Raw genomic sequence first — 70,786 nt, forward strand, 5'->3', positions numbered from 1 at the left:
TTCTACAGCAACTTTTAAGTCTCCTGTTTCTCATCCATTATCACACGTCAGAACAACCCAAGATTTTGTTGTTGTTGCCATCATCACCAAATACACAGGGATCACTTTGTCAGTAACATTTCAAATGCAAAAGAAAGGTGTGCTTTGTTTTATCCGTATGAGAGAAGGGTGGTGGTGTCAATGTCTCTTAGCATGTTCGAATGGATTGTGTTCATATAAAGATTGTAAATGGCAACCGTGTCTATGGGAATCTCAGCCCTGTTTTTTGTTGTTGTTGTTTATAGTTGAGGTTGATTGAACATGTGTTTCATAGGACAACTCACGGGTGATGAAATAGACGATATCAACTTATCGAACTGCTGACACAAGACATTTGTTTTTACATTTGGGCTGGAAGCTTAACTTTACCAAGGCCTGTCAGGGTCTGGACAGACCAGAGTCAACCAAGGCCTGTCAGGGTCTGGACAGACCAGAGTCAACCAAGGCCTGTCAGGGTCTGGACAGACCAGAGTCAACATGTCATGTGGCCAACAGTGAATGATGTGTAGCATCGCTGGCATTCTTTGTAAAAGTAAACGAGTCATTTGCCTGCAGAAGCAACACTTTAAACAATCGAAAGTGCAACAACGACAAAAAATAACGGATGGGGTTATGGTGAAACACATGAACCATTATGGATCGTTGCAGCTAAGTCAATGAGCCAAAAGGAGTGATCTGTAAGTGTAACAAGATGCACCACTACTATTATAGCAACTTCTGAGGAAGAATACAATGTATGTGTCTGGTTCATAATGGGGTATGTGAGGGCAGTGTTTGAAAGATGATGAAATGATATGTGGGAAGTGGGAACAGACCCATTGATACCAGTTGATTATACTGTATCTGTGAATGCATGATAGAGACTATCCAATGGTATTCAATCCTAGGCCATAAGTGTCTGCTGGTTCTTGCAGTTCTGCTGAAATATATTATATTCCTATAAGAACATGCCATTGGACAATTACATTTTATTGTTTTAAATGCTGAAATGCGTCTCAAGACACTGTTGGCTGTTCTGGTGTTTTTGTTTTTATGTACTTCTGGGTTTATTTCTCTGTATGTGTGTGTTTATTTCACAGAGACTTGATATGTAAACCTATTTTCAGAGTGTTTATGTAGAAAGTGCCTAATCATATCCTGATTGATCGCACAAAGCCAATGTCAGGAAGCATGCAAGGTACCTAAGGAGGAAAACATGGCTTTGGAGATACCAATAGCAACTGATCCATAATTCTTTAGGACTACTGTATATCAAGTACACACAATATATCAATCCAAAAACATCACCAAACTCATTCCAGTGACAGTGTTCCCTTAATCCACGGAGCGCATTCCATCTTGTCAACATTCTAAGCGTTTTCATTTTCTATTGGAACTGCCTGTTGAAACCATGAGAATTAGATTCCATAACTTCTGTGGTTTTATTGCCTTGCATTCATCATTCTGGTAGTGGTAAGAATGCCAGCCAATACACTGCTGTGGCCATATGAGAAGGTTTTATTATGCTTGCATGGGTAACATAGTTAACTGGGTGACTGAACTGCACCCAAAGCATGCTTATTTTTCTAGAATCGGTAGTTAGACTTTTAAAGACTTGCTGTTCTGTAAAACGAAGAACGTTGGTTTGACGTGTCACAGAACTCTGAAAGACGGAGGGCATGTGATTGGAGGGAAGAGGAGAACCCTTAAAATACAAACTATGATCAATCTGCAGTATTTACTGACCATATTTCCAGGGGTAGCATGAGGGCAAGTTTTTCTAGAAGCAAGTTGAAACTTTTTTTTAACACATTTTATTTTTCATTCATTTGGATATAGAGATGGTGTGCTCTCAACTTCAAATACCTGAACAGTTCGGACACTCTTTTTGCAGTATACTGCAAGTATTATACTACACAACAATACACACACACACACACACACAGGCAACAGTACACTGCACTGGACATATCCAGATATGCAGATAGGTATGTCAAGGCACAGTCAGTCTCACTTGTACACAGTTCAGCAGATGGAGCTCATCATTGTGTTATTTTCCTAGCCTGCTCCTACTCCTAGGGAACGGCTCACCTCCCTTCCGTCTTTTACTCAGGGTGCCAAAATGGGGAGGAGGAAGTGGAGCAGGACACTGATTGGTGATTCACTGCAGAGAGAGAGGACATACTGTATTGAAGTAGGATAGAAGATGCAACACCCCTCAACAGAACTTTCTGGTCAAGACAGGCAAAGGATTACTAGGATCCTGGATACATTACTGTTATCAATTTCCTCTCAGATAAGTAAGCTGAACTGAGGAGAGATGTAAGGACACTAAATCAAAAATAGGGGATACAAAACATTGTCGTGTAGCTAATTACAATTGACACAAGTTGATCACAATTGACAGTACGGTCAATTTTTTCTGTCTTGGCTATAGCTCAGACAGAAAGGAGTTTGCATTATGGGACACTATGGCTTGAAGTCTAATGGAAATGCTTAACTTTCTTTTATAGACTATGCTAATGAGTATAGTAACATTTCAACCTTTGACCTCCTCTGACTTGATGTTTCTCAGTAAAACAAGGACTTGCTATGTAATAGTATCACACAAAGCTTCAAGTAGTCTATCGAGTTATTCTCAGTTATACATTTCATCTCAGTTAAGATATGGGTGATGACATGTTGAAACATTTGAGTGGGGTCTTCCTGAGACTTTGAGGCAGTTGAAGATGACCAGATATTAAAGGGACAGTTGTTTCAGAAAAAAAAGCCCTTCAGGAATGGCTGACATCCATTTTCTGGATGGTATGACAGGTTAGCTATAGAAACAGGCACTTCATATGGATTTGATTACCTTCATTACACTCTGCTAATTGACCCGAGGGACTAGCTTTCCTCCTCTACCTTTGTCAATGCACCCAAACTACTGAAAGGTAGGCACATCAGGACCACAGAGCAGAAACCATCTCACAACGTTTTCCACTTGTGGACACAGAGCAATAAGCATTCTTTTGTGGAGACCTATAGACCTAGTGAAGATAGAAAATGATTGGACACATTTAGTTGACGTACTCTTATGCAAATGCCAGTATTGCAAGACAAGCATTCAGTAGTTTATGGACAGCAATTATATGGCACCCTTTACCGAACTGCACGTTTTCATCAATTCCAAACCAAGAAGAAAAAAAATGGCCCTTCTTTTAAACAAAGTCGTGGGTCCTCGACACTTTGCATGTGAACTAGTGTTAGATACATTTTCCTCTCCTCTATAACTGTCTTCCTCTCGGTCTTTCCCTGTTGTGACCCTCTCTTTCTCTCCTTCCCCTATTATTTCAACCACTCCTTTTTTCCCGTTCTCCTAATGTGTATTACTTTCTCCTACTTTTTCTTCCCCCTCTTTCTTGTTTGTTCGTTTTGTTTTTGTAATTGTGCATGTACAAGTGTCACTGACTCGATGGATATGTAAAAAAAAAAAAATTAAGAGATTTCAGCTGCTGAAGCCATGCAAAACGTTTTGAAATGCCCTTAAAATATGGAAGATGTTTTCTGAATGCTTTATATTCTTTCTGCTGTAAAATAATAAAAAAAGAAAAAAATGAAGAAAACAAACTACATTTGATTTTGTCTCATTTTCCCTCTACAGTATCGTCCACTGCCTGTACTTTAGCCACATGTTGTTGTAGTAACCCACTGCCAACTTATTTACATGCCTACTAATTGTTCTGCAATGTATTAACACTGCATCATGTTAGTGCTGTAAATTCAGATTTGACATGCACTGTTATGTGGGTAATATCATGAATAATGTCATTCTGTCTCTCTGATACTCACTTCACACCCATAAAGAGTATCATCCTATTCAGTAGACTAGAATGTGGCAATAAAAAATAAAAACGCATATGGTATTTTACCTCAAATCGCAGTTGATAAGGCAATCTTACCTCAGATACTGTCCAGGCAGTAAATTCAGATTCAAATTCAGAAAACTTTAATGTCCTCAATGAGGCAATTCATTTTTCACTAATCACAATACATACAGATGGAAAATACATATGTAAAAACAACAGAATAGCAAAGGATGATTACATGTCAGTTGGCTGGATGAGTACAATTTCATACAAATGTTGATTATACTACATGTACAGGTTAATGTGCCATTAGTCCAACATCTGATTTAGTTGCATTATTGCATTCGGAATAAAGCAATTTCTGTCTTTTCGTTGTCTCTACTTGCTGCCAGTTGGAAGCTAGGGGCTAGAATTCAAGGTGGGGGAGGTGGGAAGAGTCAAATGCAATGTTGTTTTCTTTCTGGGGGCTCTGACTAGATAGAGAGATGACAGCTCTTGCTATTGCTGCCCCAATGATTTCCCCTCAAAACCTGACTATCTTACTCAGCCGATTTGTCTGAGTGACCTTGGCCTGTCCCAAACTAGCCCGTCAGGCAGTCAAGCTAGTGCCAGGGGTGGGGGGGGGGGGGGTCAAAACTGTGGACTAACTAATCCACAGAGGTCCCACCTACTATAGTTCTGAGTCACTGGAGTAATACAGTCAATGTCCCCACTGATGACTGCAGTTCTTCAGCCCAGGATGGAGAAGGAGAAAAGGCTGTTGTCTACTGTAGATCCATTGAGAATGTGGCCGGTACGGCGTCACGTCAGGATGGCAGTGAGGGGCTGAGAGGTCACCTGCCTAGGGGTGGCCAGGGAGTGTCAGGGATTGGTCAGGGGAGACTATAAAACAAATGTTGGGGTACCAAGGCTTCACTTAACTTCAGTAGAACTCACTACTGCAATCAGCAAGAACTCAGGATAATCAACAACAAACAGATGGCTCAGGTGGGACAATAGTGACAATACATCTACTGAATGTATTAGAAAGGAAAAGTTTACATTGTACTTACTGCCTTGATATTATTTATGCTAGTAGGCCTATGGGGCATGTCTATGTTACCTCAACGTTGTGATGAGGACTCTGATCATTTGAGATGCTCCTCTTTATATCGAAGAAGAGATGATGAAGCTGGGAATGCTGACTGTTGTGCTGTCCCTCTGGATATGTGATGGCATGCCGTTGCAGACCGATTCAAAGACTGAACTTATCCTGACTCAAATCTTGTTTATGGACAAGGATGACATTAAACAAGGTTTCTGGCATATGTCATGGAACACAGTGGTTAGTCTATTAGAACTGCTTAATTAAATGGATTATTGGCTGTAGCTTGTGTAAAGACTTCCTCTCCCTCCCATACTCCCCCCTCCTCTCTTAACTCCCTCCCATACTCCCCCCTCCCCTCTTAACTCCCTCCCGCCCTCTTTACTCCCTCCATACTCCTCCCCTCCCTTCTTAACTCCCTCCCATACCCCCCCCCTCCCCTCTTAACTCCCTCCCATACCCCCCCCCTCCCCTCTTAACTCCCTCCCATACTCCCCCTCTCCTCTTAACGCCCTCCCATACTCCCCCCTCTTAGCTCCCTCCCATACTCCCCCCTCCCCTCTTAACTCCCTCCCATACTTCCCCCTCCCCTCTTAACTCCCTCCCGCCCTCTTTACTCCCTCCATACTCCTCCCCTCCCTTCTTAACTCCCTCCCATACTCCCCCTCCCATTTTTACTCCCTCCCATACTCCCCCCTCCCCTCTTAACTCCCTCCCATACCCCCCCCTCCCCTCTTAACTCCCTCCCATACCCCCCCTCCCCTCTTAACTCCCTCCCATACTCCCCCCTCTCCTCTTAACGCCCTCCCATACTCCCCCCCTCTTAGCTCCCTCCCATACTCCCCCCGCCCCTCTTAACTTCCTCCCATTCTCCCCCTCCCCTCTTAACTCCCTCCCATACTCCCCCTCTCCTCTTAACGCCCTCCCATACTCCCCCTCTTAGCTCCCTCCCATACTCCCCCCGCCCCTCTTAACTTCCTCCCATTCTCCCCCTGCCCTCTTAACTCCTTCCCATACTCCCCCCTCCCTTCTTAACTCCCTCCCATACTCCCCCTCCCCCTCCCCTCTTAACTCCCTCCCATACTCCCCCTCCCCTCCTAACTCCCTCCCATACTCCCCCCTCCCCTCTTAACTCCCTCCCATACTCCCCCTCTCCTCTTAACTCCCTCCCATACTCCCCCTCCCCTCTTAACTCCCTCCCATACTCCCCCTCTCCTCTTAACGCCCTCCCATACTCCCCCTCTTAGCTCCCTCCCATTCTCCCCCTCCCCTCTTAACTCCCTCCCATACTCCCCCTCCCCCTCCCCTCTTAACTCCCTCCCATATTCCCCCTTCCCCTCTTAACTCCCTCCCATACTCCCCCCGTCCCTCTTAACTCCCTCCCATTCTCCCCCTGCCCTCTTTACTCCCTCCATACTCTTCCCCTCCCTTATTAACTCCCTCCCATACTCCCCCTCCCTCTTTTTTTCCCTCCCATACTTCCTCCCTCCCATACCTCCCCTCCCTCTTTTCTCCCTCCCATACTCCCCTATATACAAAAGGCCTTTCTCTAGCAGCAGGTCAGAAAGACAAACATAACAACAAATAATATTAATGCTGTACTTGTATTATGTAATGTGTACTTGTAAGTGGTCCAACCACCATGCATATTAAAGAGGATCTTGATTTTAATTACTGTTAATGACTCTCTCTGTCTCTGTTTCTCTCTCATATTCTCTCCTGCTCACGATCTCTCGCTCTCTTAGAATGTCTCTTTCTACTTCTCTCCCTCCATTCTTCCCTCCACCTCTTTACCTTTCCGTTGTCCAGAAAGTCTACAACAAAGTCTCAACCTGCTTTTCATTTGTTTCCCTTTAAAAAAAATAACATATCAACATATACAGACAAAGGACAAGAGACAGACGCACACAAACATCAACGACATCACACCCGCCCAGACCCACATGTTCCCTCTGCATCTCCAGTGCTTGTAAGACTCTATGCCGTATGGCCTCAAATGGTGCTGTTCTGTTTTTCTCTATCGCCCACACATTTTCAATATTTAAATATTAATGCATTTGATTCTTCCACTGTCTTAACGATGAAGGATCATTTGATTCCCAGTTTTTAAGTAAACGTTTTTTTTTCTTTCAAAATGATTGACGAGAAAAGTATGGTCCAACCTATTGGGTGTCTCACCGCAAGGTCATAAGCCATGACTTGAAATATGCAGATAGACGGATTCAAAGTACATTTACATTGTAAAACTCCCGACAGACAACTTTCCACTTTCTAGCTCCGCCCATAACTTATGGACTTTAAAGCAATCCCAGAAGGCATGAATTATTGAGTCATTGTACATTTTACACTTAAGATATGACTCTGCCTTTTGTGCTGTAGAATTGGTGAACTTTGTGTATTGTATAATAAATGATATACATTAGTTCATACTGGATTAAGCATACATTTTCGTTACCTGTAATGTTGTTCGTTTTTGTCTTGTGTCAACATCAGTTATTTTTTATTCTTGGTTCCAGTAGTTTATATCTGCTTTTCCAATGGAGTGGATGGACTGTTTCCGGGGTCGATGGACTGTTTCCGGGGTCGATGGACTGTTTCTGGGGTCGATGGACTGTTTCCGGGGTCGATGGACTGTTTCCGGGGTCGATGGACTGTTTCCGGGGTCGATGGACTGTTTCCGGGGTCGATGGACTGTTTCCGGAGTCGATGGACTGTTTCCGGAGTCAATGGACTGTTTCCAGAGTGGATGGACTGTTTCCGGAGTCGATGTACTGTTTCCGGGGTCGATGGACTGTTTCCGGAGTCGATGGCCTGTTTCCGGGGTCGATGGACTGTTTCCGGGGTCAATGGACTGTTTCCAGAGTCGATGGACTGTTTCCGGGGTCGATGGACTGTTTCCGGAGTCGATGGCCTGTTTCCGGGGTCGATGGACTGTTTCCGGGGTCAATGGACTGTTTCCGGGGTTGATGGACTGTTTCTGGGGTCGATGGACTGTTTCCAGAGTCGATGGACTGTTTCTGGGGTCGATGGACTGTTTCCAGAGTCGATGGACTGTTTCTGGGGTCGATGGACTGTTTCCGGGGTCGATGGACTGTTTCCAGAGTCGATGGACTGTTTCTGGGGTCGATGGACTGTTTCCGGGGTCGATGGACTGTTTCCGGAGTCGATGGACTGTTTCCGGGGTCGATGGACTGTTTCCAGAGTCGATGGACTGTTTCCGGGGTCGATGGACTGTTTCCGGGGTCGATGGACTGTTTCCAGAGTCGATGGACTGTTTCCGGAGTCGATGGACTGTTTCCGGGGTCGATGGACTGTTTCCAGAGTCGATGGACTGTTTCCGGGGTCGATGGACTGTTTCCGGGGTCGATGGACTGTTTCCGGGGTCGATGGACTGTTTCCGGGGTCGATGGACTGTTTCCGGGGTCGATGGACTGTTTCCAGAGTCGATGGACTGTTTCCGGAGTCGATGGACTGTTTCCGGGGTCGATGGACTGTTTCCGGGGTCGATGGACTGTTTCCGGAGTCGATGGACTGTTTCCGGGGTCGATGGACTGTTTCCGGAGTCGATGGACTGTTTCCGGGGTCGATGGACTGTTTCCAGAGTCGATGGACTGTTTCCGGGGTCGATGGACTGTTTCCGGGGTCGATGGACTGTTTCCGGGGTCGATGGACTGTTTCCGGGGTCGATGGACTGCCTTGCAACACAATGAGATTATACCTCCGTATCATTTACTAATTCATCTGATATTCTACATATCTGCTTCTCAGAACTACAGTAGGACTTATTTGCATGTCTTCTAAACTGAACCACATACACTTATGATTGAAATAAAGACTAATGTAGATATTATATCATGTTCTTCTTACATCTCTTTTCAATTATTATTTTGACGGTGCGTAATTGTATTTGGTTGTTCAATGAGTCATTGAATGTTGAAAAACAATTCAAATCTCTTTTAAAAACATTTTTTTGGGGGGGGACCAGGCATCCAAACAAAAGCTTTTCCAAATAGATGATTTTATTTCTGTTGAATATACAGCCATTTAGTTCTTCATCCTGGTCACGTTGCAACATCAAACAGTTCTATTTTAAACATACAGGCATGACAGGGAAATATAGAGAACAGCATCAAAACTAAACAGTCCTCAACCCTACTGTAGAATATATCAACCTGTGGGATATCGATTCAGTCCACTGTCTGTGTGCGGCATCCGTGTATGTGTGCCTTCCTGTGTGCATTCCTGTGTTCCTGTGTGTGTGTGTGTGTGTGTGTGTGTGTGTGTGTGTGTGTGTGTGTGTGTGTGTGTGTGTGTGTGTGTGTGTGTGTGTGTGTGTGTGTGTGTGTGTGTGTGTGTGTGTGTGTGTGTGTGTGTGTGTGAATCTACAAATGTGAGTATGTGTATGCTTTTTCGTGTGCAATAGAGGGGTTGTGTCTCAGTACAAGCCCCATCGCTTTGTCATAGTGTACGGTGGGAATGCATTTCTCTAAGGACGGTTGACTGTGTTAGACACAGTACTTCCAGAAACACTCTGAGTTGCCCCCTCTCTTTCTGAATGGCTTCCTGATGCCAAAGAAGCGACTGACTGGACTTAGGTGACTCTGTTTCTCCAGCAACACCTGAAACAGAGAAGAATTACAGCTGTAGTACTTCATGAGTCATGAAACAGGTGTTCCCAAAACAAAACAGGATAGTTTCTCAATATATGCTTCTTATCTTCTATTAGTTGCAAAACTCACATCTGTCTTCATCTGTCTTGGTAGTAGTCCAGCTGCACTGAGACCTGAGGGAGACGAAGGGTGAGAGAGGATGTGTTGTAATATTTCTCTTGAATTGAAGCATCACAGTCTATACATTTATGATGTAACTTTTGAGGCAGGAGTCCAACTAGTTTGTGTGATCTCACCATCTCTGCTCAGCTCTCCAGGCAGTAAGGATGAGTATCTGAGTCCAGGGCCAGACTGGGGCAGGTATGTCTGCTCAGAGAAAGACAGCTCGTCTGGACTACCTGCACCACCATCCTCCAGAGATACTGAGCACAGAGGAAAACACAGTCAACACACAGTCAGCATACAGTCAATACACAGTCAACACGCAGCAATCTAGTCTAGATATACACTCTGGCTCTTCACTCTCCACTGAATAATCAATGATAAGGGTACAGTTGTGTTTATGTTAGTCCAACCATGATGATTAATGACTAATAACTAAGAAGCAGCAATGGCATTGATGGCATTAAAAGTGAATGGAACATTGCCACCATAAGCAAACATCATATTGCACATTCGATATTAACACTGCTACAGTTCTCAGACACAATCAACCAGGTCTCAAAGCAATTATACCATAACAGAAGGTCACTGATTACAACTGGTTTGTAATCTTCAAGATTGAAGTTTAATTGAGACTCACACAGGCCTTAATTGCATCTGTGACTATTGAACTACTCGGCCTAATAACCTCATAGTACAACAGCCTTTCCCAGCAGCTTGGCCTGTTGAGGAGTATGTTTATAAGGGTGGAGAATCTGGTACTCACCAGGACCCAGGTAGGGCATCTCTGCAGAGTCTGTGATGGGATGGGCCAATAGCGAGCCAGAGGCTACCAGCAAGAAGGTCCATGATAGGAGCAGGTTACACATCATCTCCACGGGCCAGTTGTATCTGGGTTTTCTGGGTGGGTGATGGGTCCTCCTGAGGTCTGGAGAGAGTGGTCTTCTCTCTGCTCTGTCCCCCAATAGGTTATATACCCCATCGACTGCCCCCACTCCACCTCACGTCCCCACTCCGTCCTTAGTGTCACCACAATAGGGTGACTACGATAGGCCCATCTGATCTCACTCTCTCTCTCTCTCTCTCTCTCTCTCTCTCTCTCTCTCTCTCTCTCTCTCTCTCTCTCTCTCTCTCTCTCTCTGTATGATAAATCAACATCCAGTCACTCAGGTGAGTTATTGGGAACTATAAAAAGGACCGTGGGTCTACGCGTCAGGGCCAAAGACGTATTTTACCATCCCGGGAGAATTGATTGACTAGTTTTACTGAATCTGTAAATTGGATTTGCCCAGGTGTTCAGAACACCCTCCTCTCATCTGCCTGTGGAGGGGATCAGGTGGACAGACTAGGGCAGACAAATGGCTGTTTATTTCATTCATTCATCAACATGCTCTGTGACTTCACATCCATCAAGTTAGCCGACTCAATGCGTGACTGGCAGGCTTTATGGAATATAGCGTTTTGCTCCTTCACCCCAGCTTCCTATCCTAACACAGGACTCGGTGGTCACTGTTCAATGCATTGAAAGCAGTTAGTGGGAGGTTATATAGGGGTGGGGTAAGGTGAGCAAATTTTTACATTCAGCATAACTCCATCAAGGGGAATATAGTACTCTTTCTAACAAAGATATCTACATATACAGTCGGAAGTTTACATACACTTAGGTTGGAGTCATTAAAACTTGTTTTTCAACCACTCCACAAATTTCTTGTTAACGAACTATAGTTTTGGCAAGTTGGTTAGGACATCTACTTCGTGCATGACACAAGTCATTTGTCCAACAATTGTGTACAGACAGATTATTTCACTTATAATTCACTGTATCACAATTCCAGTAGGTCAGGAGTTTACATACACTAAGTTGACTGTGCCTTTAAACAGCGTTAAGCAAACAAATTATGGAATGGTTTAGAAGCTTCTGATAGGCTAATTGACATCATTTGAGTCAATTGGAGGTGTACCTGTGGATGTCTTTCAAGGCCTACATTCAAACTCAGTGCCTCTTTGCTCGACATCATGGGAAAATCAAAAGAAACCAGCCAAGACCTCAGAAAAATCATTGTAGACCTCCACAAGTCTGGTTCATCCTTGGGAGCAATTTCCAAACGCCTGAAGGTACCACGTTCATCTGTACAAACAATAGTACACAAGTATAAACACCATGGGACCACGCAGCCGTCATAACGCTCAGGAGGGAGACGCGTTCTGTCTCCTAGAGATGAACGTACTTTGGTGCGAAAAGTTCAAATCAATCCCAGAACAACAGCAAAGGATCTTGTGAAGATGCTGGAGGAAACAGGTACAAAAGTATCTATATCCACAGGAAAACAAGTCCAATATCGACATAACCTGAAAGGCCACTCAGCAAGGAAGAAGCCACTGCTCCAAAACCGCCAAAAAAAGCCAGACTACGGTTTGCAACTGCACATGGGGACAAAGATTGTACTTTTTGGAGAAATGTCCTCTGGTCTGATGAAACAAAAATTGAACTGTTTGGCCATAGTTATCATTGTTATGTTTGGAGGGAAAAGGGGGAGGCTTGCAAGTCGAATAACACCATCCCAACCGTGAAGCACAGGGGTGGTAGCATCATGTTGTGGTGGTGCTTTGCTGCAGGAGGGACTGGTGCACTTCACAAAATAGATGGCCTCATGAGGAAGGACAATTTTGTGGATATATTGAAGCAACATCTCAAGACATCAGTCAGGAAGTTAAAGCTTGGTCGCAAATGGGTCTTCCAAATGGACAATGACCCCAAGCATACTTCCAAAGTTGTGGCAAAATGGCTTAAGGACAACAAAGTCAAGGTATTGGAGTGGTCATCACATAGCCCTGACCTCAATCCAATAGAAAATGTGTGGGCAGAACTGAAAAAGTGTGTACAAGCAAGGAGGCATACAAATCTGGCCCAGTTACACCAGCTCTGCCAGGAGGAATGGGCCAAAATTCACCCAACTTATTGTGGGAAGCTTATGGAAGGCTACCTGAAAAGTTTGACCCAAGTTAAACAATTTAAAGGCAATGCTACCAAATACTAATATGTAAACTTCTGACCCACTGGGGATGTGATTTAAGAAATAAAAGCTGAAATAAATCATTCGCAATACTGTTAATCTGACATTTCACATTCTTAAAATAAAGTGGTGATCCTAACTGACCTAAAACAGAGAATTTTTACTCGGATTAAATGTCAGTAATTGTGAAAAACAGTTTAAATGTATTTGGCTAAGGTGTATGTAAACTTCTGACTTCAACTATATTTCAGGATGTTGTGTATTCCTGGAAGTAATCAGAATTCATGTAAACATAGCTTGTCCGGGTATAGGGTACGTTTAGCCGTGGGACAAGGTAAATTAAGCCTTCTACACATTTCTGTACTGAATGAAATATTACCACAATCACAATCACTTTTTTGTCTTTTAACAATTTGAATCATATTTTAACTCTGGCTTAACACCAAACAAACGCTTTGTGCTTTTTTTAACACTTTGAACATAGTCCAGGCTGGTAGTTACGTCATATCCCAGGGATAATGCCTTGCATTACGCCTGGGAAGAACATTGGCTCAACTAGCAATTGGCTCAACCATTGGCTCAACTCACCCCATGGCCATTGGCTCAACTCACCCCATGGCCATTGGCTCAACTCACCCCATGGCCATTGGCTCAACTTACTTAATTAGCCCACACAGGATGCACTTTCATGCTAGGTTAAGGACCTCATATTAAAGTGTATAGAGACCCCAACTGATTTATAGAACAATCTTAAAAGTATCTACTTTAGATACAAGCATCATGAAACCTCTTAACATAATGAATTCCTTTAACTTGGTGAAAATGTTTTTTTTGACCGAACTTACCTCTTTTTGGTATAATATCTGATCAAATTATTAATTTTGTGTATGGTTTCCTAGAAACAAAGGTGGCTTAATTTACCCCTTTGGCTCAACCCACGCCACTGTCCACTCCATGAGGATTGATGTGTTAATGAATATCAGTCAATGTTACTCTCTTGGTGGCGTTGTCATGCCGTTGTCTCACATTGGATTATTTGGGCTCATCGAGGGCCCGCCCGATTCAGATTTAGGAAATTAACACCTTTTCTACGGTTTTGATTTAAGCACTTCTCAGTATTTTGGTATTCAGACTTATACCTGTGCGCAACAAGCTCTTTAGGAGTGGCTCCCTTATGCACACTGAGTGTGTGACAATAAAACATCCTTTTCTTCTTCTGTTTTTAACCGCTGAAAACCCTCCCACTTGCCTTCCAACAGATTTCCTCATGGAGTTTTCTTTTAATGGAGTTTTCAGTACATTTATCAAAAGCCATCACTTTAAATACAGTGTGTAGCTTTAATTCGAATTTTCTCGAACAGACGGGTTCAGAACGGGTTCAGCAGAGCGTCTGCTAAATGACTCAAATGTAATCAATGAAAGAAAGCCATCAAAATATAGGCATATGCATATCTCCGTTTCAGCAGCAATTGGTAGATTCAAAAATTCTCTAATCTTGTAGATTATTTATGGTTACGAACATACACTGAACAAAAATCTCAACGCAACATGCAACAATTTCAAAGATTTTACTGAGCTACAGTTCATATAAGGAAATCAGTCAATTGAAATACATTCATTAGGCCCTAATCTATTTCACATGACTGGGAATACAGATATGCATCTGTTGGTTACAGATACCTTAAAAAACAGTGTGGATCAGAAAACCAGTCAGTATCAGGTGTGACCACCATTTGCCTCATGCAGCGCAACACATAGTGTTGATTGTGGCCTGTGGAATGTTGTCTCAATCCTCATCAATGGCTGTGCAAAGTTGCTGGATATTGGTGGGAACTGGAAAATGTTGTCGTACACGTCAATCCAGAGCATCCCAAACATGCTCAATGGTTGACATGTCTGGTGAGTATGTAGGCGGGAAGAAGTGGGACACTTTTGGCATCCAGGAATTGTGTACAGATTCTTCCAACATGGGGCCGTGCATTATCATACTGAAACATGAGGTTAATGGAAGCAGATGAATGGCACAACAATGGGCCTCAGGATCTCATCTCCCATCTGCCCGGTACAGTTGAAACCGGCATTTATCTATGAAGAGCACATTACTCCAGCATTCCAGTGGCCGTCGAAGGTGAGCATTTGCCCACTGCAGTAAGGTCAAGACCCCGGTGAGGATGACGAGCATGCAGATTAGCATCCCTGAGACGTTTCTGACAGTTTGTGCAGAAATTATTTAGTTGTGCAAGTTTCATGAGCTGTCCGGGTGGCTTGTCTCAGACGATCCCACAGGTGAAGAAGCTAGAATGGAGGTCCTGGGCTGGCGTTGTTACACGTAGTCTGCGGTTGTGAGGCCGGTTGGATGTACTGCGAAATTCTCTAAAATTATGTTGGAAGCGGCTTATGGTAGACAAATTAACATTCAATTCTCTGGCAACAGCTCCGGTGGACATTCCTGCAGTCAGCATGCCAATTGCACACTACCTCAAAACTTGAGACATCTGTGGCATTGTGTTGTGTGACAAAACTACACATGTTAGAGTGGCTTTATATTGTCCCCAGAACAAGGTGCACCTGTGTAATAAACATGCTGTTTAATCTGCTTCTTGATATTGACAGCTACTGCTGACAATGGTGGATGGATTATCTTGGCAAATGAGAAATGCTCACTAACAGGGATGTAAACACATATGGAACATTTCTGGGATCTTTTATTTCAACTCATGAAACAAATCTTTACACGTTGCGTTTATATTTTTGTTCAGTGTATTTAGGAATCTGCAGGTATGCTTCAGTTTGCTGCCATATGACTGGTTTCACATTTGTCTCCAGCGATCATAGGGTAAAATGTATCTATAACAATTGTAATTTATTTACTATCCCCCTATGCAAACTGATTACTCATTTACCTAACTCTTATCAATAGCTCTTATGGAGAATGGTATTATTTCTAAGATGTTTTTCTACTTGAAACCTAGAGGTTGCTCGACTTTATTTATAGTTTCCTCTGCAGAGAGGTGGTGGAATAGAGCTCCACAGTGGAGGTGTCATAATACCCATAAAACCTAGCAGAGAAACAGGGTAATGGTCAGGGAGAAAAGTGCATTAAAAGGGAATTCAGTTCTATTGCCGTGCGCGTAACTCAGGTCTGAATTCCCCCTGAGTTGCACTGGGGCTGATGTTAAAATGTATGCAAACCTCTCTTAAAGTAAATCACATTTAACACATAACACATAGAAAATATTTATATTAATTTTGATATGTATACTACAATACTATATCTGACTGAAATGTCCTACAGATGTAGGATCTTAATTTGCAACAGGAAATGTGGATTATAATTAATGGACATTTTTGTAGGGGTTGATAGATTTTTTTGCAAGAGAAAATCAAGTCTGAAATTTCAAAGTGGAAATCACAAACTTTTCTTGTTTTTGTTTGAATTTTACCCCTTTTTCTCCCCAATTTCGTGATATCCAATTGTTTAGTAGCTACTATCTTGTCTCATTGCTACAACTCCCGTACGGGCTCGGGAGAGACAAAGGTTGAAAGTCATGCGTCCTCCGATAAACAAGCCGGCACTGCTTCTTAACACAGCTCGCATTCAACCCGGAAGCCAGCACAATGTGCCGGAGGAATCACCGTGCACCTGGCAACCTTGGTTAGCGTGCACTGCGCCAGGCCCGCCACAGGAGTCGCTGGTGCGCGATGAGTCAAGGACATCCCTACCGGCCAAGCCCTCCCTAACCCGGACGACACTGGGCCAATTGTGCGTCGGTTGCGACAGAGCCTGGGCGCGAACCCAGAGTCTCTGGTGGCACAGCTGGCACTGCAGTACAGCACCCTTAACCACTGCACCACCCGGGAGGCAAAATTACAAACTTCAGAAGCCTTTAATAAACCCCACTTATCCTGCAACAGGGTGATGAAATTAAGATCGTATTACAACAGAGGAAAATGAGAATCAGAGTTATGGAGATACAGTGCCTTCGGAAAGTATTCACACCCCTTGACTTTTTCCACATTTTGTTGCATTACAGTCTGAATTTAAAATTGATTTAATTTAGATTTTGTCAGTGGTCTACACACAATATCAAATCAAATTAATTTGTCACATACACATGGTTAGCAGATGTTAATGCGAGTGTAGCGAAATGCTTGTGCTTCTAGTTCCGACAATGCAGTAATAACCAACGAGTAATCTAACCTAACAATTCCAAAACTACTACCTTATACACACAAGTGTAAAGTGATAAAGAATATGTACATAAAGATATATGAATGAGTGATGGTACAGAACGGCATAGGCAAGATGCGGTAGATGGTATCGAGTACAGTATATACATATGAGATGAGTAATGTAGGGTATGTAAACAAAGTGGCGTAGTTTAAAGTGGCTAGTGATACATGTGTTACATAAAGATGCTGTTGATGATATAGAGTACAGTATATACAGTGCCTTGCGAAAGTATTCGCCCCCTTGAACTTTGCGACCTTTTGCCACATTTCAGGCTTCAAACATAAAGATATAAAACTGTATTTTTTTGTGAAGAATCAACAACAAGTGGGACACAATCATGAAGTGGAACGACATTTATTGGATATTTCAAACTTTTTTAACAAATCAAAAACTGAAAAATCAGGCGTGCAAAATTATTCAGCCCCCTTAAGTTAATACTTTGTAGCGCCACCTTTTGCTGCGATTACAGCTGTAAGTCGCTTGGGGTATGTCTCTATCAGTTTTGCACATCGAGAGACTGAAATTTTTTCCCATTCCTCCTTGCAAAACAGCTCGAGCTCAGTGAGGTTGGATGGAGAGCATTTGTGAACAGCAGTTTTCAGTTCTTTCCACAGATTCGATTGGATTCAGGTCTGGACTTTGACTTGGCCATTCTAACACCTGGATATGTTTATTTTTGAACCATTCCATTGTAGATTTTGCTTTATGTTTTGGATCATTGTCTTGTTGGAAGACAAATCTCCGTCCCAGTCTCAGGTCTTTTGCAGACTCCATCAGGTTTTCTTCCAGAATGGTCCTGTATTTGGCTCCATCCATCTTCCCATCAATTTTAACTGTCTTCCCTGTCCCTGCTGAGGAAAAGCAGGCCCAAACCATGGTGCTGCCACCACCATGTTTGACAGTGGGTATGGTGTGTTCAGGGTGATGAGCTGTGTTGCTTTTACGCCAAACATAACGTTTTGCATTGTTGCCAAAAAGTTCAATTTTGGTTTCATCTGACCAGAGCACCTTCCACATGTTTGGTGTGTCTCCCAGGTGGCTTGTGGCAAACTTTAAACGACACTTTTATGGATATCTTTAAGAAATGGCTTTCTTCTTGCCACTCTTCCATAAAGGTCAGATTTGTGCAATATACGACTGATTGTTGTCCTATGGACAGAGTCTCCCTCCTCAGCTGTAGACCTCTGCAGTTCATCCAGAGTGATCATGGGCCTCTTGGCTTCATCTCTGCATCAGTCTTCTCCTTGTATGAGCTGAAAGTTTAGAGATACGGCCAGGTCTTGGTAGATTTGCAGTGGTCTGATACTCCTTCCATTTCAATATTATCGCTTGCACAGTGCTCCTTGGGATGTTTAAAGCTTGGGAAATCTTTTTGTATCCAAATCCGGCTTTAAACTTCTTCACAACAGTATCTCGGACCTGCCTGGTGTGTTCCTTGTTCTTCATGATGCTCTCTGCGCTTTTAACGGACCTCTGAGACTATCACAGTGCAGGTGCATTTATACGGAGACTTGATTACACACAGGTGGATTGTATTTATCATCATTAGTCATTTAGGTCAACATTGGATCATTCAGAGATCCTCACTGAACTTCTGGAGAGAGTTTGCTGCACTGAAAGTAAAGGGGCTGAATAATTTTGCACGCCCAATTTTTCAGTTTTTGATTTAAAAAAGTTTAAAAAGTTTGAAATATCCAATAAATGTCGTTCTACTTCATGATTGTGTCCCACTTGTTGTTGATTCTTCACAAAAAAATACAGTTTTATATCTTTATGTTTGAAGCCTGAAATGTGGCAAAAGGTCGCAAAGTTCAAGGGGGGCGAATACTTTCGCAAGGCACTGTACATATACGTATGAGATGAATAATATAGGGTATGTAAACATTATATTAAGTAGCATTGTTTAAAGTGGCTAGTGATATATTTTACATCAATTTCCATCAATTCCCATTATTAAAGTGGCTGGAGTTGAGTCAGTGTGTTGGCAGCAGCCACTCAATGTTAGTGGTGGCTGTTTAACAGTCTGATGGCCTTGAGATAGAAACTGTTTTTCAGTCTCTCTGTCCCTGCTTTGATGCACCTGTACTGACCTCGCCTTCTGATGATAGCGGGGTGAACAGGCAGTGGCTCGGGTGGTTGTTGTCCTTGATGATCTTTATGGCCTTCCTGTGACATCGGGTGGTGTAGGTGTCCTGGAGTGCAGGTAGTTTGCCCCCGGTGATGCTTTGTGCAGACCTCACTATCCTCTGGAGAGCCTTACGGTTGTGGGCGGAGCAGTTGCCGTACCAGGCGGTGATACAGCCCGACAGGATGCTCCTGATTGTGCATCTGTAGAAGTTTGGTGACAAGCTGAATTTCTTCAGCCTCCTGAGGTTGAAGAGGCGCTGCTGCGCCTTCTTCACGATGCTGTCTGTGTGGGTGGACCAATTCAGTTTGTCTGTGATGTGTATGCCGAGGAACTTAAAACTTACTACCGTCTCCACTACTGTCCCATCGATGTGGATAGGGGGGTGCTCCCTCTGCTGTTTCCTGAAGTCCACAATCATCTCCTTAGTTTTGTTGATGTTGAGTGTGATGTTATTTTCCTGACACCACACTCCGGGGGCCCTCACCTCCTCCCTGTAGGCCGTCTCGTCGTTGTTGGTAATCAAGCCTACCACTTTAGTGTCGTCCGCAAACTTGATGATTGAGTTGGAGGCGTGCATGGCCACGCAGTCGTGGGTGAACAGGGAGTACAGGAGAGGGCTCAGAACGCACCCTTGTGGGGCCCCAGTGTTGAGGATCAGCGGGGAGGAGATGTTGTTACCTACCCTCACCACCTGGGGGCGGCCCGTCAGGAAGTCCAGTACCCAGTTGCACAGGGCGGGGTCGAGACCCAGGGTCTCGAGCTTGATGACGAGTTTGGAGGGTACTATGGTGTTAAATGCTGAGCTGTAGTCGATGAACAGCATTCTTACATAGGCATTCCTCTTGTCCAGATGAGTTAGGGCAGTGTGCAGTGTGGTTGCGATTGTGTCGTCTGTGGACCTATTTGGGCGGTAAGCAAATTGGAGTGGGTCTAGAGTGTCAGGTAGGGTGGAGGTGATATGGTCCTTGACTAGTCTCTCAAAGCACTTCATGATGACGGAAGTGAGTGCTACGGGGCGGTAGTCGTTTAGCTCAGTTACCTTAGCTTTCTTGGGAACAGGAACAATGGTGGCCCTCTTGAAGCAATATCCCATAATGTCAAAGTGGAATTATGTTTTTAGACATTTGACAAATTAATTAAAAATGAAAACTGAAATGTCTTGAGTCAATAAGTATTCAACCCCTTTGTTATGGCAAGCCTAAATAAGTTCAGGAGTAAAAATGTGCTTAAAACCTGTGTGGGATAGGGGGCTGTATTTTCACATCCGGATGAAAAGCGTGCCCAAAGTAAACTGCCTGCTACTCAGGTCCAGAAGCGAGGATATGCATATAAACTGTTAAAATTATGTCTGTGAGTATAACAGACCTTATTTGGCAGGCAAAACCCTGAGGACAAACCATCCAGGAATTTTTTTTTTTGAGGTGACTGTGTTTTCAATTGCTTTTCTATGGATCTAGATTTCTGAGGCATCTGGTTGCAGTTCCTAGGGCTTCCACTAGATGTCAACAGTCTTTAAAAATTGGTTGATGTTTTTCTTTTGAGTAATGAAGAAGTATGGCTGTTCAGACTGAGTGTTGAGTCTAGTGTACTGTTGTGTTTGGGGCACACGACCTCGCGCTCACCCCACTTTCATTTTATCTGCTATTGAATACAGTTTATATTTGATTGATTATTTACTTTATAAAATACCTAAAGTTGGATTAGGAATGTTGTTTGAAATGTTTGGACCAAGATTACAGGTAATTTATTAAATAATGTGTAGTCATGTTGGGCAAGTTGGAACCGGGGTTTTTCTGAATCAAACGCGCCAAATAAATGGACATTTTGGGGATATAACGACGGAATTAATCGAACAAAAGTACCATTTGTGATGTTTATGGGACATATTGGTAAGGCATGAATTATATCGTTATTTCTGAGTTTTGTGTCACGCTTGGTGGGTTGAAATATGATTGTCATGTGTTTGTTTTATGGGGTGCTGTCCTCAGATAATAGCATAGTTTGCTTTTGCCGTAAAGCCTTTTTGAAATATGACACGGTGGCTGGATTAACAAGAAGTTAAGCTGAATTTTGGTGTATTGCACTTGTGATTTTATGAAAGTTAAATATTTATAATAATTTATTTTGAATTTTGCGCTCTACAATATCACCGGATGTTGTCGAAACGTTCCGCTAGAGGAACCCCTAGCCGTAAAAGGTTTTAACAAGTCTTTTGAATGACTACCTCATCTCTGTACCCCCCACATACAATGAATTATCTGTAAGGTCCCACAGTCGAGCAGTGAATTTCAAACACAGATTCAACCACAAAGACCAGGGAGGTTTTCCAATGCCTCGCAAAGAAGGACACCCATTGGTAGATATAAAATACATATAACAAAGCAGACATTGAATATCCCTTTGAGCATGGTGAATTAATTACACGTTGGATGGTATATCAATACACCCAATCACTACAAAGATACAGGCGTCCTTCCTCAGCCAGTTCCTGGAGAGGAAGGAAACTGCTCAGGGTTTTACCGTGAGGCCAATGGTGAATTTAAAACAGTTACAGAGTTGAATGGCTGTGACAGGAGAAAACTGAGAATGGATCAACAACATTGTAGTTACTCCACAATACTAACCTACATGCCAGAGTGAAAAGAAGGAAGCCTGTATAGAATAAAAAATATTCCAAAACATACCTCCTGTTTGCAATAAGGTAAAGTAATACTGCAAAGAAATTAACTTTAAGTACTGAATAGAACGTGTTATGTTTGGGGCAAATCCAATCCAACACAACACATCACTGAGTACCCTCTTCATAGCATGGTGGTGGCTGCATGTTATGGGTATGCTGCTTGTCATCTGCAAGTACTAAAATAGTTTTTTAGGATCAAAATAAATGGAATAGAGCTAAGCACAGGCAACATTCTAGAGGAAAACCTGGTTCAGTCTGATTTCCAACAGACACTGGGAGACAAATTCACCTTTCAGCTGGACAATAAACTCAAACACAAGGCCAAATATGCAGTGGAGTGTCTTACCAAGACAACATTGAATGTTCCTCAGTAGCCTAGTTACAGTTTGAAAATCTATGGCAAGACTTTAAAATGGCTGTCTGGCAAAGACTCACAGATGTAATTGCTGCCAAAGCTGATTCTGACATGTATTGACTCAGGGGTGTGAATACATATGTAAATGAGATATTTCTGTATTTCATTTTCAATAAATGTCCCAAAATTTCTAAAAACATGCCCCTTGTGGGGTAATGTGTGTATATGGATGAGAAAAAAAGTCAATTTGATCCATTTTGAATTCAGGCTGTAACACTACAAAATGTGGAATAAGTCAAGGGGTATGAATACTTTCTGAAGGCACTGTGTGTCTATAAAGGATTTTATACGCCTCCAGAAGGCCCATTGGCCCAGATGACATTTGAATTCAGTTTAAGTCAGAGCAGGGTTTGCCATGGGTCATTTAATCAGTTTGATTGATTCTCAAACTGTTCAACGGCCTTCTTCTGGCAGGATGTTATATTTGGGCTTTCACTTTTGCCTAGTCCTGCAATAAAACCTTTTTTATGTGTGCGTCAATACCAAATAAGCCTAGACATAGGCAGACGTAGCCATTGGCTGAGACGCTGGAGAGACAAGTGGGGGTGTGTTCATTAGAAGGTAACATTTCCCAACAAACGTACTGACGTACGTCCTCCTTTTTTGACATTTTATTAGAGGTCTCTGACGTCAGTCCCCTGGCCTCTCGTATGATAATGAGGGTGACGGAAGCGACTGGTGACATTTACTTTACTGTTGGAAGGCCAAACAATTAGTTTGTTGGTGATTTACAGACTGTATAAGTCAATGGCCATCTAATTCATCTCAGTTCTATTGCCATTCAAAGAGCATGTTTTAATAAAGTCTATTTAGTTTTAAATTGGAATGATTGTGTCCCAGTGCAAAAGGCTCAGATGATGGTCTCAACTTTGACCTGAGGAATATTTAAGGACTTTGCAGCAACAGGACAAATTTAAAAGAGATTTAAAAGAGAAATGGCTTGAATGTTGTATAGAGTAGAGAGATCTACATCTATTAAGGAGTACAAACCCATATCCAGAGATGGCTGATGATTGTGTGAGAAACAGATGAGAAATGGTGGGAGGAAAGGCTGAGAAGAGGGTGTCACACACCACCAAAATAATTGTCTCCTTTATTTTCTATAAGGATATGGCACATGACCTGGTGCGATTCAAATGGAGGCTGGTAATAGCAAGGCTTATTTGTTAACATATTAATGGAGTAGCCTGGATACTATCAAATGCTAGACTATGGCCAATAGATCCCCTTGACACATTGTATTTATAAAGAATGCACATTCATGTTTGATGTATAACACTCCCCACACGTTGCTAAACAGTTCCCTAAATGTGGCAGTGTGGCTGACCTTTGACCTTGTCTGTTCCACAAACAACTCAGGCCACTCACTTGTCACCCATGTTGTCATCCCATGACCACAGTTTGTTGTCTTTAGATAGCACCAACAGACGGCATAAAATACCTCATTCAAATATGCATTGTTCAACTTTAATGCGTAAAAATATCATTCCTATTTTAAACTGTTAATTTGAACTTTGAATTAGAAGGGAACCCCTGTATCTTATAACTGGTGGCAACGTTTTTTTTGGACAATCACAGACAATTATTAAAACGATGTAGTGTTCAGTCCCAGCTACATACACAAGTCTGTATAATGCTAAAATAAAAATGATCTTGATAATAAGCGCCTATATAAATATTTACAAGTGCGTGCACGAGTTTGTGAGAGAGCACAGGTTAAAAAAAACGGGATCCCGCACGCTGTCTATACATGGCTGTTGTCTAGTGCTACGGTCCAAGCTATCTGGAATCCATGGGACTTGCAACCCCGTTGAGGTGAAAATGTAAAATGGTTAAGGTAAATGTTACGGTTAGGTAAGGGTTAAAGTTAGGAATTAAGGGTGAGAGGTTAAGGGCGTCCCAAGGATTCCTCCTGCCAGTGTTTAGTGCCACGAGCCAAACAACTTGCAGAGATAGTGTGCTAAGTTTGTCCCCGCTGGCTTCCCATCAAACTACCAGACTGACGGCTTTGTTTCCATTGATAAACTAAAAAGATAGTTGTATTAGGTCGAGACGCCTGGAATAGGTTTGCGAGACGTATCGGAGACTATGGCGAACATGAAAGGATAACTGCGGATAAAGTGTCTGGAAAATAAGGAACTTCGACAGAATCTCAAAGTTTATACTTCACTGTCATGTTTATTGTTGAATGCGCTTTTGTGTGCGCGAAAAAACGATATTCAGGGCTGCGGATACAGGTAGGCTACAGCTTTAGGTTTTGTTTGTTTAGGTTGGGAATGTTTTTAGCGATTGATTGATGAGCTTGACAGACACGCATTAAACCATTGTTGATGTTTTTATTAATTTGACAAAGAGCACATTGTCTGTGTCGCCATTATCATAATAAAAATGCCATTACAATTTTGTACACTACCTTTGGAATGGAATTGGGTCCATCTCGTAACGATCCTGCTGTAGAAAGCCTTTGCATTTAGGTGCGCGTTTCTCGACCTTTTCACTATTGTTCAGTAGAGTGTAAGTATTACATGTGTAACAGTGTTAAACGTTACAATATTGTCTCGAGTTTAGACTTTACCTAACAACCATAACAGCTTATGTCAGTCAACAACCTTCACAATAGTACTTGAATGTTTAACATAAACATAGGAGAGTCTATAGGAATGATGTAATGTGTGCTTCTACTGTAGTCGTCTGTCCAAAGAAACACCTGTAAAGCAAAAATTAAGCTTTGAGGACTATGAAAGTCAACTGCTTGACGTGCCTACTGTGAAGTGTGTTGTCTCCTGTAAGAGTTACTACGGCAGATCATTGTTGAACCTTTTTTTATGATACTGGACTCACTTATCTTTATGATATATCCATCATTCCCAGGGTCTTGCTGTACTGATACTGCTGTGGGCAGCACTGAGGACAATGAGACTGTGACTGGCCTCCTGCAGCCATGACAGAGCTGGAGATTGACCAGTCCCACCTGCCACGGGTCCAGGAAGGCAAGTAGAGAACTACACTCACTGGCCATGTCAATAGGGGTGTGTGGAAGTAAAGGTGAAACACTTCAGGCCAGGCTACATATGCCCTGACCATACCACCTCGCCCTCACTTCAAATAATGGGCCAATGTCTGTGACTTTGGATTACTGTGAAAAAAAGAGGGGAAAAAAGCCAGACCCTCATTATGTAGAACTCCTGAGGGATTTCATGAAGGGAGGTGGGTGTTTGTTAGCTACCCAGAAGCCTGTGTTTCAGTTGTGGCCTTGTCCTTCTCTGTCTTCCACCAGTAAGGGCTTTGCTTTTTGGCCATCTGGGATAAGAGGTGCTCGTGATGTCTTAGCAAGACAGGCAGGCAGGATTGTACGCTGTCAATGCCAAGGCTGCTTTGTAGCGAGTGGCCTGTGCCCTGAAGATAAGAGCCTGGAATGGGATGGCCATTCCAGAAAGCCCCCTCTCTCTCCCTCTTCCTCTCTCCTCTCTCCCCTCTCTCACTGCAGTTGAGGGTGGAGGATCGCCCCACTGGCTAGGTGCATATTAGATCTCTCCCACTGTATTGTTAAGCAAACTTCGCTTTTTTTTAACTTGCTACTATTTTGTTGGCACTTAATGCAGTACTGATACAAACTTACTGTTTTCAACCGATGGGTTTGTATTTTCTTACACTGTAATGACAGTAGTAGGTCATAGCTTTTTTTTTTTTTGCATTTCTGCATAAAAGCTAACTAATGAGCAGGACAGCAATAGATGTTGAGATAATTGCTCTTTCTGTACTTGTTTCCATTGACAATGGGCACAGTGTGTAAGAGAGCGTTTCCATGCTTTATTAAGCAGAGAACAGTGGACAAACAAAGCCCACTGTAGACTCTATTGCACCACTACACTACTTGCTAAAACAATAGCAGCAATCAAAGATGTTTGATCACTTTAAACTTTACCATCACAATACATTTTTACCAAAATGATTTGTCAGAATGCATTCATTGTTTTAGTTTGGTTTACTCAAAAGGGTTAAGTTATTTACTTTCCTACTGCTAGTTTGTCTTTTGCCTCCATTTCCTGAAGTGCTGTTCCCACTGTCCCAATTGTCCTTCCCAATTCTAGAAGTTCAGCCAAGTCAACTTGCTTTGTTTTCACTCCCCCCTTATCTGTTCCTGTTTTTTCTTCTCTGCTTTCCTGATATAGTCTGCCTCATCGGAGGAATGTAGCTCCCTAAGGAAGGCCCCCACCCCCCTCTGACCCCCATCCCAGTTACTTGTTTTCCACTATATAGCACAGCCAAAGTCGAAATTAGCTATACTTTAAAAATTCATGAAAACAAACTTGTGCTTTTTTGTTTTAATTTAAGGTTAGGTATACTGTTAGCAGTGTGGTCAGGTTTAAAATCACATTTTAAGGAGAGAAATTGTAGAAATGGACGAGGGGGGGTTATGACTTTGTGGCTGTGGCAACTAGTGACGACCCAGTTACTCTCTCTCCCAGTCCATACATCCCTCCCTCGCTTTTCCTCTCTGCTCTGTGACAGCTCTAGCCCACACTGATATTTACCGTACAGTGTCTGAGCACACAGGAGCTGATGGTCCCAACTCTAGTTAAAACATTCAAACTTATAGAGGGGGACGAAAGGCAGTGGTCTAAGGCACTGCATCGTCACTACAGTCCCTGGTTCGAATCCAGGCTGTATCACATCTGGCCGTGATTGGGAGCCCCATAGGGCAGCGCACAATTGGCCCAGCGTCGGCCAAGTTTGGTCTGGGTAGGCCATCATTGAAAATAAGAATTTGTTCTTAACTGACTTGCCTAGTTAAATAAAGGTAATTTATTGTTTATAAATAAATAAAAAGAGCAAGGCCTGGTTGCATAAAAAAATCAAGTTAATTTCCCTCAAAGTTTCCTTGACTTAAAGTCAGTTGCAGAAAACATTTAAAGGTGAATTTTCCCTTTAAATTAAGTAAAAAGGTTAAGGGTGCCCATGAGGTCCCTTAAGTGTGTCATTAATTATGGATATCAATGTAAACAATGTTTGTGGCACTGAGTATTGATTTCTTCTGCCCTGTTTTCAAAAGGAAAACGTATACCAGCATGCTAGCTGCTTTGCTAAACAATGGAAGGTGCACAATCCATGGCTACAAAGCTAGCTACTGTAGCTACCTACTCTGTAAGTTACTGTGACATGCTAGAAATGAAAAGAAACAAGTTGAGGAGAAAACAACATTTCTTTTAGTAACTTTTTATCTTCATTTTGCGATCTCCCAAAATAAAAGCATTCTCATTGAGACATTCATTCAGTAAATCTGGTCATCTCCATGGTAACCATAGACTCTTTCTGCCATACATGCCTTTTAAACTACTGTAAAATCCCTTAAATTATGCAATTACCTCAGGAAATGTTTAAGGGTCTCTGTGCAACACCCTTAAGAGAAACACTAAAGATGTTTTATGCAACTGGGCCCAGGAAGGGAACGGTGGTGAGGTGGGGGGTGATTTGGCCTAAAATAGAACCCCTTTCCACTTTCTCCCACTCTCCCTCTTCTTTTGTCAACCAGCCACTTCACATCCACAGGCCAAGTGGCTGGGGAGATAAAAGCCAAGTGTGTTTCACCAGTGGCTTCCTCTCACTTTTGGTTGGTTGGACAGATTTGCACTTTACTCATTGTTTTAACACCAGTCATTTTCCTAGTGCATGATTGACATCCCTGGTGGAGGAAGATTCATGATAAGGGAGGTTGTTTTTTACCCAGAGGTCGTAAAGGTCATGGCTTCCTGCTTCTGACTCTTCATTTTACTCTTCAACATTTTACTGACTCTTCCTCTGGAGAGGCTGTATCAGCAGACTTTGGAAAACAGCTACTGTCTGGAACCCTCATCAACCTGTTTCTCTCTTCTTCAAATGTTGGATCTATCAGAAACCCTGGATGTCTTCCCCCTGACTCCCTCATGCTTGACAATTTGATACCGTGGTAACCCCTACCCACCAATTTGTCCTTCCTTCAAGTGCCACTACCAATTCCACCTGATCTCTTACTCCCTATCCTCTTACGAAACATGCTTTATAAGTCAGTGCCTTTGTAAAGAAGCTTAACATCCCCTCCCCTGTAAGATAATGTAAACAACATATTTCTGCTGAATCTATTCTCCTCGCTCTGTTTTTGTTGTCACCACAGACTACTCCCTCCCAGCCCTGTCATGCAGTGTGCCCCTCCCCATCCACACCCCTAGATGTGGAACTTGAGCATAGTTTAAGTGTTGAATGAGTTCCAGAAAACAAGTTGGTTAACACACCTACCCAGGAAGCCCGCCAGTCATTTCCACCTCCACTGCTCTAGGGCCTGAGGGAACTGAGTTGAGCTGTCACTGCCTTCTGTTTAGCATGATGCTTTTGGATTCAAATAATGTATTTCAAGATGGATGCACTTTTTCCTCGTGTGTCCCATCAATATAATTCTGAGTGAGTTGAGGCCTGGAAAAAGACTTCAACTCCTGAGCTGTCCTGATTCCAAGCCAGATTAGGGACTAATCCTACTCCTTCCATGGCACAATGGGCAGTCTGGACACAAGGGCGGCTGGTCGATCAAGTTAGTGGTAAAGTCTCTCTAGCCATATGGCAGGTGTGTGTTGTCTGTCTGGATGAGGGTTAATGCTGGGCTTAAACTCTGAATGCTGGCCAGACTTAGACTGGCATTCCTCCACAGTGATCGTGAAACTTAATGTGTGTCGGCTTAGTGTCAGAGAGAGTGGTCACCTTTGACCTACAGTGTTGTTGAGCACTTTTACATGCTGCCTTCAAAAAGACTACGGCCGGTATTCAATCTGATTATGCTTTGTCGGCAATGCACGTTTTAAAGGCAATTTTCACGGCGAATGCTGCAGATGTCGGTGCAATCGGAAATGATCTTTTTAAATAAAGCAAGATCTAATTGAATCCCGGCCTAAATTGACCGACTAGAAACGTCATTCTTTGTTGTGGAGCATGGTTTGAGCATGGTATGAAAGGCCCAGGGTCGTGGGCATCCTCCCTTCCCTGTTTACAGAACAAGAAAAAAGGGAGACATCCTCGATTTGACTGAACTTGGGCTGCTTGTGTAAACCCAAAATGTAACATGGCATTATTAGAGCAGGGTGTAGTGCAGGTAACTACAGGGCAACATTTCCCTGCTACTACAGTTCACCAGAGAAATGGCGGCATCAGTCTTAACCTATTTTTAAAGGAGAGTTCGAGACAAGCTAGAGGGATACATGGAGACAGACAGAGACAGGGGTGTTGATCATTGACCGTTAACATGGGACTCTCCCAGTCGATGATGATGAGCGGGTGTTTTAATTGGAATTTCATAATCTGCTCAAAGAAATTACTCCTTTTCATGACATCTGTAGTGTAGGCTATTTGATGGGTGTGTGTGTTTGAAAAAAGGACTGTAAAAGCTCCGATAGACTGTCAGAACTGAGGAACAGGAGAACGTGACTGGCTATGGGGTGGAGCCATTTGTCTGTCAAGCATGTAGTGTTTATTTTGCCAGAGTGACTTGACCATGTCAGCCCCAGAGTTTTTTTTTGTTTTTTTACAAATACACACTGCTGGCAGATGTTTACTCTCCTTGGGCAACTGTAAACAACCCACTGGTCTATTAAAACTAGATCAAAGGAGGGGCAATACAGTGGTCATTTTTCTACCTAAAGTTTCAAATGTTGTGTTCCACTAAAACCATTACCAACAACCAGCCTCCTCGCTAAAGTTCTCCTCTGCAAATCTGGTATCCCTTTCTCTCTCTGTCTCTCTCTTTCCCTGTCCCTCTAACTTTCTGGTAGCTTATGGACTGGGGGGAATGGTTAACGATCTGGTTGTAATCTGATCTGGGGCATTACTATGTTCAGCAGGTGGCCAGTATATCTCAGTCACTGGGATGGGGGAGCTGTCGCTGTGTAACACTGCCGGGCCATAATGCAGCAGTTTGATTGAATTGGGGAGTCTTTACATGCTGCTGTGGGGGCCCCAACATGCACCTCCAGGGACCAGGCACTAAAGCTAGATCTGTACACACTGGCCTCTCCTCAGGAAGGACTCAGACATGCTGTTTAGGGCTGACCCCATTTAGCCGACTGGTCGATTGTTTGGTCGATAGGCTGCTGTTCGAGCAGTTGCAAAGAAAAAAGGAGGGGAATGGAAAAGGGGATACCTAGTCAGAGGTGTGGGGGGGCTGCCTTAATTGACATCCACGTCTTCGGCGCCCAGGGAACAGTGGGTCAACTGCCTTTCTCAGGGGCAGAACGAAAGATTAAAAAAATAAAAATAAAAACTTGGCACACCAGTAGTACCGTCTTCAATGTTTGTTTGGTTACGTCATTTCCTGTAACGCATTTTATTATTGTTAGTCTTACAATAATCATTGTCAGTGGACACATCGTTTACAGAGCGCACAGCCTAGGCTACACTTGTGAGAAACCAGGTTTGGTTCATTCTATTTACGAGTTGTCAATTTATTTGTTGTGTTTATTTATTGGAGCTTAGTGGTTAGAGCATTGGACTAGTAACCGAAAGGTTGCAAGATCGAATCCCCGAGCTGACTTGATAAATCTGTCTTTCTGCCCTTGAACAAGTCAGTTAACCCACTGTTCCTAGGCTATCATTTAAAATAAGAATTTTTTCTTAACTGACTTGCCTAGTTAAATAAAGGTAAAATACATTTGGTATTTTTATTAGGATCCCCATTAGCTGTTGCAAAAGCAGCAGCTACTCTTCCTGGGGTCCATTGGAGTTGTCTTTGTGGTAGACAGTATGTAAAAAGTTGTTTTATATACTGAACAAAAATAATAAATGCAACAATTATTTTTACTGAGTTACAGTTCATATAAGGAAATCAGTCAATTAAAATGAATTAGGCCCTAAACTATGGATTTCACATGCCTGGGCAGGGGCACACAGCTGTGGGTGTCTCTCGGAGGGCTTAGGCCAACCCGCTGGGGAGCCAGGCCCAGCCAATCAGAATGAGTTTTTCCCAACAAAAGGGCTTTATTACAGACAGATACTCCTCGGTTTCATCAGCTTTCTGGGTGGCTGGTCTCAGATGATCCTGCAGGTGAAGAAGACTGATGTGGAGGTCCTGGGCTGGTGTGGTGACACATTGTCAACGGTTGAGAGGCCGGTTGGACATACTGCTAACTTCTCTAAAACAACGTTGGAGGCGGCTTATGGTAGAGAAATTACATTTTCTGGCAACAGCTCTGGTGGACATGCTTGCGGTAATTATGCCAATTTCATGCTTCATTTAAAACTTGAGACATCTGGCATTGTGAGGTTGTGTCAGACAACACATTTGTATTGTTCCCACCACAACGTGCACCTGTGGAATGATTTATTTCACCTCATGAAACATGGGACCAACACTTTACATGTTGTGTTTTTCTATTTTTATTCAGTATGAATACACTTTACATATCTAAGAATTTAATATCTCTTGCATGTATTTTTGTTTCTTCACTATGTATTCTTTTTGGGTGCTTGTGTAAAAGAGTGAGCACACTGCCATGAGGCAAACCTTTTTAGTGTGTGGCTATAGGGAGGAGTGATGGTAGAGACAGAGGCCCAGACCCTACACACAGCACGCAACATTGTCAGGTCTGGCGTGGTCTGCTCTGGTGCACAGTTACACTGCAGCTGCTGGCACAATTCCAGACTCTGTGTTCCTCTGAGACTCGCTGGGCAGTCCTCCAGCTCCAGCCATGAAACTCATTTGACTCTGGCCATCACACTACAATAATAGACATACCCAAACACACAGGGAGTGCTTGTTTGTATAGCCTGTTTAGATGTAGTCTATGTAATGACTTGTACCCTTTCTGTTGGCCTCTTAGTACAACATGTGATTGGACCAGGCAGTGTAGGATGTCATGGGTGACTATTGATGTGGTCTGAGGGACTGCTGTGCCAAAAACGCAACTGCCCACTACATTGTCTCCTTCCAGCGCAATTCAGCACCAGTCAGGTCTTTTGTTACTGTACCACAGTGGCAGTTTCAGTGTTATGTTTCTTTCAGTATTGAATCTACTGTACATCGAAACATGGCATAGAGGTATTTGACGTCACTTGTCTTTCTCTCATTAAAGAACTCATATTTTTTCCCCCCAAAGATATGGTCACATTTTATGACATGGAAATAAAGTTCTTTTTTTGTAAAAATAAATGTTTTTTTTTGTTTTGTGATTTGAAATGTTAAAATGGCTTTTGACCAACTGCCATTTTCCCCCTTCAGTGTGCCATGTTTTTGCTGTCCTAGAGGATGGAGCGTTGGCACACAACCTACAGGAACAGGAAAGTAAGTACAACCATATCAATCCCAGTCCCTCACAGTAATCTGAGTCAGTTACAGTAGTAGTTGGTCCACTCTGTCTGTCTGCGTGTAACCCTGTGTTCCCCTCTGTGCCAGTTGAGCAGTACTACACTACCAACATGCAGAAGAACCAGCTGGTGCAGAATGATATCCGCATTGCCAAGAGGCTGCAGAATGAGGAGGAGGAACAGAGAGCTCAACACAGAGCCCTCCTGAGCCAGGCATCTAGACAACTGTAAGGGCACTGTGCTGATTTAAATAAATATTACTTACACACACACCTTCTCCACCTCATACTCTCGATGTGCATGCACACACACACACATTCTCCACCTCATACTCTCGATGTGTGCGCACACGCACACACACACACACACACACACACGTTTGTTTTTCTATCCCTGTGGGGACCAAAACATTTATTCCCATTCAAAATACTATTTTCCCTAACTCCTAAATCTATCCCCTAACCCTAATTCAAACCCTAACCCCTAAGCCTAAAATAGCCTTTTTCCTTGTGGGGACTGGTGAAATGTCCCCAATTCTCTGAATTTTCCTTGTTTTACCATCCTTGTGAGGACTTCTGGTCCCTGCAAGGATACTGAACCACACACACACTACCTCTCCATATTACGTCTGTGCATTTATTGTACTTACCTACTTACCGGTATTCAAACTTTTCAGCGAGAACACCCTTTTTTTTTCTCTCCACCAGAATTTCTGGGGACCCTATGTTTTCATGACCCCACTCCAAATCTAATGACACAACCATAAAATATACACATTTCTAGTTTTACATCGACAAATAACCTTACATTCATTACATTTTAACCTCTTATCAAAATAAAATTGTTCCAACATGTTTTATTTTTGTAATGCATCTTTCTCAACAACTCCGAAAATAATTTGTGACCCTCTGCAGTTTGACCCGACTGATCTAGACGGTTTCCATAAACACTTCTTACATCATTTTAAAATGTGTACTCTGGCATAGTGTACATATGGCTTGCAGCATGTTGTACATACTATACTGTATATGAAACACAGGGTGGTCTGATCTCTCGGTAGTAATATTAGCCCTCTCCCATGTCCCCTCCGTGTACACAGTCAGGAGGAGGACTCTGAGTACGCCAGGATGATCCAGGAGGAGATCTTGAGATGTGCTGATGAGGAGGCTCAGAGAAGGGAGCAGGAGGACGAGGTAAACTGCAGATGCCTTCTGATTTGATTTGAGACTGGCGGTTCCTAGTGGTTCTCTACAATACTGATTGTGTACTCACTGCTCAGTAATCCAAGTGGATTTCCTCTAGCTTCCTGTATCTACTTCAGTTCTGTGGGGTCCAAATAGCTTGATATATAATGTGGCTCTGTAATGAATTAGGTCCCAGTGGAGCTGAATGCTGCTCTGGGCCCACTCAGATTTGAGCAGGGTCAAAGGCCACCAGAGAGACAACTTGTGCGCTTTTAGCGTGAATAACAAGTTGAACAGTTTCCTGGTAATTCACTCCAGATTATGCTCCATCCCTTTTACTGTCTCACTGAAGGATAGTATTATGACAAACAGGCTAGATGGATGAGGAGGCTTTATCTGTACCACTTTGTAAAATATTTTGTCTAAAATGGGTAAATGCCTTCAAAGTATTCACACCCCTTTACTTTTTCCACATTTTGTTGTTACAAAGTTGAATTAAAATGTATTTGATTGTTGACAAAAAATGACAATCTACTCAACGTATGTCAAAGTGAAAAATTCTAACATTTGTAAAAGATAATATTATGATAATATGATAAATAAAACACTGTTTTGATTAGGTATGTATTCAACCCCCTGAATCAGTACATGTTAGAATCACCTTTGGCAGCAATTACAGCCAAAGGTTTCTGGATAAGTCTCAAAGAGCTAGTGCTGAGCGATTTAACCAAAATTGTGTTTTTTGGAGAGGTTATTAATATGGGCAGGTTGGCACTCAAATGTCCCAGAAATATCACAAATGGGCCTTTTTGTTCGATAATGTCAATTTAGTTGCCGCGTTTTGATTTAAAAATACACCGGTTTCAACTCGCCCAACATGCTTACAAAGTATCTAATAATTTACCTGTAAACTTGGTCCAAACATTTCAAACAACATTCCTAATCCAACCTCCGGTACCCTAAAACGTTGATAAAATTTAAGACGGAGTAAACTGTTTCTAATACCGAATAAAAACAAGGTGAAGCGCGCATCAAAACAGTAGAGTCCACCTGGAGTGACACTTACAATGGATAGGACTACTTCATTTCTCAAAAGAGAAACATCAAACAATTTCTAAAGATTGACATCTAGTAGAAGCCATAGGAACTGTAGCCAGCTCATAATAAGGGTATCCCATAGAAAACAATTGGAAAATCCTATGACAATATTTAAAAAAAAACAATCCCTGGATGGTTTGTCCTCTGGGTTTTGCCTGCCATATCAGTTCTGTTATACTCAGACATTATATGAACCATTTTAGACAATCTTGTGTTTTCTATCCAACTCTACCAATTATATGCATATCCTAGCTTCTGGGCCTGAGTAACAGGCAGTTTACTTTGGGAACGCTTTTCATCCGGAGGTGAAAATACTGCCCTCTACCCAAGAGAGGTTAAACAACTAATTGACCGACATTGGAATTCAAGTAATTGAACCTTTTCATTTTGGGATTTTTTGAGGCCAGCACACTGGTTTTCTAGAGAGAAATCAAATCATTCACGAGAGAAAAGTCCAAAACTATAAGGGAAACATGGCAGAAGGAAGTTGTAGTTTTCATTAAGCAAATATTCAACCGAGTTCAGTGCAGAGACATGGTAATTAATTCAATGACCATGATTTCTGACTCGGACACAGATGGATACTCCTTTACGCATGCTACGTTTAGGTTAGATACATTCCTGTCCGCATGGGACAGGAATGTACACAATACGACGATGGAGACTTGATACCCATATAATGTAGTTTACATCATATGATGGCGCTTTTTGCGTCATATGATCCAAAAAGCATGATACGCAAATGATTCCTATATTTTTAAAATTTCATATCTTAATGTTATTGCTTACAAACAAAAGATTTGGGACCATGTCAACAATGGACTAATCAAATTTATTTATAAAGCCCTTTTGACATCAGCAGTGGGTGGAATTATCCTTTAACAATTACAAGCATACACATAACATGATGCAGCCACCACTGTGGTTGAAACTATGGAGAGTGGTACTCTTATGTGTTGTATTAGAATTTGTTGTCACATTAGTGTTATTTACCACTGTAAATCATAGGTATGAGTGGTTTGGGCTGGATTATCCCTTTTTAGATGAAGCTTAGATGCCTCACTCTCATAAAGGATCCTTGTTCAGAGTGAGTGAAGTCAGAGCAGACCGTGGGTGTGTCCATCATTCTAGGGGAAGGGTGGAAATCTTTTAGTGGCTTGGCCCAGGAACAGTAGTGTTGCTGTAAGTGGTGGTCTTTCATGTTGCCAGTCCTTTTTGTGTATACATATTCCAGTTACAAGGTTATTGCAAGTCCCCAAAAGACAGCAATTTGTTAATTTTAATGAATTCTTTAAAGACTTGATGTCTAAAGGTCAATGTCTTTGCTCGTCTGTAGAATCACTTGACTAAGCTTAGTCTTTACTCCATGGATTTAATAGTGCTAAATCACTTTCAGAAGCCTCGGTGTTGGCTAATTATAATGATGAGCAAACACACTCCAAGCAAATTCACCTTTATGGAAGATTGGCTGATGTTGTGTGTTGATTAAATATTAGTATCCCCGCTGACTGTTTAATTGCACAGCAGAACAGAAGGCACCAGGCGGTGCAGTCAGTCTAAATGCCAGATCCCCATGGCACTTCCTGAGCTAACCTGCCATGTCAAGCTGCTAATTGTCTGCTGAGGCTGGCAGCGCTGAGCTGGCAAAGTGCTCTGTGACTCAAGCGAGAAGAACAGTGCTTTGTGCTCGTATGGTCTTTCTTAACACTTCACTTGTGTCATTAGAGATGTTGAACTGAGAACCCTCTAAACCTGCAGCGCTTGATCTACAAGTGGTGTCGAGAGGTTATACTGACAGGGATTGTTGTCCTTTTTTGCAGACATAAAAAAAATCTCTCAAAATGCATAAACTTTTGTTTGTTTCCTATGGTGTAGCTTAGACGTTACTTTACATAATCAGTGTTGAGTCTGTTGTGCCCACCATCGGTGGAGACACAACATGCTCTTGAATACAGGTGTCACCTAGAGACAGAAATCACCGTAATTTGCAAATAAATTCATTAAAAATCCTACAATGTGATTTTCTGGATTTTTTTTTTCTCATTTTGTCGGTCATAGTTGAAGTGTACCTATGATGAAAATTACAGGCCTCATCTTTTTAAGTGGGAGAACTTGCACAATTGGTGGCTGACTAAATACTTTTTTGCCCCACTGTAATTTTATACAGGGCTTCTTCATTACAATGGATAGATGATGTCTGTCTTACAGGAGGGCTCTGGGGATAAAGGCATAGCCCAGGTCTCTGGAGGTCTATTAGAGCTGCTCTTGTACAGGGTGTCTCTGGCATGACCAGTTGACAAGGCGTTGGGTGAAAGTGAAGCAGTCCTCTTAGCACTTTTTCCAGACCAGAGCCCAGTCTCTGCTTGCCCAGCAGGCAGGGGGAGATGAAAGGTTGGTCTGTCTCTGGTCTGCTGGTCTGGTCTATTTATTTTCCATTGAGTCATCCCCCAGGCCTTCCTGAAATAACCAGCCTCGCCAAGCCACCAGGAGCCTGGTCCTAGATCTATTTGTGTCTTCTTGCCACATCGACCATAAGAGTAGGTAAGACGGCACAAACTGAACTGGGACCATGCTAACCCAGAGTTGGTTTTGTGCTGAGCGGCCAATGTGGACCTGCCCAATTTCACTCATAATGGAGAAAAGTGACCTACTGTGACTCTGCATTCAACACTTCCTCTGTCGACAAATGCCTTTCTAATGCAGGCCACCCAGACTCTCTCTATACAATGACAGCGGCTAGCCCTCAGTGTTTATCATGCTGCAGGTTTCCACCCATGATAATAAATACTGTTTAGTTGTAGTGCTCTCATTTCCACAGAACAAGGCAAAGATACATTTGTGTTGTTCTGTGGAGTTCATGTTTTGTCATTTACTGTTTGTTTGCGTTAACCCCCTGAACCACCAGACTGAGTCATGGACCATTGTGGTCCTTGTTTGTACTTAGAGTATACTTCTTGGTATTGTTCTTAATCTGTGTCATAATCGTACACTTGTAGCCATGTTGTTCTGTGGATGCTTCACATCACTCACCATTCATTCTGATTTCTTTGAAGATTCTGTCCTTAACTGCTCGTGCTTGCTTTACCATCTTGAGTAATTGCTTCGGTCTTTGTACGGTGATTGTGGGCAATATTATACTGACACCTTGTGGTGCTAATCTGTACTGTACATATTAATGACCTCCTTCATGGGCAGGAAACAGGGAAATCAGTGGAAAGGGTTTTTGAATGAAGGCTAGATGGGTGGAAGCTAAATAGGAAGCACAGTCGTTGATGCCAACATTTGCCCGCGTACTGGCAGAGGGCCTGGTTAACCTCACCCGTAATACTTGGCTGACATTTTTGACTCCGTATGGCAACTGAGTGTGTGAAGAGTCTGTTCTGCTCTGAATTGACCTCAAATCACTCTTATGTACTTTGATATTTGATACCTGCTGAAGACATTTGTTTCTATAATCTCAAAACTATTCATTTTATTGACATGTGTTGACTGAATTTATTGTTACAGTTCTGGTCCCATGGATGAAACGATAGACACAGGCGTTTTGCAACATCTGTTAAACATGTGTATGTGACCATTGACATTTGGTAACATTGTTTCCACAGGAAATGGCTAAACGCATCCAGGAAGAGGAGGGGCTGAGGGTCAGAGAGAGGAGTAGGCAGGAGAGCCTCAGTGACGGTACGGCCACACTTTGTTTATCTTGTATAAGGGAATCAACTGATACTGTCACTTTCCAAATATTGCTAACCATTCCAATAATGTCTTCTCTAACGGTGTACTTAATGTGTAAAAGGCTCCTGTGTTGACAAGGCCACTTGTTTTAGGGTTCCTTTTTATCTTTCTGTGGCTTCTTCTATTTCTGAAATCATGTCTAAATGATTGATTGCTTTGGTTTGAATCATACTTTGGGTGGTGCCTGTTATTCTGACCTTTCCTGATAATTCTGTTACTTCTCAATGATTTTTTTCAAAGCCATGATTGGGGTGCGTGCTGTTTTCTTTTATGATCACAACGAGGACCAAATATGACACTGAGGAACTTGAAATCTTAATAAACTAAATAAACCCCATTGTTTCTAATTTCAAATGCTGAAAGTGACGAACCATCAAGCCCTCCACACCTGGATCATTGTGACCGCGTTGTAGGTGTAGATCATAGATGCTGTGTGGTAAAGTCTAACGCTTGCATGGGGAGGCTGGGCCCTAATCTAACGCTGCTTTGCTCTGCATCCTTGACTGCTGTCATTCCCATCTGCATCCACTTGACCCCACAGGTCTCCTGGCAGCATAGATGGTCAGCCTTATCCCTTTGGCAATCACTCAGCTATAGCTATCTCCTTAATAACATGGACCATGGCACTGTATGTGTTGTTTTGTCTGTCAAGCTTGTATTTGAATGTGCACTTATAGCTAAATAATCTTATGATTATTTAATGACATGCTTCTGTTGGGCCCAATAGGGTTAAGACGTGTTTAAAAAAAAGTGCATTTAATTTAGCATGGCTCCTTGTATTTTCACATGCAGCCCAAGTCTGTCTTGCACCATTTACTGCACCTGCACTACATGTAAAACACAAACACTCACTCATTCACCTGCTTTTGTGTTTGGCTTGACTAAAGACAGTGCCAGCGTCCCTGCCTCGCCTTGCCCACACCAGCCTGCTCTCAGCACCAGCCCCATACATGGAGAAGAGCTGCACCATCAACCTGCTACCAGCAGGTGGCAGGGTTCTATCTCTAACACACAGCCACAGTCAGACTCTACAGTTGCGCCTCTGTCTGAGCCCTACAGGACAGCAGGACAGAATAACAGAACTCTATTATCACATGATAGACACATGGATCCCCGTAGACGCATCAGAAATGACCTCCAATGCCCTCCACCTGACTATCTGAGTGATGAAGGCTCAGAGCACACAGACACTGTTTTCCCTGAACACCTCCCTCCATCCCGGCCGTGTAGACAGGAGAAACGTCTCAACAATGCCCCTAGTGGTTACAGGACTCCTGTGCACCAGCCACAAGAGAGAAGCAGCGGGAGTCTCAGCCGCCATAACCGCTTCAGAGAGGACCATAGCAAGGTTTGGGAGAGGGGCAGAGGAGAGAGGGAAGAAAGGGGGAGTCTGCAGGGCAGGGATGGGATTTGGGACAGGAATCCCAGGGTAGCTCGTGATTGGGGTTATGACAGGGACCCCAGGTCAGAGGATGGCAGGGAGCGGCACTACAGAGGAAGAACTAGTGACCCTGCCAGAAGGGTGCAGGATAGAGACCGAGATGAGGTCAGAAGGAGCTGGACCCACAGAGAGGCCAGCGACAAGAAACAAGTCCGCTTCCAGGACGACACCAGCAGACGCTGTCATAGTTACCATGGCGACAGCAGGCGGGCAGGAAATGTCTGGGAGCTGATTGCCCATGACTTAAGAGAGCGGGGTGTGGCCTTGAGGCAAAGCTTCAACGGGGGGTCACGGTCACAGCGGGCAAGGGGTAAGGGCAGAGACAGCCAGGTGCATGATGGGGGAAATACCATCGCCTGTAACAACTCTCAACCACAGAGGGCTTTTCAAATGGCCATCTGCAACAGGCCCAGTTACCATGGAGATGTCAGGGAAAGGAGTGCCTCACAAAGAGAAAGCCTCTGTCACCGTGGTCATGAAGGGGAGAGAGAAAAAATCCATGAAAACCTGACCATAGAGGAGGCTAGTGGGACTGAGGTCTATGATGAACACTGTAGAGATGATAGGCTGTTCAGTAGAGAGGGGAGGAGTAGTGGGACTGAGGTCTATGATGAACACTGTAGAGATGATAGGCTGTTCAGCAGAGAGAGAGAGGGGAGGAGTAGTGGAGACCCCAGAAACAAGGTCAGCTCAGGTGGGGACCAGGCGAGGGAGGAGGGCAGGGGCGACAGGCACTACCATAGCGAGTGCAGGGTGAAGAGTGAGAGTGAACACCAGCATGAGGAGGATAAGCAGTACCACTCCGAGGAGGAGGAGAGACCCCCACCCTCACAGAAAGTCTCCCAGCGCAGCCAAAGCTTCTGCAGCAGAGGGCCCTCCATCAGGGCCAGATCCAAGCACACCCACAGAGCAGGTAACACCCAGAGCTGCAGGTACCTCAGTGCTCTGAACAGGCAGACCTGCAGGGAGGCAGCTACTATACTATCCCTTTTGATTAAGGGTATTTTTTCAAAAGTGTGATATTTCCTCTGTAGTATTGTTGGTCATTCTGATGGTCTGGGAAATATCTTAACCTGGATTTCCTTTATTCAGAGAACAGCTGCTCTTCTTCAACCCCTCTCCAGCCTTCATCTTCTTTGTCCTCATCTTTTGAAATGATCTAACAGCATGTGCTGTATCGTTTCTTTCCTCTAATTACATGTCTGTCTTCATCTTCACAGGGTCTGTTATTTATATACCTATATACCTTTTATCATACCACATCACAGCATCACTCCCATAACACCCCTTATTTCTCTAAATCTTCGTGAACCCAAGTCTCTCCTCCCACAGGAGCCGCACTGCAGCCGGAGAAAGGGGCGTGTCTGGACCTGGGGGAGCTGCAGCAGGTGCTGCTGGATGAGGAGCTGGCCAGGAGGCTGCAGGAGGAGGAGAAGCTGCTGAGGAGGGTAAGGGACAGGAAGGATACCACACCTACAGTGCCACCTGCTGGCTGTACTTTCAGCTCCCCGGAATACTACTATGTTGCTGAGTGTTAACCATTCTTCTCTGGTGTTGTCATTGCAGAGCCTTCCAGCCCGTCCCTCCCACTATCAATGCGATTCCTATCCAGCGGGAGACTTCAGAGTGGCACAAGTGGCCCAGGATGAGGTAAGATGTTGTTTTGGAGGTACAGCAGTAAATATAATGATTTAGTCAGTTTCTTTAAGGGAGTCTCAAGTTTGTATGAACTTTTTATCACCCAAGCTCACTAGTAATCAGATAAATCATAGGCTTAGCAAAACCATTAGAAAATGCTGCCTTCAAAGCCGAAGGTGTGATTATGACACTTTGTGGTCACTGTGTCCTCTGTCAGGAAATCGCCCGCTTCATGCAGAAGCAGGAAATGAAGTCAAAGCGTTGTTCACGTGACCTTGATGGCCCGGAGTCACAGCGTGAACCGCATGACCTGGCTGACCCCTATGACAGGAGAACTGCCGGAGAGAGACGGGTAGCTGCTGCGTTTTTTTGGGGGGGGGGTTTCAATCGCTTTGTGGTGCCATTTTCACGTGTGTGTGTGGTGAATTTAACACTTGTTAATATGAGACTGCTGCGTTACAAGTATTTATTGTGCATTCATTTTGAAGACCTCTTTCACCATTGATCCAAAATACAGTTGAAGTTGGAAGTTTACATACACTTAGGTTGGAGTCATTAAAACTCGATTTTCAACCACTCCACAAATTTCTTGTTAATGAACTGTAGTTTTGGCAAGTCGGTTAGGACCTCTACTTTGTGCAGGAGACAAGTCATTGTCCAACAATTACTTATAATTCACTGTATCACAATTCCAGTGGGTCAGAAGTTTACATACACTATGTTGACTGTGCCTTTAAACAGCTTGGAAAATTCCAGGAAATTATGTCATAGCTTTAGAAGCTTCTGATAGGCTAATTGACATCATTTGAGAAAATTGGAGGGGTAAACTTCCGACTTCCACTGTATAAGATTATAAGAACATTGCTTTAATCGTCACCAACTTAATGATATCTTCTCAATGTAGTTATTTTAACAACCAGTTAATCCATTAGCAATAAATGCAAGATGCATGTTTCAAAACTGCCCCTTTTTGAATGTAATATGCTACAGTACATTAGGCAATGCACTACCTGTTGAAATTGACTGACCACGTTTCCATTTCTCCCATGTTTGATCAAAGGTGTGTGTGATCATTGAAGACATCGTTCGTAATCATGATGCAAAAAATACAAGTGGTGTTCTGAAATAAGTGCCTAAGCACGTTTTCACCCACTGGGTGGATACCCTACTAATATTACAGTACTGCATTGGCCAATGCAATTTTAGTAAAGCATGTTGGACACGTGTTTAGAGGATGCATTTGTTACATACAGTGCCTTCGGAAAGTATTCAGACCCCTTGACTTCTATATTTTTGTTTCGTTACAGCCTTATAATTGTTAAAAATGTAAAGAAAATTGATTTTTTTTTAAATACTACAATCTACGTACCCCATAATAACAAAGCTAAAACAGGTTTTTACAAATGTTTAGAAATATATTAATACTTCACAAATATCCATTTTCATTATGTGTAGTAGACAAACCAGTTTACAATCTATAGGTTTACCAAACCGTTAATCCGACTGCTCTTAATTGATAATCACTTAAGTCCTAGTGAAATGTATTTTTAACAAATGTGAAGAGGATCCTATCAAAAGTAATGTGAGCATTGCATTATGGAAGAATTACTTTATGAACATGTATTGCAATGTGAAACATGTGTTTCTAGATTAAACTGATTTTAAGTTTAGTGAAAAAGTGACTATGATGAGGATGTTATACTTAGTCAATTGAAAATGTGCTTAGTTTTAAAATGCATGCCTTTTTGATCTGTTTTGAGTTTAATACGAAGTTGTGAAAATGTACCACACCAAAGCGATTGGGGGAAGAATAAAACAAACTGTAATGAGCCATTGCCTACGTAGTGTTAACTATTGACACTACTTTTGAAGTGTCTGTCTTGTTGTTTTGAAATGTGTTCAATAGGAATATTGTTTATAATTACTGTCCAGATGCAGCGGGTGAGACTGGGCTCAGATGACCTTCCATCTCGTACTGAAGACTGCTCTCCTGACTATCAGGCCCCTAGACCCACAACCCAGTGAGTCACTGTGTGTATAACACTGGGAAACCCCAGGCTGGAAGTGCCCTCCTCAGAACCTGACTGATTTATCATTTGCTGAAGAAGTATGGGGCTTTTGAAAAAGTAATTGCTAGAGATAAAAAAATACATTCAATTTAAAGTTCTTGTTTTTCAACCAACAAAACACATTCCACATTCAGATGTGACCGACTTAAAATAATAATATTTTATATATATATATATATATATATATATATAATTTTAAAAAATACAAAAATCTGTTATATAATAATTTTAAAAAATATAAAACTTGCAGGAGCACTATCACGGTACTTATTAGCTATTTCCAGCCTTAGCTGAGACGACCAGCAATTAAATAGTTTTTAGATTTTACAGCACCTTACACAACATATCTGCTAATTTCCCTAATCACCCCATTCACTCTGTCCAATTTGAATATAGTTGTGTAGTAGAGACCAGAGTCTATGAAATTTGGGCTGTTCTTGCAGAGGTCATACGTGTGCTTTTCAAGAGGAAGAAAGTCAACAATCTGGTCAATCCACATTTTAAATGTAGGAGGGGTATTGGAGGCCCACAATGGAAGAATACATTTATTAGCAACGTATGTAATAGTCATAAGCAAATGCTGGGCATTAAGAAGATAAATACACGGGTCATATCAAACTGTACATCTATTTTCTGTGCAGCAGATTTTGGCAATCTCTCTACAGCTCCAAAATACATGCATATAGGTTCTACTTTCAGAGGTACATCTTTTACAGTTAGGAGAAATGTCTGTTTTCATTCTATGGAGTCTTAAAGGAGTGTAATAATAACATTTGTACAAAAATGTGTAATTGGATCATTTTTACATTGGTAGAGGCGCAGTATACCCTGTTGCAAACCTCCGCCCATAACTCATCACTGATAGTCAGACCAAGGTCCTTTTCCCAGATTATTTTCAAAGGAGTAAAGGAGGAGCCTCCTTTCTCAGAAAGGAGTCTATAGATGTAAGATATTTTGCCTTTAATGGATTGTGCCGTGACAAGAAGGGTTTCAACTTCATTCAACTGAGCTCTCAACCTCCTCTTGGAAGTAAATGAGGAAATTACATGTTTAATTTGAAGATGTATAGAAAAAGGGATCTTGGCACATTGAATTCACTGCAGAGCTCTTGAAAGGATTTCAGTGTAGTGGTTTTCTGATGAAATAGGTTTGAAAAGGTCCTGATTCCTAGAGTATGCCAAAGATTAAAGTTGGCATCCCTCAGGGCTTTTGGCAAGTCTGGGTTGCCTACTATAGGCGAGTGAGAACATATTTAGGAGGAAATGCCCAGGTATTTCTGACAGTCCCTCCACGTTAGTAGGGTGCTGTAAATCACAAAGGTTTTGGCTATGTTGCCCACTTCACTAAAGTTATTAATGAATATAATTAAGGGGCAATGAACCACAGGGTTGGGCTTCTATCTGAATCCATGTTGACTCTTGTCTGTCTGTGATCCATGTTAGCATGTTGCGGATTTGGGCAGACCAGTAGTACAATTGAAGGAAGGGAAGGGCAAGACCACCCTGAGATTCAGGTTTCAATAGTGGAGAACTTGATCCTAGATTTTTTTTTTTATTGCCCCATATAAATTTGTTGATGCTTTGGTTAGTTGTTTTGAAAAAGGAAACTGGGAGATAGCATGGGAGCATCTGAAATAAATAGCTCAGTTTAGGGAGGATGTTCATACGGATGACATTAATTCTTCCTACTAAGCTAATTGGGAGGGAGATCCAGGAGTGGAATAATTTTCCTTGAAAAGGCTATTCAGATCTGGTGTTATGAAGATCCCAAGGTATTGAAACCCCTGTGTCTTCCATTGGAAAGGACATAGTGTTTTCATAGAGCTGGTGAGTGTAATATTGAGAGGGCAGACAGTGGATTTGTTCAAATTGAACTTATAACCTGAACTTGCAATACTGAGCAATTGTGTCTAAAATGGGAGGGATTTCTCAGGGTTGGATATGTAGAGCAAGACATCATCCGCGTAAAGCTAAATCTTGTGCTGCAGGCCGCCTGCAGAAACACCCATAATAATTGGATTGCTCCTTATCAACTCTGCCAGAGGCTCCGCCCCCAACAAGTAGAGCAGGGGAGACAGCGAGTACCCTTGACCTGTGCCCCGATTGCTCGAGGTTTTGATATCCATTGAGTGGGCTGCAATCATGTCGTGGTAGATTTGGCTATGAAAGTAGTTCTATATTTCAACCAACTACTCATATCTTTCCAGATCACAACAGCCAATCAGAATCAGAAACATTGCAGAGGAACTGGACCCAACTTTCAAGGCCAGTAGACAAGGCAAGGAGGGCATCAGAGCAGGACCGACAATCTCTGGTAGGAATAACAACACCGCGGATCATCTCATCATAACATGTAGCTTATAATGTAGAGGTAATGAACAGTTCTAAAACATCCTGTTCCTTATAGGCACATCCTCCTGCCAGTCTCATCCCACTCCTCACTCCGGCTTCCATGATTTTATGGAGGAGCCAGCGTTCATCCCGCCCACCAAGAGGCAAAGCAACAAATCTGTATGCGCCAAATCCAAAGAGAAGAAGGAGAACTGTAAGCAGCAGTGATGTCAGTCTGAGACCATGGGCCCAGGAGTATAACCTCACATTACTTTACCTGACTGCAAGAGGATTTAAAGAATTATATTTAGTTATCCCAACTAGCACTTTAACCAGTTTAAAAAAAATTTGGATTTTGTTTTTGTTAAAAGGACTGGTCCAGATACTTTATTTTCACGTTTAAGTAGTGAGTGCATACATTTTTGTACTTTTTCTTACTGGGTTCATATAACTCAATACTATTCAAAGGGAAGAATTATACACTGAACAAAAATATAAATGCAACGTGAAGTGTTGGTTTCATGAGCTGAAATAAAAGATCTCAGAAATGTTCCATACGCACAAAAAGTGTATTGCTCTCAAATGTTGTGCACACATTTGTTTACATCCCTGTTAGTGAGCATTTTATCCTTTGCCAAGATAATCCATCCACAAGACAGGCTTGACATATCAAGAGGCTGATTAAACAGCATGGCGCTGAAGAGTATTTCTGTGTGTAATAAAGCCCTTTTGTGGGGAAAAACTCATTCTGATTTTACCTTTATTTAACCAGGCAAGTCAGTTAAGAACAAATTCTTATTTTCAATGACGGCCTAGGAACACAAGTGTATTGCTCTCAAATGTTGTTCTCAAATGTTGTTAACTGCCTTTTCAGGGGCAGAACGACAGATTTGTACCATGTCAGCTCAGGGATTCGAACTTGCAACCTTTCGGCTACTAGTCCAACGCTCTAACCACTAGGCTATGCTGCCGCCCCTGATTGGCTGTGCCTGGCTCCCCAGTGGGTGGCTCCACCCATGTATGCACCCCTGCCCAGTCATGTGAAATCTATAGATTAGGGCCTAATGAATTTATTTCAGTTGACTGATTTCCCTATATGAACTGTAACTCAGGAGAATATTTGAAATTGTGGCATTTATATCTTTGTTCAGTATAGTTGGCCTTGCCTATTCATATTTGCCTTCTGTGTTGATGAGAGAATGTTAATATCAATCAGTTTTATTGTTTGACTTTTTTTTTTTCTTATTTAGTATTAAGGGGAGATCTGAGTAACACTCCAAATCACATGGCAACACATCTTAAACCCTGTTTTAGGGATGCTATCCCCTCTTGATATCTGTCTGAGAAAGACCTGAGGGGATCTTTGAGAACAGACTTATCATGTAATTCACATCTAAAGTGTCAATAAGTTTCCCAAATGACTGGGAAATAGAATTGTCACTGTGTGAATCCAGTATTTCCTCAATGGGCTGTCTCAGCCTAGGCTTGTCAAGTCATACATTTATGACCTGGAATCTCCTTACTGTGCTGGAGTCATCCTCTAACTCCAAATATTCAGTGTTTACAGTTAGGCCTGTTTGTGAACTCTTAAGTTATGCTGAATGACAGGTCACGGCACACCGAGCATACTGCTGATACGACGTTACTCCACCTTCTCCCATGAACCCAAATTTTACATTGAGTAGTTATGTAAGTGCAACTACTGAACTGCATCCTTCCTCAATCTAGTTTTCCCAACAACTCTCTGCTTCTGATCATTTTGCACCACTCAAACTGTCAATTGAGTACAGAGTTCCATACTCTACATTTTCATTCCTTTTATTTAAACATGCTTTTTTGTATATACAGTAATACAGCAACTACATGTTAGACAAATCACTACTAGAACTGTTTTCTTTATAGCACTGGGATCAGTGCTCTGATGGGTTTCTCTGAAGTGTTTCTGAATAAAATGAACACCCATGAAACCAACTGATCTTAATTCCTCTTAGAGAAGCTGATGCTGACAAGAGGAATGTGCTGCAGTAAATGTAGCTGATCTTGTATTTTGTCAAGGTCATCAATAGGTTATATTGATGTAAATTACAATTTTACATTTGTCATTTAGCAGAAACACTTATCCAGAGTGACTTAGTCGCGAGTGCATTCACTTGCAAGCGCCATGCTCTACCAACTAAGCCACGCAGGGCACATTTCCTGCCAAGATCTTTATGGTAAGATGGAAACAATAAGACAATCCAGTGGTATTTGTTAGTTCTTTATTTAAAAAAAATTCAAAATATGAAACAATATTGCTTATTTAATCAACAATCTCTGCACCTAAGTGAAAAGACATACAATACATAATAAAATCCCAGGAGCCGGCCAGTCCAAGTACTTAAGGATATTCACATGGACGGCACTCTAAAAATCCATCAATGTGACCATCATCTTTAGTGGAACTGGCTTTCTGAAGGCCCTGTCCCCGGATTACTGTGACAGTAATTTGTGGAGGTGATGACTAATTTACACTGCTACTACTGTAGGCCCATTCCATGAGTGTGGGTTCACATTTTCCACCAGGTAGGCCCTAATTGTGAAATGTGAGATTTTCCATCTCAGTGGGCTACGCCTGTCCAAACTAGAAAAATACAGTAACTAAGCGTGGGTGTGAACTGTGATGCACTACTCTGCTTCTTTGTAGACTCATGAAAAGTAAAGGTTACATTAGTACAGATCTGAAAGGGCAACCTGGTCTCTAAGCATTTCGTATTATTCTGTACATATATCCGAGACTCCATTTAGTATGATGTTTTGTATGGTATGTATTAATGTAGCTGCCCATCGCCCATTTTGTGGGATATGTTATATTAATTGTAATTCATGTCACAAATTTGCAAAGCGTATGATATGTTACGAATTCTAGCCAGCTGGCTAATATTAGCTGGGCTAGGGGTTGTTAGATTAGGGGGAGCATTAGCTAACATGCTAAGTAGTTGCAAAGTAACTAAAAGGTAGTTAAAAGTTGATGAAGTTGTCCGCGATAAGATTTGAACTTGTGCGAGATGTTCGCGTTAAACGGCCATCCAGCCACACCGACCAACAACCCTACTTTTGCCTTAAGTAACCGTAACATATCATTACTATATAATTTGAGTGTCCTGGATTTACATTTACTATGCTACGTCTGGTCAGAGACCAGGCTGCATGAAAAGTAAAAGTTACATTAGTACAGATCTGAATGGGAAGTTTCTATAGGATCATTTGCCTGAGATGCTCTTCCAGTGTGTTTGATACTGTTTCCCCTCTTCCCTGTGTGACTCCTATTAGTCATACAGCGTTCATGATTGTTAGCTTTATTTACACATGACCTATGCTCCTTCTTGTGTAATTTCCCAGCAGTGATAGTACAATGGGATTAATATGACACATTTAATCACAATCCTCTGGGCTTTCCCAGCTCTGCCTAACAGAAAGCCCAGAGGGGGTATTAATTTCTTTTTTACAACCAGGGCTAAGTGGGCTCAAGTTAACAAGTATTTCCAGCAAGCCGAAGGAACACCGATTTAGATAATGCTTATGATTGCAAACCTACAGTGGTGAAAGAGTTCACTCTGGTCTTGATCTTATCAGACTAGGTTAAAGGAAGCCCTTTGATCACATTCAATGGGAAACCCCCACCTGAGAGGATTCTCTGACCGTAGCATTTCCTCCTACATTATTTGGAATGTCCAGACCCTTTTTCGAAATCTCTTCCTGGAAAACGTGGGTAGATGAAGCTGCCTTTTATAACATCATACTGTATCCTGCACACATTTCAATGTCCTTGTCCATGTTTATTTTACCAGGTAGGTTGACAAAACACATTCTCTCATTTACAGCAATCGCTTGGGGAATGGTTACAGGGGAGGGTGGGATGAATGATCCAATCGGAATGTCCTTAACTCTATACCAGTCAACAAAAGCAGTACATTCACGCAGGAAAGTGGCTCCAAGTCACATACTGTACCACATTGGTACATTGTTATCATAAATCAAATTCTTAAAGTGCTGAGGCATTACCCTGTACTTGCTCTTCGTCATACCTTGCGCAATGAAACGTTCGTCACACCTCGGGTTGTACAGTATATTAAGTAGGGATATTCCCTTCAGCTTAGAAACTGTGGGCAGCTAGGTTTAGCCATTCAGGGAACTGAGAAAAGAAAACGTGACTATGATACTGTATAAGCCAGTGGGAGGCATGGAGGCTGCCAGTCACAACTATACAGAGCTTCCTGTGTTGTTCTGCTATACCCCCTCATTCACTGTTACATTATGGTCATGGCTCTGATACTACCTTCATACACATTTCAAGAGTAGTATTACATATTCAGGCCATAAAGGACACTTGCCATCAGTTTATGAAACCAGAAAATGTAAATAGTTGAACTAGTCCAGCTGCAGCCAATTGCTAATGCATATGTCATATAGTGACATCAGTGTTTTTCCCCCTAAATTTCCCCATCACTACTGACATTTGAATATCAGTTTACTAGCTAACTGACATGTACATGATCTTAACATAGTGACCTAGTTTACCTTTGAATGTGCCTGTGAGATAAGAAAATGGCTGAGATATTAGAAATATCACAGAATAAAAATATCACAAATTCAAAAAGAAATGATCTAAGCGTCAATGTCTTATTCCCAGCGACTCAGTAGCATGGTCCAGCATAGCTAGAGTCCAACTGTATCAGCAGTAGCGTCAGCCCGGGCTTGAGGCTAGCAATGTGTAGGCATCAGAGTGCCCGTGTGAAGTAGTGATCATTAGGTCAGACCCAGTATGACCCTGTTCCAAGTTAATTGTCACGTCCACAAGTACAGTGAAATGCCTTTCCAAACAATGCAACAATAAATATCAGTAATACTCTTTTAAAAAATAAATTAAAGTAAAGTGGAACAAAAACACAGGAGAAAGTCCACTGCCACTCACACAGGCAGGAGCTTGGTCTCCAAGTCCTGGGAACACAGGATTTCAGAGCTGCTGCCCTGTTCCTGCTGAGGGTGGTGGAAACTGGTCACCACCAGGCTCCTGGGTTCATCTGAGACAGAGGGAGAGCGGAGGTGAAGATTGGCTCAATCTCAGATTAAATTATGTTGACGCTTCGTTCACGTTCAGGATTACAGTTTGAAAGCTGACAAAGAACAATGTTGCACTGCTGTATGATGAGTAGGAATGAATAACATTGTATAAGCATCTAATTACCTGTAGGGGGAGTTGGCTCATTAAGGGTTGGCTCCTTGGGGGCTGTCTTCTCTGGCTTTTTGGTGATGATGATGACCAGAAACAAGACGATAAGGAGGATAAAGACCCCAGATGAGGCACTTATAGCCCAAAAAAGCCCTGTGCCATCAAAGAAAGAGGCGTTGTCATCTTTTTTTTTTAAATAAGGTGATATAACATACATTTTGCCATGGGTTAGATTCACTGGTCTTACCCTCAGAGTCCGCCTGAGTTGAAGGTAAGGTGTTGACTTCTGGCGTTACAATGTTGGCAATGCCGCACTTGCTGTCACTGACTGCATCTCCCACTGCAACAATGTGTTCATTGGGATGCAGACAGCTGGGACAGAGATGGAGAAATAAAGATTAAAGGATTGGCTCTCCAATATCAGATTACATTGAGTAGCCATAGCGGAAGATTTTAGTTCTGAGTTGCTGAGATTAAGTAAAGTGTTTTGCTGCATACGGTAATTCATGCAATGGCATTAGTACTATCGGTAATTCCAATATTGACGCAAACTCAAAGAGTTTAAAGGGGGGGATTAAATCTAACCTTGTTCTCCAAGACTTGCACTTCTCATGGATTTTGTCATTGAAGGTCCCTTCTGGACAATTCCGGCAGGACCCTATGGAGACAGACATGCAGAGGGTCGGACTTGGTGAAAGTTTTCCATGTGTCCTGATCTTGTGTCTTACTAGGCATGCCAGATAACTTGTTTGACTAATGTCTGCAGGTACAGATGTGTGTCTTACTTGCAGCGGGAAGAGGTTCCTGGCCCCTCCCACACTCCTCAACACAGAAGGAGCAGTGGTCATCACCACATCGGAATCCTGCCCTACAGTCACATTCTGTGTCCTTGCTTTTTGTACAGGCTGCCTTACGGAATTGGGCACCACCTACACACACGCAAGCAAGCAAAAGAGGAGTAAAATGAATGTTAAAACTTCTCGCTCATCAACAATAGATATTTAAGTGTAGAGGAGAATAGATTCTATCAAATGGGTAAATCTCTGGTGACATACCTACACACTGAGTACACCTGAGACAGGAGTGTGATGTACCATCAGTTGTGTAGGTCTCATTCCTACATGGAACGCAGAGCTTTTCTGGGTCTGGTCCACAGCGTGTCACCAGACGGTTCCCTACACAAAATACACCGGCAACAATAGAAAACACATCTACATCCATAATAACATCACAATCGCTCCATCAGTAGCAATTGCAGTGGACGGTAAATGTATTTGATAGTAAACTATTTCCAGCCCTCTTCCACATGCCAGATACAGTTGTTTGATCATTATCCATATACCCCCCCTCTGGTGGTACTAATAGAAGCCACTGAAACTCAACTGGGTCACTGTGGTATACCCACTAAAGGATACATATGATTTAATTAACCTGGGATACAGTAGATTGTTCATCCCCATGAGAGAATTTAACCAGATAAAGCCTTTAGAATTTACTTCTCAAAATCCAAGCCCCATTACATTAATTCTTGATTATTTATAGGTTACATTTAAAGTTAAACCATTTACAGTAGCCTAGTTTAGACATTTACCTGGATTGCACCTTTCACAGCAGACATCAGGAGAACCAGCAGAGGTTGTCCATTGTTTACAACCTATCTCACCAGTGCTACTCAGGCAACACAGTGTGAGCATAGAGATACACAGTACCCTGAGGACCAGATGCATCTTCTCTCGCTGCCCTCCAATTCACACAGAAAATTAGGAACACAGAAGGGCTATGGATTCCAGGTGCAGTGCAGTGAAGTTGCTTGACAGTAATAATAATCCAAATGTTATAGCAACAGCAGTACCCTACTTGAAAGCACCCATTCATATGATGAGACTTCAAACTCTCCTGCCTTTATGTGATTTGGGGGGGGCGTGGACATGTTTTTTTTTTTTTTACTAGGCAAATCGGTTAAGAACACATTCTTATTTACAATGACGGGCAGATTTTTACCTTGTCAACTCGGGGATTTAATTCATAAACCTTTCGGGTACTGGTCCAACGCTCTAACCACTAGGCTACCTGCCGCCGACAAAATCCTAACGTTTATCTATTTGTCACCTGTTGCAGGCGTAAAATAAATTATTTCAGACGCAGATTAAGTGCTTGAAAGGGATATGTCAACAGAACGAATTACAAGCAGAGAGATGTTCAATAAAAAGTTGAAATGACAAATACAAGTAACGAAACTAAATTGGAGAATGAAAAGATTATCAACAGTTTTTCTTCCGTTTCCTATGATAATACGTTATCTTCTGTCCTGTAGCCTACTCATTGAAGTTGTGGTCCACGAGTGGAGACGTGATTTGCAGTTGAACGATTCGTTCTCTTTGAACGATGTTTATTTTAGCCGTTCGCTCCTCCAGCTCAGCGGTTCCAGAGACGTAAACCGACCTCCAATGCGCAAAAGAAAATTGATCATGAGCATAGAAATACATGTTTCGAACGGATAATTGATCGCATGGTGCCAGAATGAGAAACTAAAACCTACAGCATGTGCTCAGCGAACTCGAGAACAAGTCGCATTGCGTATCATCTTGCCCGGCTACCCAGACTCCATGCTCCCGCCAAATGCTACACCCGTTAGTTGCTTCTTTAGTTTCCGGGTCTGGGACGTCTGTTTTGTGTTTGATATTGGTGAATTATATATCCGAACTAAGGCTTATGGTATTTTCTCAATACAAATGGCGAAAACCAAGTCCTGTTGTAGCGTACCTCTTTGTTCAAATTCAAGAAAAAAAGCTGTATCTAATGCCTGGTACTTTGAAGTCAAACAGGGTTGGTCTGGTCTTGGTGGGCTAGCTCGAATTGCGTTAACACTACCTCAAGAATATGAATGATATCATATTGACTTTTCATAGCCGATCATTCAGAGTTAGACAAAACAGCAGGTCTGGGACAGGTAAACAGGGTTCCATAGCTGCAGGCAGAACAGTTGAAACTGGAGCAGCAGCATGACCAGGTGGACTGGGGACAGCAATGACTCATCAGGCCAGGTAGTCCTGAGGCATGGTCCTCTGAGAGGAGAAAGAAAGAGTGAATTAGAGGGAGCATCCTTAAATTCGCACAGGACACCGGATGAGCCAGACTAATGTTGCTAGCTAGAAATTGTAGAAAGTCATTTGGCTACAACTAGCTAGCTAGATAACTAGCTAGCCAGATGTTGAATTTTTTTTTAAAATTCACCCTCACTACTGTAACTAACGTTACCCCATACTCCCGATGCCAGCTAGCCAAATGTTTTGTTTTCTCGCTAGCTAGATATACTGCGAGCGTCATTGCTAGGATAAGTTAGCTAGTTTGATGCCTAACCTTGCTTGCCCTGGCATTGGCTACTCGCTAGGAGGCTAACCAAACACACAAGATGACAGGTTTGATAGGATGTAAATAGCTAGCTACACTATATATACAAATGTATGTGAACACCCCTTCAAATTAGTGGATTCTGCTATTTGTCTCTCCCATGGCTGACAGGTGTATAAAATCGAGCACACAGCCATGCAATCGCCATAGGCAAACATTGGCAGTAGAATGACCTTATGAAGAGCTCAGTGACTGTCAACGAGGCACCGTCATGGGACGTCACCTTTCCAACAAGTCAGTTTGTAAAATGTTTGCCCTGCTAGAGCCGCCCGGTCAACTGTAAGTGCTGTTATTGTGAAGTGGAAACATCTAGGAGCAACAACGGCTCAGCCACAAATTGATAGGCCACACAAGCTCACAGAACGGGACCGCCGAGTGCTGAAGCGTGTAAAAATCGTCCTCGGGTGCAACACTCACTACCGAGTTCCAAACTACCTCTGGAAGCAACTTCTGCTCAATAACTGTTCGACGGGAGCTTCATGAAATGGGTTTCCATGACCGAGCAGCCGCACACAAGCCTAAGATCACCATGCTCAATGCCAAACGTCAGCTGGAATTGTGTAAAGCTCGCCGCCATTGGACTCTGGAGCTGTGGAAATGCATTCTCTGGAGTGATGAATCACAGTTCACCATCTGGCAGTTCGATGGACAAATCTGGAGAAGGAGAATGCTACCTGCCCCAATGCATAGTGCCAACTGTAAAGTTTGGTGGAGGAGGAATAATGGTCTGGAGCTGTTTTTCATGTTTCAGGCCCCTTAGTTCTAGTAATGGGAAATCTTAACGTTCTAACATACACTGACATTCTAGATGATTCTGTGCTTCCAACCGTTGTGGCAACAGTTTGGGTAAGGCCCTTTCCTGTTTTAGTGTGAAAATGTCCCTGTGCACAAAGCGAGGTCCATACAGAAATAGTTTGTCGAGATCGGTGTGGAAGAACTTGACTGGCTTGCACAGAGCCCTGACCTCAACTCCATTGAACACCTTTAGGATGAATTGGAAAGCCGACTGCAAGCCAAGCCTAATCGCACAACATCAGTCCCCGACCTCACTAATGCTCTTGTGGCTGAATGGAATGCCTTTCCGGAAGAGTGGAGGCTGAGAGTGTAGCACCAAATGGGGACCGACTCCATATTAATGCCCATGATTTTGGAATGAGATGTTCGACCAGCAGTTATCCACATACTTTTGGTCATGTAATGTATTTATCTAGCTGGTTTTGCAAACGTTAGCCTAGCTAGCATCAAGTAGAGCCGATATAAAATTGCTGTAAAAACCACTCTAGCTTAGTTTAGAAGAAAGACAGAAGTTTATTTTTTACAGGAGAGTTACTTTTGATCCACCATAGAACAATGAGTTAGCAAAGATTTGTATAACTATCTGTGTCTAGCAAATACTAACCCAAGATTGACCAGAGCCTGTCGTTTCCAATGGGAGCAAATTAATCATAGTTGGCAGAGGTGGGCAGAGCCAAGCACGAGCTAGTGAGATCCTATTGGCATGTTCTAAACATTTTATTTGCATATTTCTGTTAGGGAACGCCTACTCTGAGTTGCGCGTCTGCAATAACTCAATTCATCCTTGCACTCCTAATCAAGGAAATATTTTTGAAACGTTGGCAAAGGGTAAAGTCTACAAAACACAGTCCACTCTGTTTGTTACATATTCTAGTTTTAGAAACAGAAAACTGTATGAAGATAAAAATGTTTTATCCAAGAGAAAATTAGCAGAACCTCTGCCAAAATCCATCTCATTCCATCAACTCCCACTGCCGGCCGTTGGGTGTCCTCTCCTCAACATTTTCGGTAGTGAATGGAACGCCAACCACATGCCCCACCCCCTTGAGAGATAGGCCTTGTGGCAAACGACAATGCAGCTGAAGAATTTAGTGTAAGTCTTCAGGCTACTTATCACCCTCATGGCAGTCAAGCAATGCATTCCCCCAAGAGTCGTTCACAATCTAGTCCGGTTGCGGCCACAACTGGACCTCGTTTCAAATGTATCAATAAATAATGTTATTTGTATGCCTAGCGATCAACAAATGTACATTGTTAAAAGCACATGTTTACAAGTTTCAGTCACAAATGACAGCTTTTCAGTTCATAGTTCGCCGGTACAACTTTTGTACCATCGGCTGCCATTTAAAAAAAATGTCTGCCAGGACCCCATGGGGCCAAATGGTGGGTCCATGTCTATATAATTTCAGCGTATACTGTACAACATACATCTACCAATGTGCCAAATGTTGTGCTCTTATCACATAGTGCACGATCGAGTCATTATTTTGCTTAAGCGCCCCACTAGTATACAAAATATAATTTTACATTTTCATTCCTCCCTATTAACAAAAAAATCATAGCATTCTTTATTATTTTTTGGTGACTAGTTGCTTGACAAAGTTTGAAAATGGATCAAAGAAAGGGTTATTATTGACACACTGGGGTCAGAATTGAGCCCAGTTTATGCTTTTAAGCTTGGTGAATGTCTCAAGGGAATGTGATGACATTGTACTGACAGAAGAACAAAGATAAAATATGTTATAATTATTCACCCACTCACACAATGGGAAAATGGGAATGTCCTCTTAGGACAGAGAGGAAGACATTGCCAAATGTATTTCTCAAGGGAGAAAAAGGCCAGACAGAGACAGAGAAGGAAGCGTCAGGGCATTACATAGTATATTGTGCAGTGCAACACATGGTTTGGGAGAAGGCATTACACAATTTTTAAACTTACCTTGTCATGCCCTTGTGCATATCAGCTGTTGTTTTGACTGACTCACCCATGTGGCTGACTCGGGAGTTTACAACTACTATAATTACTATTATTCCACAAATAGTTGCCTGTGATGGACTGATGAATCATGGAAATTGAAAGTGAAACAAAAAGCAACCTGTTATGCCGTGAAAGTACCAACGACTCCTTCCAAAATTTTACTGCATAAAATTCCAAGCAGACAGATCAAGCCCTCTTTGAATAGTTTGAGCCGGTGTGTGGACATGAAGCTAGGGTTATGGTTAGGGTTGGGGTTGAGCCGGGGTGTGGACATGAAGCTAGGGTTATGGCTAGGGTTGGGGTTGAACCGGGGTGTGGACATGAAGCTAGGGATGAGGTTAGGGTTATGGTTAGGGTTGGGGTTGAGCTGGGGTGTAGACATGAAGCTAGGGATATGGCTAGGGTTGGGGTTGAACCGTGATGTTGACATGAAGCTAGGGATATGGTTAGGGTTGGGGTTGAGCCGGGGTGTGGACATGAAGCTAGGGATATGGTTAGGGTTGGGGTTGAGCCGGGGTGTGGACATGAAGCTAGGGATATGGTTAGGGTTGGGGTTGAGCCGGGGTGTGGACATGAAGCTAGGGATATGGTTAGGGTTGGGGTTGAGCCGGAGTGTGGATATGAAGCTAGGGTTGAGGTTGGGGTTGAGCCGTGATGTGGACATGAAGCTAGGGTTGAGGTTGGGGTTGAGCCGTGATGTGGACATGAAGCTAGGGTTATGGCTAGGGTTGGGGTTGAACCGTGATGTGGACATGAAGCTAGGGATATGGCTAGGGTTGGGGTTGAACTGGCGTGTGGACATGAAGCTAGGGTTGAGGTTAGGGTTGTGGCTAGGGTTGGGGTTGAACCGTGATGTGGACATGAAGCTAGGGATATGGCTAGGGTTGGGGTTGAACCGTGATGTGGAAATGAAGCTAGGGTTGAGGTTAGGGTTATGGTTAGGGTTGGGGTTGAGCCGGGGTGTAGACATGAAGCTAGGGATATGGCTAGGGTTGGGGTTGAACCGTGATGTGGAAATGAAGCTAGGGTTGAGGTTAGGGTTATGGTTAGGGTTGGGGTTGAACCGTGATGTGGAAATGAAGCTAGGGTTGAGGTTAGGGTTGGGGTTGAGCCGTGATGTGGACATGAAGCTAGGGTTGAGGTTGGGGTTGAGCCGTGATGTGGACATGAAGCTAAGGGTTATGGTTAGGGTTGGGATTGAACCGTGATGTGGACATGAAGCTAGGGTTGAGGTTAGGGTTGGGGTTGAGCCGTGATGTGGACATGAAGCTAAGGGTTATGGTTAGGGTTGGGGTTGAACCGTGATGTGGACATGAAGCTAGGGTTGAGGTTAGGGTTCGGGTTGAGCCGTGATGTGGACATGAAGCTAAGGGTTATGGTTAGGGTTGGGGTTGAACCGTGATGTGGACATGAAGCTAGGGATATGGCTAGGGTTGGGGTTGAACTGGCGTGTGGACATGAAGCTAGGGTTGAGGTTAGGGTTGTGGCTAGGGTTGGGGTTGAACCGTGATGTGGACATGAAGCTAGGGTTGAACCGTGATGTGGAAATGAAGCTAGGGTTGAGGTTAGGGTTATGGTTAGGGTTGGGGTTGAGCCGGGGTGTAGACATGAAGCTAGGGATATGGCTAGGGTTGGGGTTGAACCGTGATGTGGAAATGAAGCTAGGGTTGAGGTTAGGGTTATGGTTAGGGTTGGGGTTGAACCGTGATGTGGAAATGAAGCTAGGGTTGAGGTTAGGGTTGGGGTTGAACCGTGATGTGGAAATGAAGCTAGGGTTGAGGTTAGGGTTGGGGTTGAGCCGTGATGTGGACATGAAGCTAGGGTTGAGGTTGGGGTTGAGCCGTGATGTGGACATGAAGCTAAGGGTTATGGTTAGGGTTGGGATTGAACCGTGATGTGGACATGAAGCTAGGGTTGAGGTTAGGGTTGGGGTTGAGCCGTGATGTGGACATGAAGCTAAGGGTTATGGTTAGGGTTGGGGTTGAACCGTGATGTGGACATGAAGCTAGGGTTGAGGTTAGGGTTCGGGTTGAGCCGTGATGTGGACATGAAGCTAAGGGTTATGGTTAGGGTTGGGGTTGAACCGTGATGTGGACATGAAGCTAGGGTTGAGGTTAGGGTTGGGGTTGAACCGGGGTGTGGACATGAAGCTAGGGTTGAGGTTAGGGTTGGGGTTGAGCCGTGATGTGGACATGAAGCTAGGGATGAGGTTAGGGTTATGGCTAGGGTTGGGGTTGAACCGTGATGTGGACATGAAGCTGGGGTTGAGGTTAGGGTTGGGGTTGAGCCGGGGTGTGGACATGAAGCTAGGGTTGAGGTTAGGGTTATGGCTAGGGTTGGGGTTGAACCGTGATGTGGACATGAAGCTGGGGTTGAGGTTAGGGTTGGGGTTGAGCCGGGGTGTGGACATGAAGCTAGGGTTATGGCTAGGGTTGGGGTTGAACCGTGATGTGGACATGAAGCTAGGGATATGGCTAGGGTTGGGGTTGAACTGGCGTGTGGACATGAAGCTAGGGTCGAGGTTAGGGTTGTGGCTAGGGTTGGGGTTGAACCGTGATGTGGACATGAAGCTAGGGATATGGCTAGGGTTGGGGTTGAACCGTGATGTGGAAATGAAGCTAGGGTTGAGGTTAGGGTTATGGTTAGGGTTGGGGTTGAGCCGGGGTGTAGACATGAAGCTAGGGATATGGCTAGGGTTGGGGTTGAACCGTGATGTGGAAATGAAGCTAGGGTTGAGGTTAGGGTTATGGTTAGGGTTGGGGTTGAACCGTGATGTGGAAATGAAGCTAGGGTTGAGGTTAGGGTTGGGGTTGAACCGTGATGTGGAAATGAAGCTAGGGTTGAGGTTAGGGTTGGGGTTGAGCCGTGATGTGGACATGAAGCTAGGGTTGAGGTTGGGGTTGAGCCGTGATGTGGACATGAAGCTAAGGGTTATGGTTAGGGTTGGGATTGAACCGTGATGTGGACATGAAGCTAGGGTTGAGGTTAGGGTTGGGGTTGAGCCGTGATGTGGACATGAAGCTAAGGGTTATGGTTAGGGTTGGGGTTGAACCGTGATGTGGACATGAAGCTAGGGTTGAGGTTAGGGTTCGGGTTGAGCCGTGATGTGGACATGAAGCTAAGGGTTATGGTTAGGGTTGGGGTTGAACCGTGATGTGGACATGAAGCTAGGGTTGAGGTTAGGGTTGGGGTTGAACCGGGGTGTGGACATGAAGCTAGGGTTGAGGTTAGGGTTGGGGTTGAGCCGTGATGTGGACATGAAGCTAGGGATGAGGTTAGGGTTATGGCTAGGGTTGGGGTTGAACCGTGATGTGGACATGAAGCTGGGGTTGAGGTTAGGGTTGGGGTTGAGCCGGGGTGTGGACATGAAGCTAGGGTTGAGGTTAGGGTTATGGCTAGGGTTGGGGTTGAACCGTGATGTGGACATGAAGCTGGGGTTGAGGTTAGGGTTGGGGTTGAGCCGGGGTGTGGACATGAAGCTAGGGTTATGGCTAGGGTTGGGGTTGAACCGTGATGTGGACATGAAGCTAGGGATATGGCTAGGGTTGGGGTTGAACTGGCGTGTGGACATGAAGCTAGGGTCGAGGTTAGGGTTGTGGCTAGGGTTGGGGTTGAACCGTGATGTGGACATGAAGCTAGGGATATGGCTAGGGTTGGGGTTGAACCGTGATGTGGAAATGAAGCTAGGGTTGAGGTTAGGGTTATGGTTAGGGTTGGGGTTGAGCCGGGGTGTAGACATGAAGCTAGGGATATGGCTAGGGTTGGGGTTGAACCGTGATGTGGAAATGAAGCTAGGGTTGAGGTTAGGGTTATGGTTAGGGTTGGGGTTGAACCGTGATGTGGAAATGAAGCTAGGGTTGAGGTTAGGGTTGGGGTTGAGCCGTGATGTGGACATGAAGCTAGGGTTGAGGTTGGGGTTGAGCCGTGATGTGGACATGAAGCTAAGGGTTATGGTTAGGGTTGGGATTGAACCGTGATGTGGACATGAAGCTAGGGTTGAGGTTAGGGTTGGGGTTGAGCCGTGATGTGGACATGAAGCTAAGGGTTATGGTTAGGGTTGGGGTTGAACCGTGATGTGGACATGAAGCTAGGGTTGAGGTTAGGGTTCGGGTTGAGCCGTGATGTGGACATGAAGCTAAGGGTTATGGTTGGGGTTGAACCGTGATGTGGACATGAAGCTAGGGTTGAGGTTAGGGTTGGGGTTGAACCGGGGTGTGGACATGAAGCTAGGGTTGAGGTTAGGGTTGGGGTTGAGCCGTGATGTGGACATGAAGCTAGGGATGAGGTTAGGGTTATGGCTAGGGTTGGGGTTGAACCGTGATGTGGACATGAAGCTGGGGTTGAGGTTAGGGTTGGGGTTGAGCCGGGGTGTGGACATGAAGCTAGGGTTGAGGTTAGGGTTATGGCTAGGGTTGGGGTTGAACCGTGATGTGGACATGAAGCTGGGGTTGAGGTTAGGGTTGGGGTTGAGCCGGGGTGTGGACATGAAGCTAGGGTTATGGCTAGGGTTATGGCTCGGGTTGGGGTTGAACTGTGATGTGGACATGAAGCTAGGGTTAGGGTTGGGTTTGGGGATAGCATTACAGCTGTGGAGACATTGTAATGCCATTCTAGGTTTCTTTTCTCCTGTCACTGTCTATTTATTTTCATTTGCTACATTTTTCTCACCACTTCCCTATCTATTTGTGTATGTACCTTCGAAGGGTGAGCTCTAACAATAGGTATCTTGTTAGATCCCATCCTTTGGAATTACTTACTCTCAAACAATGACATTGTTAGATCCCATTGGGTAACCTGGTTAAACTGTTGGGGTAAACTATTTGCACCTTTGTGTGTTGCTTCTAAGTATCTGTCTTTGATCTTCTTTCTACCTTTCACACCCCCCACTTCGTCCTACACACAGGGGCGTAGGATGTAAGGTCATGACATCAAATGTCAACACCTCATCTGCCTAAAAACCTTACGTCAATAGCAAACACCCACGTCTCCCACTCTAGACAACACTTGCGTACACAGACAGAAAGCCGTAGTGTACACCCCTAACACTACAGCTTGTAAAAGAGAAATTGAAACACTGTATGGTAGACCAAATAAGAGCTGCTCATAGTCAGTGTATGGGCTTAGGCGGTTTGGAGTAGTTATTCACAGATAACAAAGCCTTTTTATATAGTGGGTTTAGATATTTGCACCGAACAGGGTCATACTGAGTCACTCCACATCTCTCACAATAGATTCCACCAGCTGTGCAACACAGCCATATTAGTCACTGCGTGTTCTGATCTGTAGCCCTGGAGAAACTTGCTCTCGTGAGTCTACAGTAGAAGCTACGCCTCTGCATCTGGGGTCGCCTCTTGAGCCACAAGCAGACACATCACTTCCTGTTAGAAACACCACATCCTCCCACTCATGTGACTGTGACAGATAGCATTTCAGCAGGGTCTCATGGCGTCAGAGCGGGGTCTGCTCTGGGCTGGTGTTAGCCTCCCTCAGCCTCAGACCATCAGCCCACAGGGAAAGTACAGCAGTGTTTTGTACCAGTAAGTTCCACTCAGAGGCGGGTAGATTTAACATCAAAGCAGATCACTTCATCAGGGCTTTGAAGGCAAGGACAATAAAATAAGACGTTACAGAACTTACTCCACCCTTCCTTGACAGAAATAACACCACATTATCGAAACACAGTGTATAGTGTAGGCCTATGCGTATGGGCTCTTACTGCTGGTTAAATATAGTAAATGCAACTAATATGGATATTGGCTTCCATTTAGATATGTACAGCACTTACCGTCATTTAATACAGTTAAAAGTTGTCAAACCAACCTTTTTACTGGTTTCTGCAAAAAAAAACAAATCCACAACCAAACAATTGCACGGTTCACAATGTTGTCGTTGTCGTTTTTTAAGAAATTCAGACAAAATCTTTGTACATATATATTTTTTATTCTTATATATAATACATTTCTATGTACAATTTATTCCTGTTTTTGTAAAGAAATAAAATGAAAGACAAAGCTTTGATTGCAAACAGTGTTTCATACCAAAGGGCCAGAGAAGAGAGAGCAAGAGAGAGAATGGAGAAAGTGCTCAAATAATGATCAGAGTGTTGCGACAGAAAGGTCTTATGCATCACACCGTTTCTGTGTTGTCGATAGACTTGGGCCGGGATTCAATTCGATTGCAGGTTATAGGCATTGCGGACTTTCAAGGCAATGTTCCCACGTTTGCGGAGACTACATTCATGGTAAACATTGCATATGTCGGCTCAATCGAAAACTACCTTTACATTTCTATGGCAGAATCTGTAATCAGATCTGCTTCAGCCATCATCCGCATAGCGTTTGTTGGAAGTGGAACTGCGTTAGACTTGTCAAATCCACAGGTGGCTCCTGGCATTATACCTACATTGGACATTGCCATTGGCTGCACAGCTATCGCCAGGTTAAAGCTTGATCTTAGGCCTTAAACACAGCTTAACCAATTAACCAACCTTCACAAGAAGGAGTTTCAAATCAAGGGCTGGAATTTCATCAAAAATGATCTGGTGATATCACAGAAAAATACCTACACTGTACAGAACTGCACACCTCACTGTGAGAAGCATTGGTTATCACTCTGATCTCTGTTTCAGTCAACACTTTTAAGAGACCCTGTTGACTTTAACTGATGACAATCAGATCTGTTTTAGGTAGTAGATCTGTGGTGGACGGCCACTGTTTGCAACTCTGTTTGCAGCTACACTACATGACCAAAAGTGTGGACACCTGCTCGTCGAACATCTCAATCCAAAATCATGGGCATTAATATGCAGTTGGTCCCCCCTTTTCTGCTATAACAGCCTCCACTCTTCTGGGAAGGCTTTCCACTAGATGTTAGAACATTGCTGCAGGGACTTGCTTCCATTCAGCCACGAGCATTAGTGAGGTCGGGCACTGATGTTGGGAGATTACGCCTGGCTTGCAGTCGGCGTTCCAATTCATCCCAAAGGTTTTCGATGGGGTTGAGGTCAGGGCTCTGTGCAGGCCAGTCAAGTTCTTCCACACTGATCTCGACAATTTCTGTATGGACCTCACTTTGTGCACGGGGACATTTTCATGCTGAAACAGGAAAGGGCCTTCCCCAAACTGTTGCCACAAAGTTGGAAGCACAGAATCGTTTATAATGACATAGTATGCTGTAGCGTTAAGATTTCCCTTCACTGGAACTAAGGGGCCTAGCCCGAACCATGAAAAACAGCCCCAGACCATTATTCCTCCTCCACCAAACTTTACAGTTGGCACTATGCATTCGGGCAGATAGTGTTTTCCTGGCATCCGCCAAACCCAGATTTGTCTGTCGGACTGCCAGATGGTGAAGCGTGATTCATCACTCCAGAGAACACATTTCCACTGCTCCAGAGTCCAATGGCGGCGAGCTCTACACCACTCCAGCTGACACTTGGCATTGCGCATGGTGATCTTAGGATTGTGTGCGGCTGCTCGGCCATAGAAACCCATTTCATGAAACTCCTGACGAACAGTTATGGTGCTGATGTTGCTTCCAGTGGCAGTTAGGAACTTGGTAGTCAGTGTTGCAACCGAGGACAGACGCACTGACTTGTTGGAAAGGTGGCATCCTATGAAGGTGCCATGTTGAAAGTCACTGAGCTCTTCAGTAAGGCCGTTCTACTGCCAACGTTTGTCTATAAAGATTGCATGGCTGTGTGCTCGATTTTATACACCTGCCAGGAACGGGTGTGGCTGAAATAGCTGAATCCACAAATTTGAAGGGGTGTCCACATACTTTGTATGTATAGTGTATGTGGAAACAGTTAAAAATCTAATCTGTTCACAACATAAGTCTGTTGTGGTCAGGACTCCATTGACTGCAATAATAATGATGCATTGGACAAAGCACAGCTAGGACAGTGGTCAAATCCTGGCCACTGAGTCACAGAGGGAAACGATGTCTGACTGAGTGTCTACGTATGAGTCAGCCATAGAGCGAGACAACGTATGACACTGACCGTCAATGCAACATCATGATCACGTAAATAACAACAAACATTCTCCAGTGTATGGATTCTTCCTTTAGACCTTTGGCGAGAGGCCCAACCCCCAAATTTCAAATATCTAACAAAATGAATATGTCTATTCCTTTTAAAGCAGTTGAGATAGTCATGCAGATAAGCCGCCTATAGTTTCAACTAACAACTGGTTACAGTGCCTCCCTTAGTTTGACAAATACAAGGGCTGTGAAATAGGCTGAGGCTGGCTTTGACTAGTTCGAATATGTCACGGTCCCCCTGCAGACCGGATAGCAGGTCAGTCAGTTAGAGCAGGAGTTTTGGTATGATTGGCCAAATAGTAGAAGTTTGTGTAAAGGGCGACATTCTAGGAGGCTGACTCATAGTCCAGAGCCTCCAGTGAGGCTTCCCTCTTCCAGAGCTCTGTGTCCGGGTGGGTCTGGGGGATTGAGATCCAGACCCAGTCAGTTGGCTTGGACGTCTGGTTCAACAAACAGCAGGTGCTTGTTCTCCACATAGAGTAACTACATGCTCTCGGGACTGGACTGTCTGTGGCAGCTCACAAGGATCACCACATTGAACACCACTCACATCAATTTCACAAACTGTTCACGTCACGTCAATACAAAAGAGCTGGCTGGGGGTTCTGATCAGACACTGAGGCTCTGTGTGTTTTTGTGATGGCAGGACTCTCTTCAGTTCTGTTGTGCTCTTGTCTCCTGTCCTCCCCTGCTCCGACATCCGAGGGGCCGTTGTTGACAGCATGGGGACGGAGGGGACCAGCGTCTACATTCCCAACTCAGGAATAGTCAGTAGCAAATGGGGTAAAGAAGAGAAGGTGAGGTGGGAGGGACGAGCGGTAGGACGGGGGGCTTGTTTGTGCTCAGCAAGTTTTTAAAAGGCACTGTCCTGTCTGTCACATGATGTCAACAAAGAACTCGCAGGGATTGCCCATAGCGTGCTGGAAGGACTGGCGGCTAGCCGTGAGCTCAGGGGGGACGGCTCCTAGCCCCCGCACCGGGGGAGCCCCGGGAGGGGTGCTGCTGCTGACGGAGGTCTTAGAGGCCAGCCGGGACAGGCAGTATGAGGGGGGCAGGCCGGGGGGGCCGTAAGAGGAGGCGTGGCTTCGCTCGCTGTGGCCACACGAGCCGGGCCCAGGCTTGGTGAAAGGGGCGTGTTTGTAGATGAAGGATGTGTGGCTGTGGGTGTGGCTGTTCTGTGATTGACAGTGACTCCTGTGAGACTGAGCATGGCTGAAACCAGAGCGGGCGTGGCTGTGACTTGAGTGGGCATGGCTGCTGTGATGACTGTGATGACTCTGCTGACTGGCGGACTTATCGCAAGGGCGCCTCGCTCCTCGGATCCCCTTTGGCTCAGTTTCACTGCATGTGGACCTGTGACCCTTCACTTGTGGGGAGGAGTTTTGATCAGGGCCCTTCCCTGTCCCTGCGCTGGGGTTGGATCCACTGCTTCTGCTTCCTAGGAGAGGAGAGAGGGACACACACATCAGCTGGGCAGCCACACACCTGGTTGAACCACACCAGACACACAACAGCAGCTCCAACTCACCAGCTTCTTATTACTGATGTTGAACAATTGGCTGCCATTGCTATGATAATCATGGAGGTTGGACATTCATTATAATTCTCATCCACTTCACAGGCTTAGATTCAATCGGTTGAAGCTTTACCCGGCGATAGCCAACAGCTGATAGCTGATGTTTTGGCGGTGTCGTAATGTAGGTGTAACTACGTTGAAGCTGTCAAATCAGGGAGAAGCTTCTCTTGTGATCATTTTCAGGCAGTCATACCCGTCCCACTCCCGTTAGAAGTTCCGAATGACAAAGTACAGGCCATATAGAAGTAATGACGCTCAAATTGAAAATCATGAAATTAAATGATTTCCCAGCCCAGCCTAACCTATCTTCTTACTGTCAGCCTAATCGAGGTGTAGATTACATCTCACATTCCAGTGTTCAAATGTGTAAACAAGGCTGCATGGGGCTTTTGCTGATGTGACTCCGTGCAGCCAATGGCAATGTTCGCTTTAGGTACAATGCCGGGAGCCGTTGTGGATTTGACAGCTCCACCTCAAACACCGTCAAAACATCAGCTATGCAGATCTGATTGAATCAGGCCCTTCATTGCCAACAGTCACAGGCAAATGTAACGATACACCTGCATCAAAGACACATTTTAAAATTGGAACATAAGAGTATTGATAATATCAAAACAAATGGGGCTTTTATGATTTGCTTTTAAAAGGAAATAGCATTCCATTGTTGAATTGTACAGAAACAGATCACATTGATTGTATTGATACAGGTGTAAACATTACATAATTATTATCACATGATCAAACATGTTCCCCTCCTTTCGATAAGCAATGAGCACAACAGGACTGGGTAAAGTGGTCCATGACTGCCCCCTGCCAGTGAGAATGATAGTGCAAGATTTTGTCTGATTTGATCACCCTGAATCATGCACCTCTCATTCTGAGATTACAGCAGCACAGGACCAGGAGAGGGAGAACCGACGACCAGGAGAGTCACACAGACACAGCTGCAGGGGCAGAAACAGAATGGACACCAACATACTCAGAGGGAGAGGCACAGGAAAACAAAAACCTTAAACTGTGGTATGAGGAGAATGTGGTGTATATTTAAATATCAAGAGAAAAGGATATAGAGAGAGAAAGATGTAGAGAAGGGAGAGCGCAAAGGGCAAGAATTAAGGCAAGATAAAATGTATAGCGATGGATTGAGAGAGATAGATAAAAAGGAGAAGGAGAGAGGTAGCAGAGAGTGGGTTAGCTGTTAGCTTACCGGTTCCCCAGAGTCCTGAGACTACCTGGTCCATCAGTCTACCGTTGCCCAACAGAAACAGAGGGAACAACAGAGTTACACACACCTCCCAGCCCAGCCTAACCTGTCTAAACCCAGTCTACTGCTGTCACCTCCCAGCCTAACCTGTCTAAACCCAGTCTACTGCTGTCACCTCCCAGCCTAACCTGTCTAAACCCAGTCTACTGCTGTCACCTCCCAGCCCAGCCTAACCTGTCTAACCCAGTCTACTGCTGTCACCTCCCAGCCTAACCTGTCTAAACCCAGTCTACTGCTGTCATCTCCCAGCCTAACCTGTCTAACCCAGTCTACTGCTGTCACCTCCCAGCCTAACCTGTCTAAACCCAGTCTACTGCTGTCACCTCCCAGCCTAACCTGTCTAAACCCAGTCTACTGCTGTCACCTCCCAGCCTAACCTGTCTAAACCCAGTCTACTGCTGTCACCTCCCAGCCTAACCTGTCTAAACCCAGTCTACTGCTGTCACCTCCCAGCCCAGCCTAACCTGTCTAACCCAGTCTACTGCTGTCACCTCCCAGCCTAACCTGTCTAACCCAGTCTACTGCTGTCACCTCCCAGCCTAACCTGTCTAAACCCAGTCTACTGCTGTCACCTCCCAGCCCAGCCTAACCTGTCTAAACCCAGTCTACTGCTGTCACCCCCCAGCCTAACCTGTCTAAACCCAGTCTACTGCTGTCATCTCCCAGCCCAGCCTAACCTGTCTAAACCCAGTCTACTGCTGTCACCGCCCAGCCTAACCTGTCTAACCCAGTCTACTGCTGTCACCGCCCAGCCCAGCCTAACCTGTCTAAACCCAGTCTACTGCTGTCACCTCCCAGCCTAACCTGTCTAACCCAGTCTACTGCTGTCACCTCCCAGCCCAGCCTAACCTGTCTAAACCCAGTCTACTGCTGTCACCGCCCAGCCCAGCCTAACCTGTCTAACCCAGTCTACTGCTGTCACAGCCCAGCCTAACCTGTCTAAACCCAGTCTACTGCTGTCACCTCCCAGCCTAACCTGTCTAACCCAGTCTACTGCTGTCACCGCCCAGCCTAACCTGTCTAACCCAGTCTACTGCTGTCACCTCCCAGCCTAACCTGTCTAACCCAGTCTACTGCTGTCACCTCCCAGCCCAGCCTAACCTGTCTAAACCCAGTCTACTTACTGTCATCTCCCAGCCCAGCCTAACCTGTCTAAACCCAGTCTACTGCTGTCACCTCCCAGCCTAACCTGTCTAACCCAGTCTACTGCTGTCACCTCCCAGCCCAGCCTAACCTGTCTAAACCCAGTCTACTGCTGTCACCGCCCAGCCCAGCCTAACCTGTCTAACCCAGTCTACTGCTGTCACAGCCCAGCCTAACCTGTCTAAACCCAGTCTACTGCTGTCACCTCCCAGCCTAACCTGTCTAACCCAGTCTACTGCTGTCACCGCCCAGCCCAGCCTAACCTGTCTAACCCAGTCTACTGCTGTCACCTCCCAGCCTAACCTGTCTAACCCAGTCTACTGCTGTCACCTCCCAGCCTAATCTGTCTAACCCAGTCTACTGCTGTCACCTCCCAGCCTAATCTGTCTAACCCAGTCTACTGCTGTCACCTCCCAGCCTAACCTGTCTAACCCAGTCTACTGCTGTCACCTCCCAGCCTAACCTGTCTAACCCAGTCTACTGCTGTCACCTCCCAGCCTAATCTGTCTAACCCAGTCTACTGCTGTCACCTCCCAGCCCAGCCTAACCTGTCTAAACCCAGTCTACTGCTGTCACCTCCCAGCCTAACCTGTCTAACCCAGTCTACTGCTGTCTCCGCCCAGCCCAGGCTAACCTGTCTAACCCAGTCTACTGCTGTCACCGCCCAGCCCAGCCTAACCTGTCTAACCCAGTCTACTGCTGTCACCGCCCAGCCCAGCCTAACCTGTCTAACCCAGTCTACTGCTGTCACCGCCCAGCCCAGCCTAACCTGTCTAACCCAGTCTACTGCTGTCACCTCCCAGCCTAACCTGTCTAACCCAGTCTACTGCTGTCACCTCCCAGCCCAGCCTAACCTGTCTAAACCCAGTCTACTGCTGTCACCTCACAGCCCAGCCTAACCTGTCTAACCCAGTTTACTTACTGTCACCTCCCAGCCCAGCCTAACCTGTCTACTGCTGTCACCTCCCAGCCCAGCCTAACCTGTCTAACCCAGTCTACTTACTGTCACCTCCCAGCCCAGCCTAACCTGTCTACTGCTGTCACCTCCCAGCCCAGCCTAACCTGTCTAACCCAGTCTACTTACTGTCACCTCCCAGCCCAGCCTAACCTGTCTACTTACTGTCACCTCCCAGCCCAGCCTAACCTGTCTAAACCCAGTCTACTGCTGTCACCTCCCAGCCTAACCTGTCTAACCCAGTCTACTGCTGTCACCTCCCAGCCTAACCTGTCTAACCCAGTCTACTGCTGTCACCTCCCAGCCCAGCCTAACCTGTCTAAACCCAGTCTACTGCTGTCACCTCCCAGCCTAACCTGTCTAACCCAGTCTACTGCTGTCACCTCCCAGCCTAATCTGTCTAA

General features: G+C 43.9%; 5 protein-coding genes across 9 annotated transcripts in view; 2 read left to right on the forward strand and 3 right to left on the reverse strand.

The window, feature by feature from the left end:
• Positions 1 to 985, forward strand: part of LOC135528246 (calmodulin-binding transcription activator 1-like) — a 477,130-nt gene extending 476,145 nt beyond the window's left edge. Inside the window, 1 exon segment of the mRNA XM_064957197.1 lies at positions 1 to 985. This exon segment is cut by the window's left edge and continues 2,100 nt beyond it. The gene's annotated coding sequence lies outside the window, so the exon portion shown is untranslated.
• An 8,470-nt stretch (positions 986 to 9,455) lies between these two features.
• Positions 9,456 to 10,594, reverse strand: LOC135527562 (urotensin-2-like). Its single transcript, XM_064956056.1, has 4 exons — positions 10,489 to 10,594; positions 9,857 to 9,982; positions 9,690 to 9,733; positions 9,456 to 9,569 (listed from the first exon to the last, which is right to left on the reverse strand). Exons 1-4 carry the CDS (start codon positions 10,592 to 10,594, stop codon positions 9,456 to 9,458), a joined length of 390 nt encoding a protein of 129 aa, XP_064812128.1.
• Positions 10,595 to 23,934: 13,340 nt separating this feature from the next.
• LOC135528247 (trichohyalin-like) lies at positions 23,935 to 46,561 on the forward strand. Of its 3 annotated transcripts, none has more exons than XM_064957200.1 (13): positions 23,935 to 24,030; positions 25,065 to 25,183; positions 32,428 to 32,490; positions 32,602 to 32,740; positions 33,613 to 33,706; positions 38,401 to 38,476; positions 39,418 to 40,884; positions 41,304 to 41,419; positions 41,538 to 41,621; positions 41,827 to 41,961; positions 43,542 to 43,630; positions 45,885 to 45,991; positions 46,085 to 46,561. In XM_064957200.1, the coding sequence occupies exons 2-13, from the start codon at positions 25,135 to 25,137 to the stop codon at positions 46,234 to 46,236; spliced, it is 2,571 nt and encodes an 856-aa protein (XP_064813272.1). In that variant the 5' UTR covers positions 23,935 to 24,030; positions 25,065 to 25,134; the 3' UTR covers positions 46,237 to 46,561. The 3 variants fall into 3 exon arrangements, with proteins under 3 accessions (XP_064813272.1, XP_064813271.1, XP_064813270.1); XM_064957199.1 differs by lacking the exon at positions 23,935 to 24,030 and adding an exon at positions 24,037 to 24,430; XM_064957198.1 differs by lacking the exons at positions 23,935 to 24,030; positions 25,065 to 25,183 and adding an exon at positions 31,196 to 31,417.
• A 1,691-nt stretch (positions 46,562 to 48,252) lies between these two features.
• tnfrsf9a (tumor necrosis factor receptor superfamily, member 9a) lies at positions 48,253 to 54,123 on the reverse strand. Its single transcript, XM_064957205.1, has 7 exons — positions 52,809 to 54,123; positions 52,273 to 52,392; positions 52,003 to 52,146; positions 51,803 to 51,875; positions 51,465 to 51,589; positions 51,233 to 51,370; positions 48,253 to 51,068 (listed from the first exon to the last, which is right to left on the reverse strand). Exons 1-7 carry the CDS (start codon positions 52,942 to 52,944, stop codon positions 50,956 to 50,958), a joined length of 849 nt encoding a protein of 282 aa, XP_064813277.1. The 5' UTR covers positions 52,945 to 54,123; the 3' UTR covers positions 48,253 to 50,955.
• Positions 54,124 to 63,321: 9,198 nt separating this feature from the next.
• The window catches only part of dvl1a (dishevelled segment polarity protein 1a), a 61,259-nt gene continuing 53,794 nt past the window's right edge, over positions 63,322 to 70,786 (reverse strand). The window contains exons 15-16 of one of the 3 annotated variants that reach the window (XM_064957202.1): positions 68,228 to 68,265; positions 66,795 to 66,882 (exon numbers count right to left, since the gene is read on the reverse strand). In XM_064957202.1, coding sequence (XP_064813274.1) covers positions 68,261 to 68,265 — 5 coding nt within the window. In that variant the 3' untranslated portion in view covers positions 66,795 to 66,882; positions 68,228 to 68,260. Of the gene's footprint in view, positions 66,883 to 67,905; positions 67,965 to 68,227; positions 68,266 to 70,786 lie in introns of those variants that run through there. The other 2 variants (XM_064957203.1, XM_064957201.1) reach the window with 2 other exon arrangements.

Source organism: Oncorhynchus masou, chromosome 33 (genome assembly GCF_036934945.1).
Source record: "Oncorhynchus masou masou isolate Uvic2021 chromosome 33, UVic_Omas_1.1, whole genome shotgun sequence".
Classification (NCBI taxonomy): domain Eukaryota; kingdom Metazoa; phylum Chordata; class Actinopteri; order Salmoniformes; family Salmonidae; genus Oncorhynchus; species Oncorhynchus masou.

Excerpts from the sequence above, each read along its gene's own strand:
- LOC135528247 (XM_064957198.1), top strand. The coding sequence starts at position 31,243 with ATGATCCTGCAGGTGAAGAAGACTGATGTGGAGGTCCTGGGCTGGTGT. Across the intron at positions 32,741-33,612 it reads AGCCAGGCATCTAGACAACT|TCAGGAGGAGGACTCTGAGT; the intron begins GTAAGGGCACTG and ends CCGTGTACACAG. Across the intron at positions 33,707-38,400 it reads GAAGGGAGCAGGAGGACGAG|GAAATGGCTAAACGCATCCA; the intron begins GTAAACTGCAGA and ends TTGTTTCCACAG.
- LOC135527562 (XM_064956056.1), bottom strand. The coding sequence starts at position 10,594 with ATGATGTGTAACCTGCTCCTATCATGGACCTTCTTGCTGGTAGCCTCT. Across the intron at positions 9,983-10,488 it reads GATGCCCTACCTGGGTCCTG|TATCTCTGGAGGATGGTGGT; the intron begins GTGAGTACCAGA and ends CTCTGTGCTCAG. Across the intron at positions 9,570-9,689 it reads CAAGACAGATGAAGACAGAT|GTGTTGCTGGAGAAACAGAG; the intron begins GTGAGTTTTGCA and ends TCTCTGTTTCAG.
- tnfrsf9a (XM_064957205.1), bottom strand. The coding sequence starts at position 52,944 with ATGCATCTGGTCCTCAGGGTACTGTGTATCTCTATGCTCACACTGTGT. Across the intron at positions 51,590-51,802 it reads TGCAAGTCTTGGAGAACAAG|CTGTCTGCATCCCAATGAAC; the intron begins GTTAGATTTAAT and ends TCTCTGTCCCAG. Across the intron at positions 51,069-51,232 it reads TGAGCCAACTCCCCCTACAG|ATGAACCCAGGAGCCTGGTG; the intron begins GTAATTAGATGC and ends CCTCTGTCTCAG.